Source organism: Bos javanicus, chromosome 16 (assembly GCF_032452875.1).
Source record: "Bos javanicus breed banteng chromosome 16, ARS-OSU_banteng_1.0, whole genome shotgun sequence".
Taxonomy (NCBI): Eukaryota; Metazoa; Chordata; class Mammalia; order Artiodactyla; family Bovidae; genus Bos; species Bos javanicus.
In genome coordinates, this window is record NC_083883.1 from 45172234 (window position 1) to 45244322 (window position 72089).

The 72089-nt window shown below is 44.8% G+C and overlaps 1 protein-coding gene across 1 annotated transcript; it reads right to left on the reverse strand.

Moving 5' to 3' along the window:
- Window positions 1-4712: 4712 nt before the first annotated feature.
- On the reverse strand, window positions 4713-29472 carry CA6 (carbonic anhydrase 6). The gene is made up of 8 exons (XM_061382833.1): window positions 29296-29472; window positions 25456-25635; window positions 19266-19414; window positions 16060-16152; window positions 12594-12663; window positions 10674-10831; window positions 8138-8261; window positions 4713-5134 (listed from the first exon to the last, which is right to left on the reverse strand). The coding sequence occupies exons 1-8, from the start codon at window positions 29357-29359 to the stop codon at window positions 5013-5015; spliced, it is 960 nt and encodes a 319-aa protein (XP_061238817.1). The 5' UTR covers window positions 29360-29472; the 3' UTR covers window positions 4713-5012.
- Between the last annotated feature and the right edge of the window lie 42617 nt (window positions 29473-72089).

Sequence of the window (72089 nt, forward strand, 5' to 3'; positions counted from 1 at the left end):
GAGCCCCTGAGGCCCAGGCAGCTGCTCAAAACCACTCTCAGGTGTGGTTCCTTCTCCCTGTGACAGAGGGTGGGACCCACAGGTTGATCCATGCACTCAGGGCACACAGAGGCCCCAGGCCAGGCCCCCTCAGCCTCAGACAGCCCTGCCTTGGCCCGGAACCTGATCTCTGAGCTTCCTGACCTCAGCTGTGTCCTCACACCCATTTCACTTTGTGCCTCCCCTACCTGCCCCGCACTTCCAGGAACAGCCCTAGCAAACCTTCTCCTGTGTCCCAGAGGCTCCTGGAGTCAGATCCAGAGCCCGGTGAGGAGGTGAGACTTAGTATGTTGGCCTCAGAGCCCACTAGCTGCATGTGGCAGTCCCTCCAGCTCTGTTCTGAAGTCCTCTGAACTCTTGGCTCAGCTGATAGACCATGGCCACCACAGAGGAAACCGTTTACAGCACTTTCTCACCTTCTAGACCTTCTTTCATCACCATATCCATGAACCCTCAAGTCAACAACCTCAGGCTCTCATCCATCAATCCTAGCCCCCCTGGAGCAACCTGTGGTAAACCAGATTACTCCTAAGTCTTCCTCATCAAAAGCACCATTCTAAACCCAAAGGAAATGTATCACAGTCCTTCATCCTAAAAATATTTACTGGGCTTGAACTATGCATTTAATTCATACTGAGACTGAAATAACTGGTAACAGCCTAATCTATGAATTCTCCCCATAGTGTTTTCATTTTCAAATAGAAGCTTGTTGACCATAAAGGATTTTAAATCTCTGATGATATAAACTTCTGACAGGAGCCCTATGGTTCTCCTCAAACGAGAAAGTGAAAATTAAGTTGCTCAGTAGCGTCCGACTCTTTGCGACCCCATGGATTGTAGCCTACCAGGCTCTTCCATCCATGGGATTCTCCAAGCAAGAGTACTGGAGTGGGTTGCCATTTCCTTCTCCAGGGGATCTTCCCCACCCAGGGATCGAACCCGGGTCTCCTGCACTGTGCTGCTGCTGCTGCTGCCGCTGCTAAGTCGACTCAGTCGTGTCCGACTCTGTGCGACCCCATAGACGGCAGAGCACCAGGCTCCCCCGTCCCTGGGATTCTCCAGGCAAGAACACTGGAGTGGGTTGCCATTTCCTTCTCCAATGCATGAAAGTGAAAAGTGAAAGTGAACTCGCTGTAGGCAGACGCTTTTACCTTCTGAGCCACCAGGGAAATCCTTAAACGAGAAATTAGTAGAAAGATAACTAACCTAAGAAACTGGAGACCTGGTTCTATATCTTGCTCTCCCATTTGGTACCTGAAGCACCTGGAGCAAGTTGCTTAACCTACTCATCTCTGGTCTTTCCTCTTAAATGTGTATCGTTGTTGTTGTAGTTTAGTCGCTCAGTCGTGTCCAACTCTTTGTGACTCCATGAACTGAACACGCCAGGCTTCCCTGTCCTTCACGATCTCCCTGAGTTTGCTCAGACTCATGTCCATTGAGTCAGTGATGCCATCCACCCATCTCATCCTCTGTCACCCCTTTCTCCTCTTGTCCTCAACCTCTCCCAGCATCAGGGTCCCAGCATCATATCGGTGGGCAATCTTGTAGGCAAGAATACTGACCCTGAAAGATGACACGAGCTCACCAGGTGGAGAGGGTGTGACAGAGCGGGCAGTGCCTCTAACACCCTCCTTGGATCCTCTCATTCTTGGCAAAGGCTAGTTGTCCCACGTGGTGGCATTTTGACCCTGGGCCTAGTGATGGCTCTGTTTGCCCACCATCTACCTCTAAGCAAGATGTACATCAGCAGGCTTTCCTGTGACTCCCCACAGAGGGACCAGTGTTTGAACTTCCACCGTGGAGCCATCCGGGGCCTCTCTCTCTCAGCTTCCACCCCCCAGCAGCCTGCTGTCAGGGGTGGGGTGGGGAGCTCTGGAGCAGGGGCCAGTGAGGCATTTACCATGCATCTGGAAGATTCTGGGGGTACTGACACCCTAAAACTCACCCCAAGGATCTTTCTTGGTGGAGCTGAGGCCACTGAATTGAAATCCTGAAAATAACCCCCTGCCTCTTCCTGACTTGTTCCCTAGGCCAATTCCAGTGTTCCAAAGGGTCACCAAGAACGTGGTTATAGCACAGGACTTGCAGTTGTGTTCCTTGATGTTGTTCAGTTGCTAAGTCCCGTCCAACTCTCCCAGAGTTTACTCAGATTCATGTCCATTGAGTCTGTGCTGCTATCTACCATCCTCTTCATCCTCTGCCAACCCCTTCTCCTTTTGCCTTTGATTTTTCCCAGCATCAGGGTCTTTTCCAATGAGTTGGCTCTTTGCATCAGGTGGTCAAAGCATTGAGGCTTCAGCATCAGTCCTTCCAATGAATATTCAGGGTTGATTTCCTTTAGGATGGACTGGTTTGATCTCCTTGTTGTCCAAGGGACTCTCAAGAGTCTTCTCCAGCACCACAATTGGAAAGCATCAATTCTTTGGGGCTCAGCCTTCTTTGTGATCCAACTCTCAAATCCATTGAGTTCCTGCTTCCCCACTAAGATGCTGTGTGTCAGAGCACACTATCTGGTCCCAGTTAATTGATTATCTCAACTGGAGATAATCAAACCAGGTCCTCCAGCTGTTTGCTTCTGAGGATCCAACAAAATAAGAGATGTATTATGTCTTAGTTGGAGATTGTGTGTTTGTGGAGAGCAAAAATGCAATCATAACTTGCTCAGTCGAGGCCTGTGGCCAGGGGACTTCCAATGGCAGGAAGTACAGCCCAGTCCAGCATTCACCACCTGCCACTCTCAGCCACACTGAACCACCTCTCTGAGACCGGAGATCCTTCTGTGCTTCTCTCCAGCAACTTCTCTCTGGACAGCAGCTGTCCCTGGGAGGGCATGGCATCTGCTCCCCCTGTGTGAGGTTCAGGGTTGCCAGGTGCTGTCCTGGGCCCCTCTGCACGGCTTCGGTTTGACGTCAGCCGGGCCTCATGTCAGCTGGGTTCAAGTTGCCAGCTCAGGCCTGAGAAGGGGCATCTGAGTTGGCAGCCGTCCATTCAGCAGGGGTCGGGGAGGCGGCCCCCAGGTGACAAGAGGGTAGTTGGGAAGGGCTGGGTATCTATCATCCAAGAGTAATGATGCTTTGAAATTCTAAAAGCAGGACATGGAAATAAGAGGGACCAGAGCCCAGTGAGTGCAACTCCACGTCTTTCATTGTGTGAAAAAGGATGAAGTCCAGGGACTTGCACTGTAATGTTCGTCCCTGATACGCCTGTAACTTACAGAAGAATCCTTAGAGGTCTTTGGGCCCCAGGTTACCAACAGGAAAGATGGGAGGTGTGGAGGGGCTTGCCAAGGTCCCCTGGGCACAGGCCCCGCCAATCTCACAGTGGCCACTGGAGGGCAGCAGCTTCCCTTCAAACACAGCCAGTCCACGCACCTCTCTAATCTGTCCTTCACAAAAACCTTTGCTTTAGGTAGTCCTTCACAAAACGGCACCAGAGCAGAAGGCCTTTGGGGAAATTTCCGGCACTCTTGAAGAGAAACGTCCACTGAGAGCACCATGGAACAACTAAGGGGCTGTTTCTAAGGGATATTTTGTTTTTCAAAACTTCTCTCGAGAACCACGAACTCATGGAAGCCAGTTTTGGAATTCTGAAATTGCAGAGCCTGCAAAGGGGGTCCTCCCAGCTTCCGCTCCTGGGGGACCGAGGCTTGCCCCTGAAGGGGGTGGTTGGCCAGGTGGCTTTCTTCTCACTGACAGCAGGAGGTTGTTTTTGTGGCTTTTTAAAGAACCACACTTTCTGCTGTCACTAGGATGCAATGCGCCCTCTGTCCTCCCAGCTCCCTCCCAGGACAAAACTTTTGGATCACAAAATAGACAGCAATTTAGTTTAAAAAGGCTTCCCAGGTGGTGTAGTGGTAAAGACTCCATGCCAATGCAGATAGTTTTTAAAATGTTCGCAATGACAATCTAGAGAAATAACATTAGCCCAAATTAATATCACCTGAAACCATTTTACTTTTTTCCTTGGGTGTTTTTGGCTTTTGTTGTTGTTGGGTTTATTTTTTTAGTTTCAAGAACACTGGAGTGGGTTGCCATGCCCTTCTCCAGGGGATCTTCCCGACCCAGGGATTGAACCCGGTTCTCCTGTGTAGCAGGTGAATTCTTCCCTGGTCTGATACACCAGGGAAGTCAGGTTTTTTAAGCTTAACTCAGCCAAATCCTGGAGAAGGAAATGGCAAACCACTCCAGTACTCTTGCCTAGAAAATCCCATGGACAGAGGAGCCTGGTAGGTGAGCGACTTCACTTCACTCACTTCGCACTTTACCACTGGAGAAGGAAATGGCAACCCACTCTAGTATTCTTGCCTGGAGAATCCCATGGACAGAGGCGCCTGGCGGGCAGTGGTCCATAGGGTCGCAGGGAGTCGGACACGACTGAAGTGACTGAGCACAGCCAAATTCCTACTCTGCATTGTTGTAATAGTGAAAAGTTGGAAGCATAAATTAACAATAATAATACAAACAAACAATAGTACTTACAGTTTCCATAAAAGTTATAAAAATATCAGTTGTTGATTGGAAACTTTCATTTTTAACCTTTCAATAACGTCAGTGGGAACTTTTGAAAAAAGCTGGAAATCCCTCCCACCTTCATTTCTACCCCATCACCTGGGTCCCTCCGGATAGAGCAAAAAAACGATATTTGAAATGGCACAAAGGAATAGAAAAGAGAAGTTTAAATAACAAATTTCCAAAGTTATTTTATTTCATTTAAATGCTATCAGGATTTCAGGTTGATTTCTAATTAAGACAAATCAATGTATGTGATTCGAGAGGAGGGTAGTTAAATTTCTATTCCAGTCAATTCCCATTGGTATCATCTCGCTCAAACCCTTCTCATGCATTTAAGCCATCTCACTTCCGTTCATGGATGATGGTTTCTCCTGTTTTAATCGTAAATTAAGCAGCTGCCTCGGTAGAAATGGTATGATCTGGACACCCAGGGCTTCTTGAACAGAAGGCAGGGCTCACTCTTCAAGGCCAATACTTTTCTTTTTTCCTCTTTGTTATCTTCTGTTCAATAAATCTTCTCAGGTACTCAAGGTTTTGGTCAATGTTGTTTAGATAAAAGTGGAGCTTGGAGCCTAAAGTGTATTCTATAAAAAGAAGAGTTAACAGGAAAAAGTCAGAACTTTGAAGAGATTCAGGAAAACAGGGGACACAGGACAGCCAGATACCACTCCCTACATGTATATTTAGGAGAAATATTTTTGATTCTTTCATATGCCTGCCATGTTCCCATCCCATTGGCTTCAGGCATCCTTGCTATGTCTGAATTTAGGCTTGTAAGCTGCCAGAATCCAAGGGGTGACATGTCGAAGATGGCTCAACCCTTGACCCTTGGTTTTCATGTGAAGCTCAGTAGCCTTTACCTTAGAATACATAGGTGTTTTCTAACAAATAAGTTGCAAGAGGGCTGATTTTGCTATTCTCCTGTGTTTATAACTGATCTTTGTTTCTCAGGTCATTCATCTCTGATGAGTTGATCATATTAACCAATCTGGTATGGATACTATAGAACTATGAAATATCATGTGGATTGTACAGTTGGGTTGCTACATAGAAGTCTGCTGCTAAGTCGCTTCAGTCGTGTCCGACTCTGCATGACCCCATAGATGGCAGCCCACCAGGCTCCTCTGACCCTGGGATTCTCCAGGCAAGAACACTGGAGTGGGTTGCCATTTCCTTCTCCAATGCATGAAAGTGAAAAGTGAAAGTGAAGTCGCTCAGTCGTGCCAGACTTAGCGACCCCATGGACTGCAGCCTACCAGGCTCCTCCGTCCATGGAATTTTTCCAGGCAAGAGTACTGGAGTGGGGTGCCATTGCCTTCTCCAACATAGAAGTCTGGGTCTGAGTAAAGTTGGAGTGAGATGATGCCCAATTCTCTGTTCTCTTCACAGTAAAGGAAGGGCATTGTTCAGATCCCTTGGCTGGGGTTGGGAGGAAGCCCTCTTCCTACCTCCTGGGAGTTGGTATGTTGTTGCTATTGTTATCGCTGTCATTAGTTGCTAAGTCATGTCTGACTCTTTGTGACCCCATGGACTGTAACCTGCCAGGCTCCTCTGTGCCTGGGATTTTCCAGGCAAGAGTACTGGATCAGGGTGCCATTTCCTTCTCCAGGGATCTTCCCAAACCAGGGATGGAACCCAAGTCTCCTGCATTGGCAGGAGGATTCTTTACTACTGAGCCACCAGGGAAGCCTGGGAATTCGTGTACTCCTCCTAAATAGCAAGTCTCAGAAGTGAGGGCCAAAATGACATACTGCAAGATGGGACATTCTGGACTAAGAGGTGGTTATTAGAACCTCTGAGGTCGCTCATGAGGGTACATTGGGATGACACTCCTGCCCTGCTTCAATGGAAACAGCATTTGAGAAGTGGCCTAAGGAGAATGATACAATCCGTGCTTGTTGCAAGAATAGCATAAAATGTTAAACAGGGAGCATAGCAAAATTAGAACAAGGAGACAGATCAATGGGTCTAAGCTCCCTTTGTTTAGTCTGCTAGTGATTGGACCTGTTTAGGAGGGTGTCATCCTTTAGAAAAAGAAATTGTGACTGTTAATATCCAATATTTCGGCCACCTGATGAAAAGAGCTGACTCACTGGAAAAGACCCTGATGCTGGGAAAGATTGAGGGCAGAAAGAGAAGGTGGAGACAGATGAGGTGGTTGGATGGTATCACTAACTCAATGGGCACAAGTTTGAACAGGCTGTGGGAGATGGTGAAGGACAGGGAAGCCTGGCATGCTGCAATCCATGGGATCACAAAGAGTCGGACATGACTTAGTGACTGAACGACAACAATATCGTATAAATTATAATATGGGGAAATTAAAATTATAGTTGGTATCATTTTTCCTGTTAGTATTGTATGAAAGGAGCAAACTGATACAATGGGAAACAATAAATGAACCAGGAGAGATGGGGAGAAAACTATAAATGGAGCTTTATTGTGCTGAGGAGTATGTACGGAAATTTTTAACTTTTGCAAGGTACATGCGGAGATAGGGTAATACTGACTGGAGACCAGGTCTATTTATTAAAGAATATAAAGGCATCCATGGAATTTTCTAGGCAAGAATACTGGAGTGGATTGCCATTTTCTACTCCAATAAAGTCGTCAGGAATGGTTAATAGGAATATACTGTAAAGGAATTCACTGTAAAGTGAATTCAGGGAATGTGTGTAGTTCACCACCACTTTACAGAGAACTGGACAAAATAAAGATGGGAAATTGCAGAATATTTACATTCTTGTGACCACAGAAATGAGGTAAGTCAAACCGACACAGCTGAAGCCCCACCTCCTGGACTGGAAGGTCCAGGGGAAACTGGACCACTTCTGCCTGCTTCCAGCATCCTGGCATCTGCAGCTTCACCTGTGTGCATCCAGAAGTGTCCAACTCTTTGTGACCCCATGGACTGTAGCCCACCAGGCTCCTCTGTCTGTGAGATTTCCCAGGCAAAGATACTGGAGTGGGTTGCCGTTTCCTCCTCCAGGGGATCTTCCTGACCCAGGGATCTAATCTGCATCTTGTGCTTCTCCTCTACCGGCAGGCAGTTTCTTTACCACTGAGCCACCTGCAAGGCTCAAAGGCCATTTGGTGGCTAATCCGTCCCCAGTTTGATCCCCAAGAAAAGGTAATAAGCATTATGTGGTCTAGTTAACTCCACCTTGAGGGAATTTATGGGAGGAGTTGAGGATGGGTTTGTAATGCAGACCAAGATAGAAGTGTGGGGGAAATATCTGAGTTGGATATGATGAGGTTCACTTGAGCCGACACTCTATGGGAGCATCTTATGTTCCTGACATCTTGCTTCTCCCACTGTCTCTGGCCAATACTAGGTGATATTCTGGAGCTGGTTCGTTCTCATCACCCTCTCTGTCCTACTCAGTAGTACCACTGCCTGGACTGGGAAAATGAGTCATGCCCTTCACCCAAGCCCCGTTCTGATTGGTCCACCTGTGCCCCCTGAGGCTTAGATGACTCCCCTTCCCTCACTGTGGCCAGAAGAGACGGGTTCACCCAGAGAAGGAGGAAAACAGGAAACTAGCATCGCACATGGCAAAGAACAAACGAGAGTTGATCTCACTCACCCTGATGAGGGTGAGACACGAAGTTGGCTTCTACCACTCTGTGGTTCAGGGGCTGAGTGCTGCGGTAATTATTTTGGATGGTCTCGTTCTGGTGATTCAGTAAGGAATTCTCTAGCTTCTCAATCTGCCAGCAACATGAAAGGAATTAATGAGAGGAGAGGCACTGGGTAACTTTTTTTTTTTAATTAGTTAACAGTTGAACCAGCGCTTGGATTTATATAACTCTGATAAAGACGATCTCAAGTCCTGAAGTGGTTCTGGGTACTATGTGCCTTGGCATTCATCCACCCAGTCATTCTTCTGACAATATCTTTCAATCTTTCTCTACAGGTTTAGCCGGTAGCAGAAAAGAGAGAAAGAAGTAAACAGAGACATACCAAGTAGCAAGCTCAATTTCTGTTTTTCTGAAAATTCCTGTTTTTGTCTACATTTTCTTTTAGAGTAAATTCTATTTATTCATTTATTTTTGCTGTGCTGGGTCTTAACTGCTGCACTCAGGCTTTCTCTAGTTGTGGCCAGTGGGGGCTACACTTTGTTGTGGTGTGAGGGCTTCTCAGTACAGTGGCTTCTCTTGTTGCGGAGCACAGTCTCTAGGTTCACAGGCTCAGTAGTTGTGGCACACAGGTTGAATTGCTCTGAGGCATGTGGGGTCCTGCGAATCCAGGGATTGAACCTGTGTCCCCTGCACTGGCAGGCAGAGTCTTAACCACTGGACCGCCAGGGAAGTCCCTTGTCTACATTCTTGAGAGACATTTTTGCTGCCGTACAACTCTAGGTAAGCTACTCATTTCTCTCAGTGCTGTGAAAAAGTTGTTGCACTGCTTCCTGACTTTCATTGTTGCTGCATTGAATTAATGCTCGTCTAATCGTAGGTCTTTCATGAAATATGTCTTTTCTCTTTGGCTGATATTTAAATCTTCTCTGCTTTGATAGCTTGTGGCTTCACTGTGATGTGTTTAGTGTGGGCTTCTTTTTGTTTTCATTGACTCATTGGGCTTCCTTATTATATAACATGGTGACTTTCAACCCTCTGGAAAATTGTCAGTCAACATTTCTTAAATTATTCCTCTTCTCTATGCCATCTCTCTTCTCCCACTATAATTTCAACTTGACATTTTTCAGGTCTTTCTAGAATGTTCTCTATACCTCTCTATTTTTTCATATTTCTACCTCTTTTTCTCTTTATGCTGCATTTCGCATAATTGTCTCAGCTCTGTCTTCCAGCTTACTAATTCTTTCTTGAACTTGTCCTACATGCTATTAAACTCATTTGTTGGATAACTAATTTCGGTTACTATCTTTTCATTTCTAGAAATTAACAATTTACTTTTTTTCAAGTTGACTTGGTCATTTTTATACTTTGTTCTTTCCTTGTATTTCAAACTCTTGTACATATTAAACATATCAAATATGTTTAATTATAGATATTATGCATTCTTTACCATTTCCTTCTCCAATGCATGAAAGTGAAAAGTAAAAGTGAAGTCGCTCAGTCGTGTCCAACTCTAGTGAGCCCATGGTCTGCAGCCTACCAGGCTCCTCTGCCCATGGGATTCTCTAGGCAAAAGTACTGGAGTGGGGTGCCATTGCCTTCTCCAAATATTAAACATACTTTATATTAATTGGCTGATAATTATAATATCTGAAATCTTTGTAGGTCTAATTCTGCTGATACTCACTCATAGTGCCTTTTTCTTAGTATCTTGTGATTTTTTTTAATTGAGTTCATCTCAGATAACTATTTGTAGAAATTCTTCTAGATCTGAATTTAAGGTGCATTTTTCGTAGATAACTAACATTGACTTTTGTTAGGTATCTCAGGGCACTTTCAACCTGGTTGGCAATGTTTTTACATGTTGGTATAAGAATAAGGGGTCTTTGCACTTTTTCCTGAAATAGGGAAATGGAAAATTTAAAAAGAGAAATATTCACTTCTGAGGAACCCAGAAGGTTTGCTTTGCAACCTCAGTAACATTTGTCCTTTATTTAACTCAACAAATACTTATTATGTGCCCGTGCTAGGCTCAAGGACAAAAGACGGTTGATACAGCTCTTCCCCTCAAAGGGCTACAGATATTTTTAGATGGTAAAGGGCTAAATCTGAAGCTGTCCTTCTTGCATAAAGTCATTTATGAGATTAGAATGTAGCCCCATAAAAAAAAAAAAAAAAAAAGAATTAGCCCCATAAGGACATGGAGTTTGCACATGTAATACCCGGTGAGAGCGGCACTCAATAAATATTTGCCTTCACTATGCAAATTTTCTCCTATGACTTGAATCAGGTCCCAGTGTTTTTTTGTTGTTGTTGCATTGCCTATAGATTTCTTGGATTCTCTGAAGCCTGTTGGCCCGTTTCTGCCACAGCACAGCACTAGTAGGATCACCCATGGTGATAGAGGTGAGGCACTACAGCCCTGGACATAGAAAACACTATAGGAGCCCAGGTATTGGCATTAGATAAGATTTAGGGGAACGCTCTTGTTGATCAGGCCATGGAAAGGAGAGACTTGGATATTAAAGCAATCTTGTACATTACCTGTGTCTTAGAGAGCTTGACAGTATCTGCTACCACAAACCAGTGGACGTTTTCTGTACAGGAAGGAGTGGTGAGTGACCCCAAGTAGCTGTAGTAGTATCGGAGGTCCCCAGGTAGCATGTCCTGAATGTCAAGGTCCCTCAGAACTGTGCTTTGTCCTAATAGAGGGGATGAGAAGCAAAGTCAGGGACCACTGCTGCCCCTTGAGAGGACAGCTCTGGCTCATATCTCACTATCTTTAAATCTCCTGATTTAAGCAGAAGAACTTAGAACCTGATCATTGGGAAATATCACCCAGTGTACTGCTTCCTGGAAAGGGTTAAGAGCAAAGACTTTGGGGAGAAACCCACTCAAATACCTCCTCTGGCTGGGTGGCCCTGGCAGGATATGCACCTGTCTATAGACAGGGGACACTCATGGGAGTTCCCTGGTGGTCCAGTGGCTAAGACTCCATGCTGTCAATGCAGGGGGTCTGGGTTCGATCCCTGGTCAGGGAACTAGATCCCACATGCTGCAACGAAAGATGCTGCACGAGGCAGGAACTCTGCTTTTTTCCCTGAGCACTTCTGCATTTTTTTAATGGCAAAGAGGATATCTTTGTGATATATACATAAACAGGTTTGTTTAACCAAGGCTGTGAAGTCTAGTAGTGCATAGCCCAATGAGCAGGCAAAAAATTTCTAAGTTTTTTTTTTTTTTTTTCTGGTTGCACTGCATGGCATGCAGGATCTTACTTCCCTGAACAGGGGTTGAACCCATGCTCCCTGCAGTGGAAATTGGGAGTCTTAACCACGGGACTGCCAAGTTAAGAAGATGAGTGAGTAACTGGCTACCTTCTCCATGAAGTGGGAGGTCAGGCATCCCGTCAGGGGAGAAGCTGGGGCCAGGGAGGGGGTGCTTCGGGAGAGAGGAGAAAAGGTGATGCAATCATTGTGGAGAGGGGAAAAGAAAAAGCCCAGAGGAGTATTTTAGGATTTCTGAGCAGTGTTAGTACTTGTTTATATTTTAGCTAGGAATGAAAGTAATACCAGTTAGAAATATCTGTGTTTCTCTCAGGCACATTCCCTATAGGCTGTTTGGCTACAGACTCTGAGAAAGTAGAAGTTGGCGGAGGGCTTTATCAGGTAAGTTTGTGGAGGGATGGAGGGCATTTGCATGGGTGTGTCAGAATGATGGTCTGTGGCATCCAAGCCAGGTAAAGAGAACTGAGAGGCAAGAAGCGTGACTAGTAGTGAAAACGTGGAGGCCCATGACTTGGAGGTCAGGAGATCGCTGGAGAGGGTGAGGACTCAGGTCAGGGAACTGGAGACCGGTATATGGGGCAGAGTGAGATGCCCAGAACCAAGGCTGCAGCAGACATGGTAACAGCTTAAAGTCAAGAGTTGATCATGGGAGTGGGCAAATGCTCTGACGAGAACCCTGCCTTCCGGAGGCAGAGAGCAGGGAGGCCAGCCCTGTGTCTGCATCACAGACACCACGGCAAGAGGCTTCACTCTTGAGACTCTTCTCAACTGGAAACCAAGGAGCTCATCTCTGTCTGAGGACTAGGATCATCACGACCAGCTGGGGCCAGAGGTCAAGGAGCTCATCTCTGTCTGAGGACTAGGATCATCACGACCAGCTGGGGCCAGAGGTCAGGGTGACTTAATTGAAAACATCCCTCATTCATGGAACTCTGGCCATCCAGACGTCCTAGTCGTGGAAATCGACAGGTAGTTTATGAACGGGTCTCACAGAGGTGTGTACAGCGTGAGCCAATCACGGGAACTGCTGGAGCCAGAGACCTTGCACAGGGAGCTAAGTGTCCCCTGGAAAGCTTATCTGCAACCCTGCCCACCCGTGACTCTTCCCTGCCCCCCGTCCCCATCACACTCAGGCTCATTCCTCTGCCCTGGTGTGCCTTCTGTTGGTTTCTCTTACCTGCATACCTGATGTCCTCCAGGTGAGAAATGAAGTTGCTGTAGTAAGTATTTTCAGCATAATCCTTTACCTGCAGGGGAAACACGGAGCAGTTAACCTAAGGGAGGTGGGTCCTCCATCTGGTACTATCTCCCTTAATTCAGCTGTTTGGTATCCTGGCTGGTGGTGCAGAGCTATGAGGGCAAGGAGGCATCCGGGGAGACAGTCTGGCGGTTCTTTGCACCAACTGCCTTGGCTCACCAGTTTCTTCCAGAAAGACAAGATCTGAAGCACTTTGGCAGCTTCCCGGAAAAAGACCTTCTTGGCAGTATCTGGTGATATCCTCATGAAATGGCCAAAGTCACTGTTAAAATATCCCCAGTGACCTTGTTTTGGGCATTGTCAGCCACAGTCCGATTCACTGTGGGTTTTTGTTTTTGTTTTTAGCCACTGCCACACAGCATGCAGAATCTTAGTTCCCTGACCAGGGATCAAGCCCATATCCCCTGTAGGGGAAGTGTAGGGTCTTAACTGCTGGACCACCAGGGAGGCCCCCAGATGCATTATGATCAGGGGCTTGGTCTCAAGTGCTCCCTTCTTCATCCTCAGGACTTTTGACTGGATGGACGAGAGCCAGATGTCCAAGGCAAAACTGCTCCAATGCTGACCTCCGACATCCTCTATTTTTTGAATGAGTGTTTACTTTTTAGAAGACAGGAAAGTTGCTTTTGGTAAAAAAGGTCTATGAACAATGGTTTTTTTCAGTCAGTGATGCTGATCCATTCTTCCACTGGGTGAAAATTCAGACTTTCTTGGATTTCTTCTTTTTCTAATCTTAAATTTATTTTTTAATTGAAGGATAAATGCTTTACAGAATTGTGTTGGTTTCTGCCAAACATCAACATGAGTCATCCATAGGTATATATATGTCCCCTCCCTCTTTACCCTCCTTCCCACCTTCGTCCCCACCCCACCTCTCTAGATTGTTACAGAGCCCCGGTTTGAGTTCCCTGAGTCATACAGCAAATTCCAATTGGCTATCTATTTTACATAGGGTAATGTAAGTTTCCATGTTACTCTCTCCCATACATCCCTCCCCCTCCTTCCTCCCAACCCCCTTCCTTGGATTTCTGACTGTCGTTTATCTGTTTTCTAAATGTGTCATCTCTTTCTCTGTTCTTCTAGCTACCTTTCATGTTAAACAAATACTTTCAGTGTACCATTTAACCATTTTAAGTTATTAATGGTTGCTCTAGTGACTTCAATGTGCAACTTACATCATTTTGTGCTAGAGAGTATCCCAGGTGGCGCAGTGGTAAACAATCCACCTGCCAATGCAGGAGACACAAGAAACTCGGGTTTGATCCCCAGGCAGGAAGATCCCCTGGAGGAGGGCATGGCAACCCATTCTAGTATTTTTGCCTAGAAAATTTCAGGGACAGAGGAGCCTGGAGGGCTACAGTCCATGGGGTCGCAAAGAGTTGGACACAACTGAGCATTTTCTCCTAAATACAGATCACATTTTCCTATTTGCATGCTGAACTTTTTCCTTGATTACTAGACATTTTAGATAATATATGGTAGCTAATCTAAATTCTGATTTTTAAAAACTATCCTGCGGAGTTTTTGTTGTTGTTCATGCAACTATTCAGTGACTTGCCTGGGCTTTATCTGTAGAATATGTGTCCATAGTACTGTGTAGCAGCTGATGAATCTGCTCAGGTCTTAAGTCTTATTTTTATTTTTTTAGCCTAGACCATCTATGGTCAGCACAATTTTACAGTCACTCAGTGATTTTAGTAGAGGTTGTGCTCAAACCCCAGGAGCCCAAACTGATGAATCTGTATGTGGGTTGAGGAGCACATTCAAAGGTCAGCCAGTTACCAAGTCAGACTCAGCTTTCACATTCCATCAGGCCTTCTTGGGAAGCCGATACAAGCTCTCTATGGCTCTCTCATTTTCAGGATCTCCCAGTTAGACTTCTGATTGGCCTGCCCCTTGCCATTCACCTCAGTTAGGACGTGACAGACTCCCAAAGCTGCGAGTTTTCCTTGTTTTCTGCCTTTTCTGTTTTTTGCTACTTTTATCAGCAACGCCCCTCAGGCATGGGTTTTCAGTCTCTACTTCCAATCTAATGAATCCCTGTACCAGGCAGTGAAGCTGCTGGTTTTCCTGTTCATCTGCCCTGATGAAACTACCTTGCTGACCAAGTTGTTGTTGTTCAGTTGCTAAGTTGTGTCCGACTCTTTGCAACCCAATGGATTGCAGCACGCCAGGCTCCCCTGTCCTTCACCATCTCCTGGAGTCTGCTTATACTCGTGTCCATTGAGTCGGTGATGCCATCCAACCATCCTATCCTCTATTGTCCCTTGTCCTCCTGTCTTCAATCTTTCCCAACATCAAGGTCTTTTACAATGAATCAGTTCTTCCTATCAAGCGGCCAAAGTGTTGGAGCTTCAGCTTCAGCATCAGTCCTTCCAATGACTATTCAGGTTTGACTTCCTTTAGGATTACTTACTGACCAAGTTAGCAGATGGAAAGAATGCCAGGCAAGAAGCCCACAAACTTCCATTGTTCTTACTCAAAATTCTCACCATTTATCACACGTAAGTGCTTTACCTTGTTCCTGTCTTTGGTCCATTTCCAGAGCACTGATATGCTTGTTTTTGATGTGCTGTGTTCAGTCGTGTCCAGCTCTTTGTGACCCCATGGACTTTAGCCTGCCAGGCTTCTCCGTCCATGGAATTTTCCAGGCAAGTATACTAGAGATGGTTGTCATTTCCTTCTCCAGGCAATCTTCCTGACCCAGGGGTTGAACCCATGTCTCTTGTGTCTCCTGAATTGGCAGGTGGTTTCTTTACCAGCTGAACCACCAGGGAAGCTAATATACTTGTTTTGGGAGGGGATCATATTCACTGACCATTTCTTGCTGCCTAGACATAAGTCCCACCTTCCAGACTTTCTGAGGAATGCAGAGATGTGGCCTCTGTCTACTGGGGTGCAGGCTTTCTCATGTCCTCAGACCAATTTCTATCAAGTCAGCCCCTCTGGGATCAGCTCTTCTAACTCAGCTTGTCCAGATCATCCAACGTCCTTGAGGTTGGTGACCCAGAGGCACCTCAGTAACTGTGAGCAAGGACTGGGGAAAGAGTAGGTCTTTCAGGGACTTCCCCCATGGTCCGGTGGTTAAGACTCCCAATACAGTGGGCCCAGGTTTGATCCCTGATCAGGGAACTAGATCCCACATGTCTCAATTAAAGATGCTGCATGCTGCAATAAGGGACAAAGATCCTTCATGCCACAACTAAGACCAGATAAGTAGACAAATATTTTTCTTTAAAAGAGTAGATTTTTTATCAAGTCAGTGTTTCCAAGAACTGTGAGCTCGGGAATACATTAGGAGAGACAAGTAGGAAAAGCCTTTGTCTACACTTAACACCTTGTTTTGCCACCAGTTTATAATTTCGAGTGTGTAGGTTCAGCCTACCTCAACCAGGGCCGCCAGCACAGCCAAACCATCCGGCTCATTCTGGGCTTCCTCATAGCTGCCATATTTAGAATTGTAGTGGACGACGTGAATCTGTGGAAGCAAGAAAGGGAGTGAAAGTCGCTCAGTTGTGTCTGACTCTTTTCGACCCCATGGGCTACACAGTCCATGGAATTCTCCAGGCCAGAATTCTGGGGTGAGTAGCCTTTCCCTTCTCCAGGGGATCTTCCCAACCCAGGGATTGAACTGAGGTCATCAGCATGGCAGGTGGATTCTTTACCAACTGAGCCACCAGGGAAGCCCAAGAATACTGGAGTAGATAGCCTATCCCTTCCCCAGTGGATCTTCTCAACCCAGAAATCAATCCAGGGTCTCCTGCATTGCAGGCAGATTCTTTACAGGCTGAGCTATCAGGGCAAGTCAAGGGCAATTCCCATAATCTTCAAATGCTTCAGGTTTTCAGGAAAGGAGGAAAATGAAAAAAAGATGCTGCATCTGGCGCCTCTGCTTGACCGACAACACTGCTGACCACCATCTCCCTCCATCTGGGCTACAAGATCTAAGACCAGAAAGTTCTGAGAAGGACGTGAGGAGAGGGCTGAGAAATGTTCATGGGGAGAAGCTCTGGTTCATGCAGGCTTGTATTGTTTGTATTAGCTGATTTTCCTTTATATTTGCAAAGTAATGAACGTTTCTAATATTTATTGAAACAGCTTAATTTGCATAGCCTGTACTCAATACAAAAAAAATAATGTATACCACTTGTTTGCTTAGTAAGAATAAGTGCTAGATTTCTAATTTTAAAAAAACAGATACACAACAAGCAACAAAAGTTTACTGTATAGCACAGGGAACTACCGTCAATATCTTGTAATAACCTATAATGGGAAATAATATGAAAAATAATATATGTATATATGTATAACTGAATCTTCTTGCTGTACACCTGAAACATTGTAAATCAGCTATACTTCAGTAATATATATATATCAATAAAAAAGAATAATGTATAAAATATGTGAATCAAGTTTAAATTAAAATTTTGATGCTAAAAACAAAAAAAGACCAGAAAATTCTCCAAGAATGCAAAGAACATGAGTGGGATTACGTGTGCTGTGTGCTAAGTTGCTTCAGTCATGTCTGACTCTCTGTGACACCACAGATGGTAGCCTGCCAGGCTCCTCTGTCCATGGGATTCTCCAGGCAAGAATACTGGAGTGGGTTGCCATGCCTTCCTCCAGGGGATCTTCTTGACCCAGGGATAAAACCTGCGTCTCTTATGGGGAGATGGCAATACACCTTCTCCCAGGCAGACAAGCTGGCAGAGTTCCAGGAGATCATATGAGGCCACAAGGTTCTCCTGAGGTCTCCCTAGAGTGGGCATATGCCCCCTTACCTCAGGAGGCCACTGTAAATCCATGGTCATCCGAAGCAGTAATGATCCTCACTGCTGCTGCTGCTGCTACTGCTGCTAAGTCGCTTCAGTCGTGTCCAACTCTGTGCGACCCCATAGATGGCAGCCCATCAGGCTCCCCCATCCCTGGGATTCTCCAGGCAAGAACACTGGAGTGGGTTGCCATTTCCTTCTCCAATGCATGAAAGTGAAAAGTGAAAGTGAAGTCGCTCAGTCGTGTCCGACTCTAGCGACCCCATGGACTACAGCCCACCAGGCTCCTCCGTCCATGGGATTTTCCAGGCAAAAGTACTGGAGTGGGGTGCCATCGCCTTCTCCGAATAATCCTCACTAGCCACATCTTTTCAGGTAGTGTCTCATCAGGTCTCTGTTTTGAAGTAGAATCCAATAGGCTTTCCTTATGAAGCCTCCTAGGTAGCACTAGTGGTAAAGAACCCGCTTGCCAAGGCAGGAGCCTTAAAATACGTAAGTTCAATCCCTGGGCAGGGAAGATCCCCTGGAGGAGGGCATGGCAACCCACTCCAGTATTCTTGCCTGGAAAATCCTATGTATAGAGGAACCTGTCAGGCTACGATCCATGGGGTTGCAAAGAGTCAGACATGACTAAAGCGACTTGGCAAGCACCCATCCTAAGCAAGAGAGGAAACCAGCAAATCTACCACACAGAAATCCAGCTGAAACTAAAGAGGGCTTGCCCCACTCTCTGGGCTGTATACTCCTGCTTTGGGCTGACTTCGTGAAGGAGGGGACCCATCCGGAAACCCCAGCACAGAGCAGTGATTAGTGGTGAGTGAATGAAAAATAAATTTAACCTCAGGGTGACCTGACTCACCACTGCACAAAGTGTTTTTGGCTGTTTTAGTGAGAAAAGTAGGGCTTCCCTGGTAGTCCAATGGTTAAGAATCTGCTTTGCAATGCAGGGGACACCAGTTCAATCCCTGGTCCAGGAAGATCCCACGTGCCAAAGGGCAACTCAGCCGGTGCAGCACAGCTGCTGAAGCCTGCACACCCGAGAGCCCAAGCTCCGCAACAAGAGAAGCCACCGCAATGAGAATCCTGTGCAGCATGACAGAGAGTAGCCCCCACTCACTGGAACTAGAGAAAGCCTAGAAGCAGCAAGAGCCACCAAAAAATAATAGTGATAATAAATTAAAAATAAATTAAACCGGGCTTCCCTGGTGGTTCAGTAGTAAAGAATCTGCCTCCAATGCAGGAAACCTGGGTTTGATCCCTGATCTGAGAAGATCCCACATGCTGAGGAGCAAACTAAGCCTCTGTTCCGCAACAATTGAGCCTATGCGCTAGAGCTGGGAGCTGCAATTACTGAGCCCACATGCCACAACTATGGAAGTCTGAGGCTCTACAGTTATGCTCCACAAAAGAAGCCACCGCAGTGAGAAGCCCAACCACTGCAACTAGAGAAAAGGCCTAGCAGCAATGAAGATCTGGACAGTCAAAAATAAAATAAATAAATATTTTTTAAAACAGGGCTTCCCAGGTGGCTCAGTGGTAAAGAATCCACCTGCCGATCAAACACAGGAGACCTGGGTTTGATCCCTGGGTTGGGAAGATCTCCTGCAGGAGGAAGTAGCAACCCACTCCAATATTCTTGCCTGGGAAATCACATGGACAGAGGAGCGTGGAGGGCTGCAGTCCATGGGGTGGCAGACTGGAGAAAAGCCCTCGCAGTGGCAAAGACCCTTGACAGCCAATAAATAAATAAATATTTTTTAAAAAGACAGTAACCCAAACATGACTATGGGGTTTGAAAGAAAGAGGAGCCTGAAGGTACCTCAATTATGTATCGCATCCCATCCACAGTGTGCTCAGAGCCGCTGATCTCTGAGGATGCTCCGCCCCAGTGGAAGTGCATCTGCTTGGCTAAGTACTGCGTGCCGTCGGAGGTTGTCATGCGCATGGTGGATGGCAGGCTGATCTGTACTAGAAGAGAAGACGAGGGGCAGGGAGTGTGCGGACAGGCGGGGACAGGGCAGGCCCGCAGGTGAGGCAGTGACCCTGCTCACCTGCCCACTCCTGGAGCAAGCTGGTGCTATAGACAGACCTGGATTGCCATGGGCAGGGTGACCCCCGCAGAGGAGGCACTGGCACACAGGGCCAGTTGGGGACCAGGCCCTGAGCTGGGCTGGACAGGCACTTGTCCCAGGGCACACACCTTCCCACTCAGGACCAGCAGGTCAGGGGCAGGACACCAAAGGGCAGGTCCAACTGATTATCCCTGAAAAAATAGGGCTAGTGAGTGTGGAAGCCTCCACTCTTCACCTGTGGCCAATTTTGGAATTTGCCCACAGGGTAGGGAACAGGAAGTGGGGCCTCTTGGGACTGTTTTGATTACTTTTACTGCTAAGCTAAGTTGCTTCAGTTGTGTCCAACTCTGTGCGACTCCATAGATGGCAGCCCATCAGGCTCCCCCGTCCCTGGGATTCTCCAGGCAAGAACACTGGAGTGGGGTGCCATTTCTTTCTCCAATGCATGAAAGTGAAAGTGAAGTCGCTCCGTCGTGTCCGACTCTTAGCGACCCCATGGACTGCAGCCTACCAGGCTCCTCCGTCCATGGGATTTTCCAAGCAAGAGTACTGGAGTGGGGTGCCATCGCCTTCTCCGTTACTTTTACTACCTGAGGTGAATACCCTGGAAGGCTGAATTGAGGTCATTAACTTTTCCATGATGTGGTTAAAATCTTCATCCCACGTTGACTTCTAGAACCAGCCCAACTAACAACCCATCCTGCTGCATAGAAGGGAGCATCCCTGAGGGTTTCAACCCTTTTTTTTGTTGCTGAACTGCTCTGGGTCTTCATTGCTGCTCAGGCTTTCTCTAGTTGTGGTGTGCTAGCTTCTCATTATGGTGGCTTCTCTTGTGGAGCACAGGCTCTAGGGCATGTGGGCTTCAATAGTTACAGCTCCTGGGTTCTACAGCACAGGCTCAGTAGTTGTGGTGCTTGGGCTTAGCTGTCCCGTGGCTTGTGGAATCTTCCCAGATCAGGGATCAAACCTGTGTCCCCTGCATTTGCAGGTCGATTCTTAACTACTGGACCCCTAGAGAAGTCCTTTTATTTTATGGACCAAAGAGCCAACCCAGGGAGGTAGAAAGATTTGCAGTCACTCAGTTCATAGGTCCAGGCAGAACCAGGCCTGGACAGGACATCATCACTGCAGGCCTCAATTTGTTTTCAGAAGACAAGAGATCAAATTCTGTGGCATGTCAGGGAACACGCAGACTCTCAGTACGGGATTGAATTTGATGTAATCATCAACAGTTTCAAATGTTAGGTTCTTGCCGACAGGAAAATGGTTCAGTCTTCTAGCTAACTCATGCCTTGGGCCCTACAGACTTTCTACAGGGAAGTCTCTCTGGTCAGACAGCTGTCTTGTTTATTCCACTGGCTCAGGCCTCAGAGAAATCTCTATATTTTGGAATGAGTCAGGCAAAAGGGAGACATGCAGAGTGACCCCAAAAGTGACCAAGAAAAATATCTATGAGAGTATAACTTAGGACTTGGAAAGGGACAGTCAGCATCTGTCTTGTTAATAAGGTTTTTCTATTTAAAGTCATTGATGATAGTTATAAGCAAGCACATTTCTTAACGAGCATATATGAGATCTTTGAGGACTTCCCTGGTGGTCCAGTGGTTAAGACTCTGTACTTCCCATGCAGGGGGCATGGGTTGGATCCCTGGTCAAGCAATTAGATTCCACACTTCTCAAGGTGTGGCCAAAAAACCCCCAAATTAGGAATTTGATATCTGTCAAATGCCCCCTGCTTCCCTTCCAGAAGCAGCAGGAAGCTGTGATGACAGCTTCATAATATGCCAGAAGGCAGGAATCTGGCCTCTGAGGTTTTACATGCCCTTTGGCAGAACAGGTGTTTTGTGTTTAGTGCTTAAAATGTGGCCTGCCTCAAAGTCAGTGCTCCCATGAGGAAAATGGAAGAGTTTATCAAAGAAGGTGTTCAGTTTTCTGTGTCCAGAGACTGCAGAGCTGAAGACAGTTAGTACCACAGAAGACATAACAGAGATCCCGATAAGCATGTTTCCCCAGAAACACAATCCCCTGCAGACAGAATGTCTCAGTTCTCAAGCTGTATCAACAGGATTGCACAGGCCGGATTGAAAAATGGCAGCACTTCTGGGCTTATCACTGTGCTTTTGAAAAGGTGAGGCCAACTAGCCGTCCTCCCCAAAATCAATTTGCTGAACCTTCCGGATTCTGACAATTGATTTAAATTCCAGAACTTACTCTTCTTTGTTTGGAACTAATTTAACCAGATTCTTATCAGCCCAGAAAAACCACATGATCTGAGCATTTTCTGTGCTCATGTCTACAACAAAATAGAGAAACTGAAAGCAAGTTTTAGAAGGACTTCCCTGGTGGTGTATGCTCCCAGTGCAGGGGACCTCGGGGTTTAATCCCTGGTCTGGGAAGTAGATCCCACAAGCCACAACTGAAGATCTTGCACGCTGCAACCAAGACCTGGTGCAGCCAAATAAATAAATAAATATTTTTTGGAAAAGAAGAAAATAAGCTTTAGAAACTTTTGCAGCACTTTCTCTCAACATCCAAGTGTGTTTTCGATTTCTTTTTGTTAAAATGTAATTTTATATCTGTATTCTAATCTAATAATAAAAATGGAAGGATATAAACATTAAATAGATATATAAAGCAGAATTTGAAATTAAGAACACAATCCCATTGACCATCTGCAAATCAATGAGAAAGGCCTTGAAAAAGAAACTAATCTTGCAACGCTTGATCTTGGACTTCTACTCTCCACAACAGTGAGAAAATAAGATTCTGTGGTTTAAGCCACAAAAACCCCACAATATCATTTATATTAGCACTCCCTCCCAATTAAATAATTAGGTATAAAGCTAACGAATTATATACAAGATCTATATGAGGAAAACTGAAAAATTCTGATGAAAGGAGTCACAGAATAACTAAAAAAATGGAGAGGTAGTACATATTCCTGGATAGGAAGACTCACTGTTGTCCAGATGTCAGTTCTTCTCAATGTGACCTAGAGACTCAGTGTGGTCCCAATCAAAACCCCAATAGGTTATCTTGTAGATGTCAACAAACTAATTCTGACATTCACATGGAGAAGCCAAAGGCCCAGGATAGCTGACACAGTGTTGAAGGAGGGGAATAAAGTTGGAGCACCAATGATGCCCAACTTTAAGACTTACTGTAGAGCTTCAGTAGGGACATCTGGTGCTCCAGTAGCTAAGATGCTATACTCCCCATCTAGGAGCCCGGGTTTGATCCCTAGTCAGGGAACTAGATCCCACATGCAGCAACTAAGACCCAGTCCAGCCAAATAAATAAATTAATTTTTTTTTAAAGGCTTACTAAAAAGCTACAGTAGGGACTTCCCTGGAGGTTCAGTGGTTAGGACTCTGCACTTCCACTGCAGGGGGCATGGGTTCAATTCCTGGTCGTGAACTAAGATCCCACACGCCTCTCTATAAGGCCAGGGGGAAAAAAAGCTACAATAATCAATGCGGTGTGGTCTTGGTGGAAGAATACATAAATAGATCGGTGAACCGAAAAGAAAACCCAGAAATAGACCACCATAAATATATTCAACTGATCTTTAACCAAGTAGCAAAGGTGATGTTGTTATTGTTCTTTACTTGCTGAGTCGTGTCTGATTCTTTGTGAGCCCCATGAACTGTAGCCTGCCCAGCTCCTCTGTCCATGAGATTTCCCAAGCAAGAATACTGGAGTGGATTTTCATTTCCTTCTCCAGGGGATCTTCCTGACCCAGGAATCAAACCTTCATCTCCTGCATTGGCAGGTGGATTCTTTACCACTAAGCCACCAGGGAAGCCTATGGCAAAGGTGATACAATGGAGCAAAGAGAGTCTCTTCAACAAATGGTGCTGGAACAACTAGATATCCACATGCAAAAAAAAAAAAAGAATCTAGATAAAGACCTTATACGCTTCACCAAAATTAATGCAAAATAGATCACAGACCTAAATGTAATGTACAAAACTATAAAATTCTTAGAAGATAACATGGGAGAAAATCCAGATAACTTTGGGTATGGTACCTTTTTAGATTCAACAGCAAAGACGCAATTCATGAAAGAAAGAATTGATAAGCTGGGCTCAATTACAATTTAAAACTTCTGAAAAAGAGAGCATCAAGAGAAGTAGACAACAAGCCATAGACTGGAAAGAAATATTTGTACAAGACACATCTGATAAAGAACTGCCACCCAAAATATACAATGAACCCTTAAAATTCAACAATAAGAAGACAGATAACCCAAAGACCATAACAGATACCTCCCCAAAGAAGATACACAGATGGCAAATACACATATGAAAAGATGCTCCACAGCACAGTTCATCAAGGAAATACAAATTAAACCAACCATGAGATGCCACTATACACCTATGAGAATAACCAAAATCCAGAACACTGACAACACTAAATGCTGGCAAGGATGTGGAGCAAGAGGAACACTCGTGCATTGCTGGTGGGAATGCAACACGGTGCAGCCACTTTGGAAGAGAGATGAGCAGTTTCTTACAAAACTAAACATACTCTTACCATACAATCCAGCAATCGTGCTCCTTGCTGTTTTCCCAAATGAGTGGAAACCTTATGTCCACACAAACATCTACACATTGGTGTTCATTGATGTTAATAGCAGCTTTATCTTTATTGCTAAATCTTGGAAGCAGCTAAGATGCCCTTAAGTTGGTGAATGGGTAACTGAACTTTGGTGCATCCAGACAATGGAATATTATCCAATGCCAAAAAAGAAAGGAGCTATCAAGTTGTGAAAAGACACAGAGCAACCTTCAATGCATATGACTAGGTGAAAGAAGGGCTTCCCTGGTAACTCAGCTGGCAAAGAATCTGCCTGCAATGCAGGAGACCCCGGTTAGATCCCTGGGTTGGGAAGATCCCCTGGAGGAGGGCATGGCAACCCACTCCAGTATTCTTGCCTGGAGAATCCCATGGACAGAGGAGCCTGGCGGGCTGCAGTCCATGGGGTCGCAAAGAGTTGGACACGACTGAGGGACAAAGCACAGCACAGCACAGGGGAAAGAAGCCAGTCTGAAAAGGTCCCACTCTTCTGCCAACCTCCCAGATGCTTCAGAGAGTGATGTTGGAAGCAGGATCTTGACATTCGTGATAAAATGACGCTTTCATGAATTATTTGTGGAGGTTGGTGATCCAAATCATAGGTATCTGAGGGCTGCTACCTTCACCAGCCACATGAAGAGCAATGGGTTTTATTTTCTCAATAGAGCAAAGAGGGAATCTGAGTCCTATGACCCTACCCTCCATAAGCCTATGCAAATGGACAGTAATGGGAGTAGAAAGGGATGTTTCCAAGGAGGACACAGTGGAGGAATCAGACATCTGGGGACTGTGTCCAGCTCGACCATTAGAGACTGTATGACTGGAAGTCCCTTAGATTCTCAAAGTCCCTGGTTTCAGCCTAAAAAATACCTCTCTCTGGGCTTGTCTTGAGGCTTAGAGGAGATGAACCCACATGGTGAAAATGAGAAAGATGTGTGCCAAGGTATAGCTGGATTTTATAAGTGTCCAATCTGGGCTTCTAAAATAGGGGGGCCCCAACACCCAGCCTTTCCTGTCTGACCTTCACACATAGAAAACGTGGCCAATCAGACCAGGGCACAGATCAACAGAACACACAGTGGGCCGTGCAGCTTCGCTGCGTTGCCTGTCTGTCTGCTGAATTTCCGCTGGTTGGGTCAGAGTGGGCTTGGAGAGAGGCCAGTGAGAAATGAAGGGGTGAGTGGGGAACCGAGTCTACAGACAGCTGCTGCACGACCCGGGATGAAGTGCCAGGACTCAACACCTGCAGCCCCCAGGCCACACTCTGCAGCTCTGGTGTCCAGCTCCGGGCAGCCCTGCCAGCCTCCCCCACCGCCCGCTTCCCCCAGGGACAGAAGCCGGTCTGTCGCCCATCCTTACCCGTGTGGCCGTTGTTGGTCATGGGGAACTCCCCTTGCCGGAGTCCGTAGCCTGTGAGGTTCAGAGCCCTCAGGGAAGGGTTGTACCGAACTTTCTTCATCTTCAGGTCAATGGGCGACTGTCTTGTCCCCCCACAGTCCGGGTACTGCAGCCTCCAGTGTTTTTCATCCAGCACCCCCTCTGACATGGGAGAGAGCCAAGGGGGTCACAGTGAGAGGTGCTGCCCAGCCGGGCCCTCTCTGTGGGCACTTCACCCAGTATAGAGGCCAGAGCTGGTAGCTCACAGCAGGGCCTGGCCAGGGAGGCCGGCAGAGGTTGAGATCAAGGCCGGAGGCCTGCCTTCCAGAAAGCAGAGCAGGGCCTCCAGGAGGTGGGTTGTTGTTGTTCAGTTGTTCAGTTGTGTCCAACTTTTTGTGACCCCATGGACTGTAGCCTGCCAGGCTCCTCTGTCCCTGGGATTTCCCAGGCGAGAATATTGGAGTGGGTTGCCATTTCCTTCTCCAGGGGATCTTCCTGACCCAGGGATCAAACCTGCATCTCCTGCAATGGCAAATGGATTCTTTACCACTGAGCTATCTGGGAAGCCCAAAGAGGCAGGAAGGGCTTCTAAATCAGCTTCACAGACCCTGGAGGGCTTCGGGGCTGGTTCCTAATTTTTCTGTTGCAACCACTGGCCCTGAGAACATGGCTTATTATTTTGAAAGCAATGGCTATCTTTAAGACCTAGCTTTGGTTTTTCCTTTGAGTGACTGTCAGCTGATGAATATGGGATCTGGCTATGGTGCTAGTGGTAAAGAACCTGCCTGCCAATGCAGGAGATAAAAGAGACACAGGTTCGATCCCTGGGTTGGGAAGATCCCCTGAAGGAGGGCATGGCAACCCACTCCAGTGTTCTTGCCTGGAGAATCCCATGGACAGAGGAGCCTGTGGGCTACAGTTCATGAGGTCACAAAGAGTCAGACCTGACTAAAGGAACTTGGCACACAGATGATAAATGGTCCTGAGGGCTCCTTGGCCTTGGCCTTCCTGTATTACTTTTAAGGGCTTTTCTTCACTTCTTCTGAGTGGCAGTTTCCTTTCCCAGCCCTCAACATTATCAAAGCCCCATCTACACCCTACCGGCAGGACCTTCCCACCTCTTTTCTTTCCCAACCCCTCTTCACTGGTTCCCAGTATTGTAAAGACCACCTGGGTGCCTACACTGTGGATTCAAGGCAAGAAACGAAGCATCAGGTTCAAGGATGACCTAGAATAATTAGTTGAAAAAATGTCAAAGAAAGGAAATTCATCTTTTTAAAGGTAGTTACTAATCACAGAAAAGAGTGATAAAAGCAAGTCATCATAGGAATTCCCTGATAGTCTAGTGGTTAAGACTGTGCACTTCTACAGTTAGATACCTGGACTGGGAATTGAGATCCCACACACTGTGTGGACAGCCAAAAAATTAAAAAACAAAAAACAAAAAAAAGCAAGTCTTTGTAATGGGTTATTCAGCCTGCAAACAGTTGAGGAGTCTGGTCTCACCCATTTGCAACAGGGACTCCAGCTCTCTTTCCCCCTCACTGGGCAGCTGTGTCATCCACAGGTTATTTTGAGAAAGATGATCATATCTGAGCCTCTTATAGTTTCCTGGTTCAATAAAAAGTCAATTCTTTATTTCTCCTCCTCTCCTCACTATTCAATAATACACACCAAATTGTAGGCAAGTCTTTCCTAGAGGCAGATGCAAGCATCAAAGTCAGAATTTTTTTTTTTGCTCCGTGCCTGGCATGCAGGATCTAAGGTCTTGGGACCAGGGATCGAACCCCTGCTCTCTGCATTAGAAGTGCAGAATCTTAACCACTGGACCCCAGGGAAGTCCCAAGGCCAAACGTCTTGAGCACAGCCCCTTCATGGGCCAAATTGCTTTTTGCCAGCATGGGGGTTTCTCAAGTGTTTCCAAGAGGTAATTGCAGTAGCTTTCCTGTACTCCTGGTGTTTCCAGAAGGCCACAGTCTCAGGCTGTGCTGAGCTGAGAGGGACAGTCTGCACTGTGGGAATCCTCGCTTGTCCTTACCCTACAACCACCCTCAGCATCTATGGGCCTGCCCAAGCAGAAACCCTGGGGTCTCATGGCGCTGAGCCAGGGAGGGATCCTCTGGGTCAGACAGAATGATTGGTCAGTTGGCTGTCCTGCCCTCTGCTGCCAGACTTCCTGAACCTTCCCATGATGTCCCTAACTCTGCTGCCCTTGACTTAACAGGACACCCTAGGTGGACATTCCCCCCAGTATCTGAGGCCGGGGTGGACTGTGCAGCGAACAGGTTCAAAACCTGCTTGCTCCTGACTCCAGCAGCTGTGAGCATCCTCTTGGGCCCCATGCCTCCCTCCAGGACATAAAGGAGAAGGGCCAGGCAGGTGCTTTTGCTCCTGCCACGCAAAAGAGGTATTTCTTATCTGAACCCCACAATCTTCCTCTCTTTGGCTCACATGTGGGCCTGTGGTAAACACCAGAGTTTTTTTTTTTTTTCCACTTCATGTCCTGTAAGTGGGGCTCAAGGTGTGAGTCTGGGGCTTCAGCAGGGCTAGGCAAGGGAGAGAGACCAGCCCGGAGGCCATGTAGTGGTCACTTGGTTCTCGGCACATTGAGTCATTCTAGATAAACTGTGTATCATGGAATTTCCAATAAGAAAGTTCTTGCAAACCCCACACATTCTCGGTGGGACTGCAAGGAGCCCCCTTCAACCACTTTTTTTTTTTCCTGTTGGAGGATAATTGCTTTATAATACTGTGTTGGTTTCTGCCATATATCAACATGAATCAGCTACAGGTATACATATATCTGGGCTTCTCAGGTGATGCTAGTAGTAAAGAACCTGCCTGCTAATGCAGGAGACATAAAAGACACAGGTTTGATTCCTGGGTTGGGAAGATCCCCTGCAGGAAGGCCTGGCTGTCCACTCTAATATTCTTGCCTGGAGAATCCCATGAATGGAGGAGCCTGGTGGGCTATAGTCCATGAATCAGACATGACTGAAGCGACTTAGTACCTGTGCATTCATATGTTACCTCCTTCCTGAACCGCCCTCCATCACGCTATCCCACCCCTCTAGGTTGTCACAGAGCACTGGATTGAGCTCCCTGAGTCATACAGAAATCCCCACTGGCAGTGTGTTTTACCTATGGTAATGTGTTTTTTTCCATGCTATTCTCTCAATTCGTCACACGCTCTTCTTCCCCTTCCTGTGTCCACAAATCTGTTCTCTATGCTGGCATCTCTACTGAAGTGAAAGTGATAGTCGCTCAGTCATGTCCAACTCTTTGTGACCCCATGGACTATAGCCAGCCAGGCTCCTCTGTCCATGGAATTTTCCAGGCAAGAATACTGGAGTGGGCAGCCATTCCTTTCTCCAGGGGATCTTCCCAACCCAGGGACCGAACCTGGGTCTCCATCATTGCAGGCAGATTCTTTACCGTCTGAGCCACCAGGGAAGCCCCTCGCTGTCCTACAGATAGGTTCATCAGTCCCATCTTTCTAGATACCATACACGTGTGTTAATATACAGTATTTGTCTTTCTCTTTCTGACTTACTTCACTCCATATAACCACTTTATTTTTTATCTACACAGACAAAGAGTGCAAATGGCTTTGCTGTCAGAAGCACTGAGTGGGCTGTCAAGCCAGCACCAGGAGTGGAAAACCATGGGGAGAACTTTGTCCTCTTCTCCCTAACCGAGGTCTCCCCCAGCCCGAGATGCAGAGCCCCCAACAGCACCGCACACAGTTGTCACACGTGGTCGCCCCTGACTGACCAGGCTTCACCCTCGAGAAGTGGGCACTGCCCCTGGGGTGGGCCTTACCTGAGTAGGTCCACTCGTGCTGGGCCTGGGCTCCCACCACGAGCAGGAATAGCAGGGTGATCATGCTGCAGCAGGTCTGGAGTCAGGGCCGATGCTGCGGAGGCTCCTCTTTTAAAGGCTCAGAAACTGTAAATAACAATTTACCGGGTCTGGCTGGCTGATCCACCCTTCGCTGTGCCCACTGAAAAATAGCACGCCCCCTACACCCACTTCCCTGGCCAGGTGACGCGCACCTGTCCCATCACCTCTGGCACAAGCACTGAGTCCACTTCGCCTGAGGGTTCGGATGTTTGCTGTCTGATTTACGAAAACTCACTCAGAGGGTCACACAGTGCAGCCTTTGTGGGCAAGCAACTACCTCGGGCCAAGGAGATGGCCCCAGGCAGAGGGCTGCAGAGTGGGGAGGTTTTTCCAAAACAATGGCATTTTCTGTGACCTCGTTCCTGGCAAGCAGGGCCCAGGAAGGAAACCGGTGAGGAGCATCACCAGTGCCTAAAACCCCAGCCGGATGCTGCGTGGTATTTCCTGCCTGCCTCAGCAGTAGACACCTGCCACTAATGCAGACTTAGGGCTGCCCTCAGCCAGACAGTTGGAGAGACGGCCTGGGCCCCATGCGTGGTCAGTGGTGTCGACTCTTTCGAGACTCCATGGACTGTAGCCCCCCAGGCTCCTCTGTCCATGGGATTCTCCTGGTAAGAATACTGGAGTGGGTTGCCACTTCCTCCTCCAGGGGATCTCCCTGACCCAGGGATCAAACCCACGTCTCTCTGTCTCCTGCATTACAGGTGGATTCTTTATCTGCTGAGTCACTGGGGAAGCCCCATGTTTGAGCATGAAATGGAGAATCCAACTGTAGGCTGTTCTGTTCTCATCCTCTTTTTTTCTTAAGCCTATTTTGTGTGTGTGTGTGTGGGGACCATTTTTAAAGTCTTTATTGAATTTGTTACATTGCTTCCGTTTTTTGATGTTTTGGTTTTCCGGCCACAAGGCATGAGGGATCTTAGCTCCCAGATCAGATCAGATCAGATCAGTCGCTCAGTCATGTCCGACTCTTCGCGACCCCATGAATCGCAGCAAGCCAGGCCTCCCTGTCCATCATCAACTCCCAGCCAGGTGCTACGTGGTATTTCCTGCCTGCCTCAGCAGTAGACACCTGCCACTAATGCAGACTTAGGGCTGCCCTAGGGCTGCACCCCCTGTGTTGGAAGGCAAAGTTTTAACCACTGGACCACCAGGGAAGTTCCTCATCCTAACTCTTGAATCACTGGTGGATGCTGAGTCCCAGCTCACGAGCCACATCCCAACATGTATCCTGGGCTATCCCAGCTGCTGTGGGTGTCTGAGTTGCTCTATGGAATGGATTTACTCTGACAGCCACAGTGCACTTGGTCACACCCAAACCCATCCTACATGCCGGATCAATGAATTGCCTAATCCTCCTGTGTCCGCTTGGGTAAACAGTCCTTGAAGTTAGCTGAGAGAGAAGTTTTCAAGATTATACTTGCTGACAGGCTCGCACCTCCCATGCCCTTCACAGAGGACACAAGCAAAGGGCAGAAATGTTCCTGACCTGAAACAAAGGACCGTCCTGTTCTGTAGAACAGAGCGAAGGCCCTCTGCAGCTTCTTTAATCTCATGGCCTACTTTTCCCTGGAGTCTGAGGGATGCTGCAATGGCAGTACAGTAGCATGATTTAACTCTGGTGGAGAGAAAGGATTCTGTGGCCAGACCAACAGAGTTCAGATCCCTGCTCTACCACTTACTAGCTGTGTGACCTTCAGCAAGTTATTCAACTGCTCTTTGCCTCCATTTCTCCAGTTTAATAAGACTTAAGGTTAGTACTTCCTCATGCAAGGAGATCAAACCAGTCAACCCTAAAGGAAATCAACCCTGAATATTCATTAAAAGGACTGATGCTGAAGTTGAAGCTCCAATACTTTGGCTACCTGATGTGGAGAGCCGACTCACTGGAAAAGACCCTGATGCTGGGAAAGACTGAGAGCAGGAGGAAAAGGGAGCAACAGAGGATGAGATGGTTGGATGGCATTACTGACTTGATGGGCATGAGTTTGAGCAAACTCCTGGAGATACTGAAGGACAGGGAAGCCTGGCGTGCTGCATTCCATGGGGTTGCAAAGAGTTATACATGCCTGAGCAACTGAACAACAGCAACCTCCTCCTGAGGATACAATACTCCTGAGGATGTAATAGTAAGAGTAGCACCTGGTATGTGGCAAACAGTGTTATTATCATTTTATGGAGAAAGGAAGTGACATCATTGTCACCTAGCCTGTTGGGAAGGGAACAGAGGTGAAAATGCAGAACTCGATCTCCAACTGAAACAGCTTTCCAGGTTTCCAGAAATAGGAAATCCACTGCCCAGTTTTTGCTAAGGAAATTAGATCCCAGCCTGCTGGGCCCAGGTCTGGCTGAAAGGGCCACCGTGTAAGACCCCAGTTCTTCTGAGGACACTGAGCTGGGCATCTACCTTTAGGACTTTTAGACATGCCAGGGAGCCCTGATACCCAACTGGCAGGAAAACAAAAACTGAGCCATCTAAACTTTTTTCTTGAGAATCACAGAAAGAATTAGAGAACTGCAGAGGGAGCCAGAAAGATCCTGATGTGGAGAAGCCAAGGGGCTTTGCTGATGTGAGAAGGAACTCAAGTAAGCCAGAGTGTAAGACAGGGGAAACTGCAGAGAGAGGGATGCGGAAAGGAGAATGAGAGGAGACAGGAATAGACCCACAGAGAAAGGAGGGTTCCTGGAGCCACATGGTCTGGCCTGAGTGTCGGCCGTTTCCAATGGCTCCCACGCTCCATCTCTCATTTGTGTGTGAGAAGTGTGTTCCTGGGGTCAGCGCTTTGGGATGCCTGAGAGAGCCCTGGTTCCTTATTGCTCTGCGAAATCTTTGAAGTAAGTGCACAGTTGCTTTTGGGCATCTGTAATGTTAGCATCCCTCGCCTGGAACCCTACTGCAGAACATGCATCCATCCATCAGACCTGCAGCTTTTCCTGGGTTTTTCTGCCTCTTTGGCCAGCTGCTAGTCTGTACAGCTGGCTAACACTGCGAATAAGTGGTTAGGGTGAATGATTATGTTAATAAAGTGATCAGACTAGTCAAGTCCCATCAAGGTGCTAATGAGGGCACCTTACTAGAGAGGGGTGGGGATTCTGGGTCCCCTCCCTCTCCTGTGTAGAAGACTCCAGTGACCTAATCCACATAGAATCGGTCAAGGTCACATTTGTTGCCTACTTTCTAGCTCACTGTCTTCTTTGACCCTAAAATTTTCCATTAACCTTGAACATGTTTCCGCCCTGTATTTGAAAAGCATATTGTTTCGGTTTTTATCATGTGCCACATTACACTCTGAACTTGTCTTTTCTGCTTTCATCCACCCATATCTCCAGCTCATCAAGGATGTGTCTTATTCTCAACTGTTTTTCTGGAGACTGTGATTTGAGCGGCTGTCTGAGATGAGTTGACAAGTATGCCATTTTTAATCACGACATAATGTCAGAAATGACAAAGGAGACTTGTTTCTTCTTGGTGCCACCACAGCTGCATGAAGGAGGCCCACCGAGGCAAAGAAAAAGGGAGGGCAGTGAGGTGTGGTCAGCTCAGATAAACCAGGAAGCAACACCAGTCCAGGGGGCAGAGAAGAGTGATCAGTCTGGATGAGCAGGGATGGGTAATCAGCCCAGGTGAGCAGAAAGAAGTGATTAACACAGGTGAACAAGGAGATATGGTCAGTCCAGGTGAGCAGGGAGGGGTGATAAGCCCAGGTGTACAGGGAAATACTATCAGCCCACATAAACAGGGAAGTACTGTAAGCCCAAGGGAGCCAATGCTTAGGTTTGCACAGGACTGGCATGGAAAGATGAATTTGGCTACACAAGAACACATACATTTTGGCCATAAGTAATACAGACAGGCCATTGTTCTGTTTCATTTAGGAGTTCCAGCTCTGGAGTCCTGAAGACTGAATCATTCTCAAGAAGTTAGTTGTCTAGATGAGCAAGGGTTCAATTCTATATAAGCACCTCTAAGATGCTTCGTCCACTTTGGATTAAAACTTTTAAGGTGTACCATGCTCTTGCCTGTTGTCTGCAATAGATTAAGCTGAGCAACTGAACAACAGCAACCTCATCCTGAGGATACAATACTCCTGAGGATGTAATAGTAAGAGTAGCACCTGGTATGTGGCAAACAATTAAACTTTTCTTAATGACCAAGACCCACTAATATAAATATCAATTATTATCCTTCATCATAATATATTTATGCCCACTGGGCCTATAATTTTATGAGTCCTCTCCCTACTTGAAACAACCCTAACTGTTACACTTTTGGATTTCTTGTTTTAGATGTTGAGAGAGGAATTTCATCTCTCAATTATTAAAGCAATGTACACCCATGTTCATGGGTAAAATAATCAAATTATTAACATATAGAAGGCATGTAACATACAGAATGTAGTATAGTAAAAGCTATGGCTTTTCCAATAGTCATGTATGGATGTGATAGTTGGACCATAAAGAAGACTGAGCACTGAAGAACTGATGACTTCAAACTGTGGTGCTGGAGAAGACTCTTCAGAGTCCCTTGGACTGCAAGGAGATCGAACCAGTCAATCCTAAAGGAAATATTCATTGGAAGAACTGATGCTGAAGCTGAATCTCCAATACTTTGGCCACCTGATGCGAAGAGCCAACTCATTGGAAAAGACCCTGATATTGGGAAAGACTGAGGGCAGGAGGAGAAGAGGGCAGAAGAGGATGAGATGGTTAAATAGCATCACTGACTCAGTGGACATGAATTTGACCAAACTCCAGGAGATAGTAAAGGGCAGGGAAGCCTGGCTTGCTGCAGTCTATGATGTTGCAAAGAGTTGGACAGGACTTAGCCACTCAGCAACAACAGAAGACCAATCGATACAGAAATGACACTTGGTGCTAAGGCAGGGTCTGGAGAACTCTGCTCTGCTAGAAGTTAACTCTTTAGTTGATAGATTATAAAGAGATTGGGAAGTGCTGGGGAAAGGCTGGGAGGCTGGAGCATCTGGAGGTACCAGTGTGTATGTTCACTTTTTAATAGTCATTGATTCCCTACTGATGGCTCAGTAGTAAAAGAATCTGCCTGCCAATGCTTGAGACATGGGTTCGATTCCTGGTCTTGGAAGATCCCCTGGAGAAGGAAATGGCAACTCACTCCAGTATTCTTGCCTGGAAAACCCCATGGACAGAAGAGCCTGGTGGGCTACAATCACTGGGGTTGCAATGACATGGACACAACTTAGTGACTGAATAACAACGACAAACTGTAACATAGGCTGTCAGCTGTTGCTTCTTAATTGTCCATTTGGTGCCCTCACTTCCTGGCTTCTTGCTGCTTTTCATCTAGTTGGTCAGCGATCAGATAATTACACTCCTTGGAATTATATGCACAAGAAGAATGGAGACAGCTGAACCAAGAGCTCTGAGGCTATTCTAAAACCAAAGAATGCAAACTGAAATATTCATTTTTGACTACTCATGAAATGTTTATATCCTTTCTGACTTTTGGTTATACCCATATAAGTGAAGCATTACTAAACTGTCAAGCTAAATAACCTGCTTGCAGAATATTCGACCACATCTAGCCCTGATTCAGTGAGGCCCATGATTTCTTTCCCCAGTCTCTTGGTGGATGAATTCCCCAGTCTTACAGGGAACCTCCAGTCTCATCTGTCCTCCTAGAATTCAGCACCTACTGTTTCGTCTACCAGCAGGCATTTTTGTCCATTGTATCTATCCTTCTTCCTTACTGGGTACCAGTAACCCACATCAAAAAACATCCAGACTAGGACTTCCCTGGCAGTCTGGTGGTCAAGAGTCCACCTTGCAATGCAGGGGACACAGATTTGATCTCTGATCAGGTAACTAAGATCCCATACACAAGGAAGCAGCTAAGTCCACATGCTGTAACTACTGAACCTACGTGCCACAACTAGAGAGTCTGTGTAGCACAACAAAAATTCTCACATGACACATGAAGATCCCATGTGGTGCAACTAAGACCCATCAGACAAATAAATAAACATTAAAAAAAAAATCCAGACCAACACCCTTGTGGAGATTCTCTTCTCCATTATTAATATGGGAATAATAGAGAGCTTCCTGGGTGGTGCTAGTGGTAAAGAACCTGTCTTCCAATGCAGGAGACATGAGACTTGTGTGTTCGATCCCTGGGTTGGGAAGATCCCCTGAGGAGGGCATGGCAACATACTCCAGTATTCTTGCCTGGAGAATCCCACTAAAAGGTTGTTGCTGAACCGCGAAAAGAGGCCAGGATTCTTGGCCTCTGGAAGAGAAGAATTTAATCCGGGGCCAGAGACGAGGCTTGATCGCTCAGAGCTTTTGTGTAATAAAGTTTTATTAAAGTATAAAGGAGATAGAGAAAGCTTCTGACATAGGCATCAGAAGGGGGCAGAAAGAGTACCCCCCTGCTAGTCTTCAGCTAGATGTTATATAGTCACTAGAGTTTGTTAATGAAAGAAAGGAATGTCTTAAAACTCAGAATGGCACCAGGCCCCTCATCCGTAAGATGTATTTTGGGATAATCTTGGCACCAGACAAGTCTTCCCGGGCCATAAAATGAATGACTTGAATCTTGTAGAAGAGCACATTACCATACAAATAGTTTTGTTTACATAGATTAGGGAAACAATGACTAAGTATAACATAATGATTTGTCAAGTAGGTTCTGAGCCATTAGGCAGAACCAACTTGAAGACAGAGTCTGGGGTAAATGCATAGCACATTAACATGACTTAAGACAAACATTTCCATAAGAAAAATGCATTGGTTGACTCCAGGTTTGAGAATAGATAACTTCAGGTGGAACCAGGTGTCATTATGGGAACACAGTATTTTAAGAGAAACCTCCTTTTAAATTTGTATAAAGAAGGGAAAAAAATATCGCTAGGTTGTTTCCTCCTGCCACTTAAGAGAGATAAAAATGTCTGACACTTACAGCCTAATTCCTCCGTTTGGAGACCCCTGGCCTTCCTGCCTGTTACCCTCTCACCATGGACAGAGAAGCCTGGTAAGCTACGGTCCATAAGGTCGCAAAGAGTCGAACACGACTGGTCAGACTTAGCAAGCACACACACATGCAAGCAAGATAGGATCCAATATCTAAAAATATTTGCTGCTCAGACTTCCATCCACATTTTGTGGCCCTTGCCTGTGCAAACTCACCGTAGGGCCTGTTGGAGTTGGAAGTCCCATTAGCCTCTCCTGCTGGCTGTCTCTTCAGCTCCTTGGAAGACACTTGGTCCAGGTCTTGCTTCAAGCCCTTTTGTGTACTCCTCCCCTGGTCTATTTATGTAGGACAGGTTTGTGTGCTTCCAGCTCCACCCTGAACTGGTCAATAAGCAATTCCAGATCTATACTGATTCCTAACCTTCCCCTTACACCCAGAAACTGGTTACACAAGTAGAAGACTATTCATTTCCTGTCACTGTAAGGTACAGTCCAGGCTGAGGCAGAAAGAGGAAAGTCGACCTCAACAGAAGTAGGTTACCTTCATTCATGCAAGGAGGGGCAACAGTTGGCCTAAGGACCAGGCTGAGCGCAGAGAGGGATCAGGGAGGCTCCATATTTATAGGGAGGTTTGTGGAAGCGATAAGGGAAACGTTAATCAGATGGGATGTTTTGGGTATTCTTTAGTTGAGATGGCATTTGTAGTTGGGCAGGGGGTGATAAGTTTTCTGGGCAGGTGTAGGGGGTGGAAGGTTTCCGGACAGGGGGTGATAAGTCCCAGATAGATGCAACCAACCTGGAGCATCAGAGTGGGACCTAAAGTTCTGTTTTGTTTTCTCCGAAGTTAGATGATTCAGCAAGGGCCTTTGAAACTGTTGTTTTCTTTTCTAGGCCCAACAGACTCCTTCATTCCAGACCCTGAAATCATTAAAAAATGGGGAAAAGGGCACCGTATCTCTCTGGCTACTTCATGCTGGATGGGGATGATGATTTTGGGTCTGGAATGGAGGATCATCCTAGGGCCCAGAGTCTCCTTTTTCTGAGCTTGGGGTGAGGCTCTTGAGAAGAATGGTCTTGACCTGATCTTGAGAGATGGCCTGGATCTGTTCTTGGAGAAACTTTTGAAAGAGATTGAAGAGACTGGGTCCAAATAAGAGGAATAGAATGATAAGTACCAGTGGTGCCAGGAAAGGGAGCAACCAAGGGAGGACTTGTTGGAACAGGTTTTGGGGACTGTAAAGGTTTTGTAACTCTTTTCTGTGGCATTCAATTCTGTTTCTAAGTTCTTTGACTCTGCCCTGGACTATGCCCATTTCATTAACAAAATAGCAGCAGTCCTCTCCTAGGAAAAGGCAGGTCCCTCCCTTTTCTGTGGTGAGAAGGTCCAGGGCTCGCCTATTTTGAAGGGCCACAGAAGCTAATGAGTCAATTTGTCTTTGAATTGAAACGAAGGGCTCCACTACCTGCTCCATGTCTTCATTAAGTTCTTGGGACAGCTTGTAGTAGAAATGGGCAGAGGTCGAGATGCCTCCAATCCTGGTGCCTAGGGCTGCTGCTATGCCAGTCCTAATCAGGAGGGGGGCTATGACAGCTCCTCTTTTTCTGTGGGAAAGTTCCCCTTGTGGGTAGACTATTTGTTCTATCTCTTCTTCTTTGAGGAATATTAGACCCGGGGTCAGGAAGACCAAGATGCAAGGTCCAGGGGGGTCCAACAGGAGACATGAATATGCATAGGTCCCACAGAGAATGAAGATTCCTGGATTGGTCCAATTATTTGTGCTGTTCCAGAGAACCCAAGTGGAACAGAAGGAGGGAGCAGAGTTTGCAAGACCAGTGTAGTTGGGACTAGAGTAGTTAATACAGCTTAGGTTTGAAGAGGCTGAGAGTAGGACATTGTCAGAGACTGGCCCAATGAGTTGTGTAGTTTTTTGTTGGGAAGGGGAGGTATCAGTTCAGTTCAGTTCAGTCGCTCAGTCGAGTCCAACTCTCTGTGACCCCATGAATCGCAGCACGCCAGGCCTCCCTGTCCATCACCAACTCCTGGAGTTCACCCAGACTCACGTCCATTGAGTCAGTGATGCCATTCAGCCATCTCATCCTCTGTCATCCCCTTCTCCTCCTGCCCCCAATCCCTCCCAGCATCAGAGTCTTTTCCAATGAGTCAACTCTTCACATGAGGTGGCCAAAGTTCTGGAGTTTCAGCTTTAGCATCATTCCTTCCAAAGAAATCCCAGGGCTGATCTTCAGAATGGACTGGTTGGATCTCCTTGCAGTCCAAGAGACTCTCAAGAGTCTTCTCCAACACCACAATTCAAAAGCATCAATTCTTCCGCACTCAGCCTTCTTCATAGTCCAACTCTCACATCCATACATGACCACAGGAAAAACCATAGCCTTGACTAGATGAACCTTTGTTGGCAAAGTAATGTCTCTGCTTTTGAATATGCTATCTAGGTTAGTCATAACTTTCCTTCCAAGGAGTAAGTGTCTTTTAATTTCATGGCTGCAGTCACCATCTGCAGTGATTTTGGAGCCCAAAAAAATAAAGTCTGACACTGTTTCCACTGTTTCCCCATCTACTTCCCATGAAGTGATGGGACCGGATGCCATGATCTTCGTTTTCTGAATGTTCAGCTTTAAGCCATCTTTTTCACTCTCCACTTTCACTTTCATCAAGAGGCTTTTTAGTTCCTCTTCACTTTCTGCCGTAAGGGTGGTGTCATCCGCATATCTGAGGTTATTGATATTTCTCCCAGCAATCTCGATTCCAGCTTGTGCTTCTTCCAGCCCAGTGTTTCTCATGATGTACTCTGCATATAAGTTAAATAAGCAGGGGGAGGTATAGTTGCCCTCTAACAGCCAGGTTGAAGGTAAAGGAATTGCTATGTGTGGTGAGAGAGCCAGTGACATGCATATCCAATACTGGGATGTGTGTTGTGTGTACTGGAAGAATTGGAAGGAAGAGTTGAGAAGGCGGGTAAGGTGTTGGTTGCCAGAGGGAGGTTTTAGGAGACCTCCCGTAATTGGGAAAGGAGGTCTAGGCATTTATAAGGCTCAGGGGTCGCTTATAACAGGGAAATTATGTTCTTTATGACTTGTTCTTGCTTCTTTTCCCGATTTTGATCTAGTACCCCTCCCCTGTCTGAGTACCCCCAGTGGGTAATGGGATAGAAACATATGTTTCTTCCATTTGGCTTATGGCAGGTACTCACGAAACTCCCTCTCTTTTGTACTTTAACAGTGAGTAGGGATTTGGACTTCCCACCCCCGAGGTTCATGGTGCATGGTTTTGGAGCTGTATTATAACATGAGGAATGTACATAGGAATAAATGTCAGAGCAGGGGCAGGGAGTAGCCAGAAGGCTGGGGAGTGCAGCAAGGATAAGGAACAGAGGAGTCATGGGCTGTCAGTTAGGCAGCGCAGAGGAAAGAGCACCCGAGGAGTAGAACACAGCTAGCAATGTAGGCGATACCCATGGAAAGACGAACGGTAGGTGGCCAGTCCTGAGGGGAGGCAGTTACTGGGCCTATAGCAAGGATTAAGATTGAGTGCTATTATAGTTAGAAAGACAGGGAGAGGCCAGTCAGGGCAAGGGGAGAAAGGACCCAAGTTGGTGGTGGTTTGAATCTGAGGAGGAACAGTGTTCATTAGGATGTAAAATGATGTAGAGAATGAGAGTGAAGAAATCAATTTCTTCTGGAGTCAGGTTGTAGAAGGTTCCGTGTGAAGGAGTCTTTTGGGCCTAGAAAAGAAAACAACAGTTTCAAAGGCCCTTGCTGAATCATCTAACTTCGGAGAAAACAAAACAGAACTTCAGGTCCTGCCCTGAGGCTCCAGGCTGGTTGCATCTATCTGGGAATTATCACCCCCTGTCTGGAAACCTTTCACCCCCTACACCTGCCCAGAAGACTTTTCACCCCCTGCCCAACCACAAATGCCATCTCAACTAAAGAATACCCAAAACATCCCGCCTGATTAACGTTTCCCTTATCGCTTCCACAAACCTCCCTATAAGTATGGAGCCTCCCTGATCCCTCTCTGCGCTCAGCCTGGTCGCTAGGCCGACTGTTGCCCCTCCTTGCCTGAATGAAGGTAACCTACTTCTGTTGAGGTCATCTTTCCTCTTTCTGCCTTGGCCCGAACTATACCTTACATTCTTCGTGCTGAAACCTGGAAAGAGGCGAGGCACTCGGCTCACTCTCTTTCACTCTCCCTCACTCTCATTGTTTTCCCTTTTCCTGGAGTCTAGGAGCGTGAACATCTGCTGAGCTCACTTTTCTGCCAGGGCTCAAGTTCCCCTCAGGGACGCCTAGTGCCTTTGTGAGCACTGCAAGCCTTGGCCTAAGGCTTTATTGGTGCTTTGCGTACCCCCAGGCCTCAGCTCTACTCCCTCTCCCTCTCTTTCTCTCTGACGACCTCCCGAAGAGAAAACTCTTGCCATTCGACTGCTCTACATGCAACACTCCACTCAAGCCAGCCCCTAGATTAAGGTAAGATCTGGACGATGTTCTAAAGGCAGCCTAGAACTCAGTCCTGTCTGGGTCCTGGGGACCCCCAGCCCAGGGCCACTCTATAGGCGACGGTGGGGGACGCTCCACCTCGACACAGACCTCTCTTCTCATAACTCCTATTGTGACTATGGGTGACGACTCGAGCTCTCAATAGGAGCCTTCGCTTGCCTTTCAATTACGGGGTCTGGCTAATCTGTCCCAAAAGATTCCCCTCTGATCTGTGTTCTCAAAAATCTCAAACCACTCTCACTCACTGAACTCAAAGCTAACCGTTTAAAAAAACTCTGTACACAGATTTGGCCTCAACACCAATTAGACAATCAAGACCGCTGGCCTGAAGCTGGCACATTTGACTTTAACATTCTTCAAAATCTCACAGACTTCTTAAACGGAATGGCAAGTGGTCGGAGGTCCCCTATGCCCAAGCTAGCCTTTTGGGCCCTTCGGAGCAGGCCCTCCCTATACAAGGCCTGCTCCACCCACGAGGTCCTTCTATGCATCTTGCCTCCCAAGTAAAAGGGCTCTTCTTCATCAACTAACCACAGACCGTGACCTTCTGCGCCCGCCCCCCAGAGTTCAACCCACAGACGAGCCCCCTCCCTACCCGCCACCCTCCAACCCTCTCCTTCCCCTTCATCCAACTCACCTACTGGCTCTACCTCTCCTGACTCCCCCTCCACCCCGCTACCCCATCTCCCCGACTCCCCCTATCCCCTTCCTTCCCCCACTGCCGCACATGTTTCCCTGAGAGAGATGGCAAGACCAGAGGGCCCCACCCGAGTCCATTTTCATTGTCAGATATGAGCCAGATAGAAGAAAAGTTAGGATCATTTTCTGAAAATCCTACCAGATAGAGAAAAGAATTCCTGAGGCTCTCCCAGGCCTATAACCTCACATGGAGTGACGTCTACTATATCCTAAATGCCACTCTCACCCCTGACGAAAAGGACCGTATCCGACAAGTGGCAAAAGCCCATGCTGACCATTCATATAACCAAGACCGGGAGAGCCCAGGTGCTGATGAGGCGGTGCCTCATCCCCACTGGACTTACCAGCCCGGTGACCCAGGTATCAGGAGACTCAATCATATGATTACCTGCATTCTAGAAGGAATGCAAAACATACTCATATCCATGTCAACTATGATAAAGTCAGAGAAATCACCCAAGGGGCAGACGAAAGTCCAGCCTTATTCTTGGCACGCCTCACAGAGGCAGACCAGAAGTATATCAACCTAGATATCACCACCCCCGCCAGATTACTCTACCTTCACATTCAATTCATCAGCCAGTCAGCCCCTGATATCAGATGCAAACTTCTTCGACAACTAGAAAAAGGCCCTGAGACTCCCCAAAGAGACCTTCTAGAAGTTGCCTTCAAGGTGTTCAATAATGGGGAGGAGGAGGCTAAGAGAGAAAAAGAACGTGAGAGAAAAGCTAAATATGCCTTTTTGGCGGCAGCAATTAAGTGAAGAGATCAGCCTGGCCCAAGTCATCCCAGAACAGGGCTTAAGAACCCCCTGGATCCTGCTTCCGATGCATCCAGTCAGGACACTGGGCAAAGGCATGCCCAAACCCGCGGCCCCCCACAAAAGCATGCCCAACTTGTGGCCAATGGGGACACTGGAAGATGCACTGTCCCCCCACGCCCTGGCACCCCTGGGGAGGTCCCCACCTCCCAGACCTGGAGAGTGGGATGTCCACAGGGACACCCTGGCACCCCTGGGGAAATCTCCACTTCTCCCCAGAACCCCAGCCCAACCCTACTACAGTTGTTCCAATGACGGGGCCCGGGTTCCAGGCCCCTGGCCCATGACCTGAACATGAGCTCGGAACTTAGGGTAGACAGGGTAGTGGCTGGAAAAAAGACCTCTTTTATGGTAGACACTGGAGCCACTTTCTCTCTCTTAACTTCCTACTCTGGTCCAACTCAAGACTCAGAAGTCACAATCAAGGGGGTCTCTGGAGTTCCCCTAAAGCCAAAAATCAGCCCTCCATTACTCTGTCAATTTAGAAAATCGACCCTTATACACTCATTCCTCATAATGCCTCAGTGCCCAATGGCACTCCTAGGGAGAGATTTGTTATCCAAATTGGGGGTCTTTATTGCCATACCACCCCTCGTAACAGTCTATATTCTGCATGCAGATGGCCCCTGGACAGTCCCTATCCCTCACCCCTGACCTTCCCTTGGATCTACCCACCTTAATCCCCCAAGTCTGGAACACTGATCACCCATCCATAGCCGAACATCACCCCCCAGTCCACATTACCCTAAAAGACCCCTCGACTATAGTCACCCAACAACAGTACTCTCTCACCCCGGAGGCCCACAAGGGACTTAAGCCTGTCATAGACCGTCTTCTTCAAGCCTCTATCTTAATTCCTACCCATTCACCACACAACACCCCTATTCTGGCAGTAAGGAAGGTACCAAACTCTTGGAGACTGGTCCAGGATCTGTGAAAAGTCAATGAGGCCATCACACCGACATTCCCAGTAGTCCCTAACCCTTACACCCTGCTGTCTACCATACCCCCGACTGCAACCCACTTGACAGTATTAGATCACAAAGATGCCTTTTTCACCATCCCCCTCCATCCCCTCTCCCAACCCCTTTTGACCTTCACCTGGCAAGACCCCAAGACTCACGTTTCCCAACAACTAACATGGACAGTTCTCCCCCAGGGGTTCAGAGACAGTCCTCACTTTTTTGGACAGGCTTTACAAAAGGACCTACAGACACCTGACCTAGCCCCAAGTCATCTCTTCCAATACGTAGATGACATCCTCCTTTGTAGCCCAACCCGAAAACTCTGCCTCCAACATACTACCAAACCCCTTGGGGCCCTGGGATCCTGGGGTTATCGAGTATCCCAATCTAAAGCCCAAATAGCCCAGACAAATGTCACCTACCTGGGGCTCTCCATATCCCATCAACAAATAACTATTCCCCCAGATAGACTCCAGGCCTTTATTAACTGTCCACCTCCAAAAACGAAAAGGGAACTCCTGTCTATCCTCAGCCTCCTAAACCTATCTGTATCTGGATCCCTAACTTCTCCCTCATTGCAAAGCCACACTGTGAGGCAACTAAAGGATGTCTGGATGAGCCCCTCTTTAACCCCTTCTTTGCTGGCCAATTCTCTTCACCAGCTCACCCAGAGCCTCCTCCGAGTGCCAACTCTCCACCTGCCAGATCACACCAGATCATTCTTTCTCTTTGCCCATTCCAACCAAGGACAGGCCCTGGGACTTCTGTGTCAGTGGGCCGGAGACACCTGGGCTACCATAGCCTATCTATCAAAACAGCTTGTGACCAACAGGTGGCCTCCCTGTATACAGGCCATGGCTGCTATCGCAGCCCTCGTACCTGAAGCAAATAAACTCTCTAGATATGCCCCTTTAACAGTCTGTTCTCCACACACCTTCCGAGACTTACTATCACATCGGGCTTTCCTCTCCCTTCCCCCTTCCAGGGTACAGGTCCTACATGCCTTTCTCCTCAACCCTCAGCTCTCATTCTCCCCCTGCTCTCCCCTTAACCCCGCCAGCTTTTTACCCATGTCCACTACAACAGACTCCCTCCTATATCAGTTCAGTTCAGTTCAGTCAGTCAGTCATGTCCGACTCTTTGCGACCCCATGAATCGCAGCAGGCCAGGCCTCCCTGTCCATCACCAACTCCCGGAGTTCACTCAGACTCACGTCCATTGAGTCAGTGATGCCATCCAGCCATCTCATCCTCTGCTGTCCCCTTCTCCTCCTGCCCCTAATCCCTCCCAGCATCAGAGTCTTTTCCAATGAGTCAACTCTTCACATGAGGTGGCCAAAGTACTGGAGCTTCAGCTTTAGCATCATTCCTTCCAAAGAACACCCAGGGCTGATCTCCTTCAGAATGGACTGGTTGGATCTCCTTGCAGTCCAAGGGACTCTCAAGAGTCTTCTCCAACACCACAGTTCAAAACCATCAATTCTTCAGTGCTCAGCTTTCTTCTCAGTCCAACTCTCACATCCATACATGACCACTGGAAAAACCATAGCCTTGACTAGACGGACCTTTGTTGGCAAAGTAATGCCTCTGCTTTTCAATATGCTATCTAGGTTGGTCATAACTTTTCTTCCAAGGAGTAAGTGTCTTTTAATTTCATGGCTTCAGTCACCATCTTCAGTGATTTTGGAGCCCAGAAAAATAAAGTCTGACACTGTTTCCACTGTTTCCCCATCTATTTCCCATGAAGTGATGGGACCAGATGCCATGATCTTCGTTTTCTGAATGTTGAGTTTTAAGCCAACTTTTTCACTCTCCTCTTTCACCTTCATCAAGAGGCTTTTTAGTTCCTCTTCACTTTCGGCCATAAGGGTGGTGTCATCTGCATATCTGAGGTTATTGTTATTTTCCCGGCAATCTTGATTCCAGCTTGTGCTTATTCCAGTCCAGTGTTTCTCATGATGTACTCTGCATATAATTTAAATAAGCAAGGTGACAATATACAGCCTTGATGAACTTCTTTTCCTATTTGGAACCAGTCTGTTGTTCCATGTCCAGTTCTAACTGTTGCTTCCTGACCTGCATACAAATTTCTCAAGATGCAGGTAAGGTGGTCTGGTATTCCCATTTCTCAGAATTTTCCAGTTTATTGTGATCCACACAGTCAAAGGCTTTGGCATAGTCAATAAAGCAGAAATAAATGTTTTTCTGGAACTCTCTTGCTTTTTCGATGATCCAGAGGATGTTGGCAATTTGGTCTCTGGTTCCTCTGCCTTTTCTAAAACCAGCTTGAACTTCTGGAAGTTCATGGTTCACATATTGCTGAAGCCTGGCTTGGAGAATTTTGAGCATTACTTTACTAGCATGTGAGATGAGTGCAATTGTGCTGTAATTTGAGCATTCTTTGGCATTGTCTTTCTTGACAGGGGGTGATAAGTCCCAGATAGATGCAACCAGCGTGGAGCATCAGGGGGGGACCTAAAGTTCTGTTTTGTTTTCTCCGAAGTTAGATGATTCATCAAGGGCCTTTGAAACTGTTGTTTTCTTTCCTAGGCCCCAAAGACCTCTTCAGTCACCACTGTAACAAATTACCACAAATTACTCAGTGCTCAAAACAAGATAATGTTTTTCTCTTACAGATCTGGAGGTCAGAAACCCAAAATTGCTTTGCCTGGGTTGAAGTCAAGGTGTCGGCAGAGGTGGTTCATTCTAGAACTTCAAGGGAGAATCTGAATCTCCTGCTTTTCAGCTCCCGAGGCTGCCTACACTACTTGGCTCACAACTTCTTCCTTGAATCCCACCAATCTCTCCCTTCCATCATCACATCTCCTACTTCCTCATTTGATCTTCTAGCTTCCCTCTTACAAGCATCCTTGTGATCACATTTAAGGCTCACCCAGGTAATCCAGGATCATCTCCCCATCTCAAAATCTTTAACTTGATCACACCTGCAATTATTTTTTGTGTCTTTGACAGGTTCTGGGGATTAGGATGTGGGCATCTTTGAGGAGGGCACTGTTCAGCCTACCGCAAGGGTTCAGGGGTCTACCAAGTTAAATTAAACCATGAGCGGCTAAAAATGGGATTTAAACTTTAAAGAACAGCAAAACAAATCCACAATGCCATGAAATAAACCAGAAATGGAGAGGACTACAGGAAAACAATATGGACAACAGCTGATCTGTCAGGAGAATATATTGGGTTGGCCAAGAATTTCACTCAGGGTTTTTGGTACAGTGTTATGGAAAAACCCAAAGAAACTTTTTGACCAACCCAATACAATTGCCAGGGGCTTCCCTGGTGGCTCAGTGGTAAAGAATCTGTCTGCCAACGCAGGAGACACAGGTTCAATCCCAGGGTTGAGAAGATTCCCTGCAGAAGGAAACAGCAAGGGAGAACAAGATGGTGGAGGAGTAGGCAGACGTGGATTATATCTCTCTCCATAAATACATCAAGAATACACCTTCAGAGACAAAAGATCTTGCAGAACACCAGCAGAGAGCAGGCAGGAGCACCTGACTACTGGAAAAGAACATATAGAGCACGCAGAATTCAGTGGGATGAAGGAAGCAGGGGGAGAAGAGGAGAGTGAGCAGGACTGGATCTGCACCTGGAAGGTGGAGAACTGAAACAGGGGTCAGATCCCCACACTGGGGCAACTGTCCAGGACAGAGGGAAAGCATCTGAGGCTGAGACTGACTGTAGCAGCTCATCTGTGGCAGTCTGAATGGAATAAGAATCACACATAGAGTCCTTGTCATAGCCATACATACCCCAGACAAGGATGCAAGTCCCCTAGAAAGCATAGTGGCTGGGAGATGACGCGTAGGGATTGGAGAGCAGTCTCAGGGCAAGGTCTGCTATTGATTGCATGGAGACAGCCCGAGGGGACGTAATGGGGGAGATCACATGGAAAATGCCTGTGGAGGAAAACCAGGTAGCCACTGGAGGCAGGGCAATACTGCTGAGTCCTGTGCAGTGGGTGGAACCATTACTGTAGCCTCTCTCTCCCCACAGAGCAGCACCAGTAGCTGAACAATGAGGACCACAAAGAGGCTGTCCTTTAAGCACCTGATGCACCAAGCAACAGAGCAGGACCAGTCAGAGGCCCTCTGACTGCCAGCTGCCAGAGACTAGAAAGAGACTCTGATAGGGTTACAGCTTCTGCGGCTAAGGCAGCTGGCACACACTTAGCACTGCCAGGGTCCCCAGGACACAAACAGACTTGGCACCATCAGGGTCCCCAAGATACAGACTTGGTACCACCAGGGTCCTCAAGATCCAAGCAGCTGCACCACCTCCATGCTCAACTCTCACTGGCGCAAAGCAGCCAGAGGCTAGAAAAAGCCCTAATAGCGCACCGTATCTCGTGACAATAGCCACTGGCCCCCTGAGAACCTGGCACTGCCGGGATCCCCGTGATCCAAGCAACCCCACCACATTCACACTCAATCCCCCTGGGACAGTGTGATAAAAGGCTATAAAAAACCCTAAGAGTACTATTTCCTGCTGACCTAGCCACTGGCTCTCCTGAATACCTGGTGCTACCAGAGCCCCTGTGAACCAAGCAGCTGTGCCACCTCCATACCTGGGCCTCACTGGGGCAGACCCAAGTCCTCCAGGGAAGCCTCAGGAGTAAAGGCCTGTGGATGACTCACATGCAGTTCAGTTCAGTTCAGTCTGTCAGTAATGTCCCATTCTTTGTGACCCCATGAATTGCAGCATGCCAGGCCTCCCTGTCCATCACCATCTCCTGGACTTCACTCAAACTCACATCCATCGAGTTGGTGATGCCATCCAGCCATCTCATCCTCTGTCGTCCCCTTCTCCTCCTGCCCTCAATCCCTCCCAGCATCAGAGTCTTTTCCAATGAGTCAACTCTTCGCATGAGGTGGCCAAAGTACATGCAGAGGTGGAGATAAAACCACAATTGAAACCCAGGGGGCAGTGTGGCTAAGGAAGAGGACCCAAAACCTTTCCACCAGCTGTATAAGCTGCAGATTAAGTCCACACAATCAACTAGGCAGACTCTGTGTCTATGGAGTATATAAAAGGACACTGAGTGTTCCCACACACAAAAAATGCAATAGTTCTGGCAGGTGTGGATACTGGAGGCAAGAACACATAGGAGCAGAACCAGATTAGAGTCTGAGCAGCCCCCACAGCAGGTCCAGAGATCAGCCCAATATTGAAGGGCATCCTAGGGAGGAGAGGTGGAGTGTGATGACAGCTGAGATTCAAGAAAAACCTTTATTATTTTTTTATGTTGACTAGTTCTGTAGTTGCTTCTGGATTTTTTTTTCTTTTTTCCCCCTCCGTTGCTATAATTGTTGATTTTATTAGTACTATTAAATCTATCTAAGTTTTTGAGAATTATTTTTCTTAATCACACTTTTTATTTCTTTTATATACTTCTGCCTGTACGTTAGCCTTTTGCTGTTTTGTGGGGCTTTCCTTTTTTTTATTTAAAGATTTTTAAAATTTATTATCTTTTTCTACATTTTTTCTTTTGTTTGCTTTTCCTATTGTAGTTATTCTTTAATATATGTAAATCTTCTTTATCTATCTCTGTTTAACTTTGTATTTCTATTCTTTCTTTCTTTTTTCACCATGTTTGGTAGTTTGTTTTGTTTTCATTGCTTTATTCCCCAGTTGGCACCTTGATTTCGTTTTGTTTTCCAGTTTGTGCTTTAGTTAGTTTTGTTTTTAACTGGTTGATATCATTTTCGGTTTCTTTTGCTTGCTGGGCCAATCTGCTGTACTTTTTTTTTTTGGTGAGGGAGATTGTGGGTTTTTTTTTTTTAATGGTGTATATAGATTTGTGTATATTTCATTATTTTTGCTATTATTTGCCTGATTTTGTATTTGCCATTTGTCTGGGGTTTGCCTTTTCTTTTTTCTTTTTGTGTGTTTGTTTTAATCCCCTTTAATGCCATAACAAACCACTTGTGGAATCTCCATTCCTTGGCCGGAGATTGGGCCCTGAGCCTTTGGAGGAGGAGTGCTGACTCCAAGACCCTAGACTGCCAGAGAACTCCTAACCCTAGGGTGCATTAATTAGCAAGAACTCCCACACAGGCATCCACCAGTATACAAAACCTGGCACCAGCCAACCGCCGGCAACACTCAGTGCAGGACACCTCATCCAAACAACAAAGGCAGATACACGCCTAATCCTCAGCATACAGCATTACCACCTCACACAGCCCTGTCCATCAGAGGTTTAAAAAAAAAAAACAAAAAAACCTCACCTTTCCCACCAGAACACAAACACAGATCACAGCCTACATGGAGCCTACAGAAACCACTGGACCAACCTTACCTGCAGAAACCAAAGGAAGAAAGAATTTGATCTTAAAACCTAGGAAAAGGAGTCCTCAAACACAATAAGTTAAAAAAAAAAAAGAAAAGGCAGAGAAATATTATGCAAATGAAGGAACAGCCTAGAAACACACAAGTCCAAATAAATGAAGAGGAAATAGGCAAACTACCTGAAAAAGAATTCAGAGTAATGATAGTATGAAAGTGAAGTTGCTCAGTTGTGTCCAACTCTTTGCGACCCCATGGACTGTGGCCTATCAGGCTCCTCTGTCCATGGGATTTTCCAGGCAAGAGTGCTGCAGTGGATTGCCATTTCCTTCTCCAGGGGATCTTCCCGACCCAGGAATTGAACCCAGGTCTCCCACATTGCAGGCAGACGCTTTACCGTCTGAGCCACCAGGAAGATCTAATGATAGTGTAGATGATCCCAAACCTCAAAAACGGAATGGAGAAAATGCAGGAATCAATTAACACATTTAACAAGAACCTAGAAGAAATAAAGAATAAACAAACAGAGATGAACAACACAATTACTGAAATTAAAAATACTCTAGAAGGAATCAATAGCAGAATATCAGAGGCAAAAGAACAGATAAGTGAGCTGGAAGACAGAATGGTGGAAATAACTGCTGAAAAGCAGAATAAAGGAAAAAAATGAAAAGAACTGAGGACAGTCTCAGAAACCTCTGGGATAATATCAAACACACCAACATTCAAATTATGGGGGTCCCAGAAAAAGAAGAGAAAAAGAAAGCATATGAAAAAATTTTTGAAGCGATTATAGTAAAAAAAATTCCCCAGCATGGGGAAGGAAATAGTCAGTCAAGTCCAAGAAGGGCAGAGAGTCCCATAGAGGATAAACCTGAGGAGAAACACATCAAGACACATAATAACCAAACTAACAAAGGTTAAACACAAAGAAAGAATATTAAAAGCAGCAAGGGAAAAGCAACAAGTAGCATACAAGGGAAACCCCGTACGAATAATAGCTGATCTTTCAGAAGAAACTCTGCAGGCCAGAAGGGAATGGCAGGATATATTCAAATTACTGAAAGGGAAAAATCTACAACCAAGATTACTCTATCCAGAAAAGAATTCATTAAAAATTGATGGATAAATCAAAAGTTTTACAGACTAGTAAAAGTTAGAATTTAGTACCACTAAACCAGCCTTGCAATAAACGTTAAAGGGACTTCTATAAACAGGAAACAAAAGGGAAGAAAAAGACCTACAAAAACAAACCCCAAGCAATTAAGAAAACGGAACATATATATCAAAAATTACTTTAAATGTAAATGGATAAAACACTCCAACCAAAAGACACAGACTGGCTGAATGGTTACAAAAACAAGACCCATATATATGCTGTCTACAAGAGATCCACTTCAGACCTAGAGACACATACAGATTGAAAGTGAGAGGATGGAAAAACGTATTCCATGTAAATGGAAATCAAAAGAAAGCCAAAGTGGCAATCCTCATATCAGACAAAATAGACCTTAAAATAAAGAATATTACAAGAGATAAGGAAGGACACTACATAATGATCAAAGGATCAATCCAAGAGGAAGACATAACAATTATAAATATTTATGCCCCCAACATAGGCACACCTCAATACAAACAGTAACAGATATAAAAGGAGAAATTGACAGTAACACAATAATAGGAGGGGACTTTAACACCCCACTTACACCAGTGACCTGATCATTAAAACAGAAAATTAATAAGGAAACACAAGCCTTAAATGACACATCATGCCAGATGGATCTAATTTATATCTTCAGGACATTCCATCCAAATGCAGAAGAATACACTTTCTTCTCAAGTGCACAAGGAATATTCTCCAGGGTAGATCACATCTGGGGTCACAAATCAAATCTCAGTAAATCTGAGAAAACTGAAATCATATCAAGCATCTTTTCTGACCACAATGCTATGAGACTGGATATCAAATACAGGGGAAAAAAAACTGTAAAAAACACAAACACACGGAGATTACACAATGCATTTCTAAATAACGAACAGGTTACTGAAGAAATCAAAAGGGAAATAAAAAATTCCTAGAAACAATTGACAATGAAAACACAACAACTCAAAACCTATGGGGTGCAACAAAAGCAGTTCTAAGAGGGAAGTTTATAGCAATACAATCTTACCTCAAGAAACAAGAAAAACATTGAACAGGCAGCCTAAGTTTACACCTAAAACAACTGGGAAAAGAAGAAGAACAACAACAACAAAATTAGAAGGAAAGAAATCATAAAGATCAGAGCAGAAATAGATGAAAAAGAAATGAAGAAAACAATAGAAAAGATTAATAAAACTAAAAGCTTGTTCTTTGAGAAGACAAGCAAAGTTGACAAATTTTAACCAGACTCATCAAGAAAAAAAGAGGAGTCAAATCAACAAAATTAGAAATGAAAAAGGAGAGGTTGCAACAGACAATGCAGAAATGCAAATTATCATAAGAGACTATTACAAGCAACAATATGTCAATAAAATGGACAGTTCAGTTCAGTTCAGTTGCTCAGTCGTGTCCGACTCTTTGCAACCCCGTGAACCACAGCACGCCAGGCCTTCCTGTCCATCACCAACTCCTGGAGTCCACCAAACCCATGTCCATCCAGTCGATGATGCCATACAACCATCTCATCCTCTGTCGTCCCCTTCTCCTCCTGCCCTCAATCTTTCCCAGCATCAGGGTCTTTTCCAATGAGTCAGTTCTTCATATGAGGTGGCCAAAGTATTTGTGTTTCAGCCTCAACATCAGTCCTTCCAATGAACACCTAGGACTGATCTCCTTTAGGATGGATTGGTTGGATCTCCTTGCAGTCCAAGGGACTCTCAAGAGTCTTCTCCAACACCACAGTTCAAAAGCATCAATTCTTCAGTGCTCAGCTTTCTTTATAGTCCAACTCTTACATCCATATATGACCACTGGAAAAACCATAGACTTGACTAGATGGACCTTGTTGGCAAAATAATGTCTCTGCTTTTCAATATGCTATCTAGGTTGGTCATAACTTTCCTTCCAAGGAGTAAGCATCTTTTAATTTCTTTGCTGCAATCACCATCTGCAGTGATTTTGGAGCCCAGAAAAATAAAGTCAGCCACTCTTTCCACTGTTTCCCCATCTATCTGCCATGAAGTAATGGGACCGGATGCCATGATCTTAGTTTTCTGAATGTTCAGCTTTAAGCCAACTTTTTCACTCTCCTCTTTCACTTTCATCAAGAGGCTCTTTAGTTCTTCTTCACTTTCTGCCGTAAGGGTAGTATCATCTGCATATCTGAGGTTACTGATATTTGTCCCGGCAACCTTGATTCCATCTTGTGCTTCTTCCAGCCGAGCATTTCTCATGATGTACTCTGCATATAAGTTAAATAAGCAAGGTGACAATATACAGCCTTGATGTACTCCTTTCCCTATTTGGAACCAGTTTGTTGTTCCATGTCCAGTTCTAACTGTTGCTTCCTGACCTGTATACAGGTTTCTCAAGAGGCAGGTCAGGTGGTCTGGTATTCCAATCTCTTCCAGAATTTTCCACAGTTTATTGTGATCCACACAGGCAAAGGCTTTGGCATAGCCAATAAAGCAGAAATAGATGTTTTTCTGGAACTCTCTTGTTTTTTCGATGATTCAGCAGATGTTGGCAATTTGATCTCTGGATCCTCTGCCTTTTCTAAAACCAGCTTGAACATCTGCAAGTTCATGGTTCATGTATTGCTGAAGCCTGGCTTGGAGAATTTTAAGCATTACTTTACTAGCGTGTGAGATAAGTGCAATTGTGTGGTAGTTTGAGCATTCTTTGGCATTGCCTTTCTTTGGGATTGGAATGAAAACTGACCTTTTCCAGTCCTGTGGCCACTGCTGAGTTTTCCATATTTGCTGGCATATTGAGTGCAGCACTTTCACAGCATCATCTTTCAGGATTTGAAATAGCTCAACTGAAATTCCATCACCTCCACTAGCTTTGTTCATAGTGATGCTTCCTAAGGCCCACTTGACTTCACATTCCAGGATGTCTGGCTCTAGGTGAGTGATCACACCATTGTGATTATCTGGGTCATAAAGATCTTTTTTGTACAGTTCTTCTGTGTATTCTTGCTATCTTTTCTTAATATCTTCTGCTTCTGTTAGGTCCCTACCATTTCTGTCCTTTACTGAGCCCATCTTTGCATGAAATGTTCCCTTGGTATCTCTAAATTTCTTGAAGAGATCTCTAGTCTTTCCCATTCTATTATTTCCCTCTATTTCCTTGTATTGATCGCTGAGGAAGGCTTTCTTATCTCTCCTGGCTATTCTTTGGAACTCTGCATTCAAATAGGTACATCTTTCCTTTTCTCCTTTGCTTTTTGCTTCCTGTCTTTTCACAACATAGAAAAAATGGAGAGATTCTTAGAAAAGCTCAATCTTCCAAGTCTGAACCAGGAAAAAAAAAAGAAATTATGAATGAGCCAATTACAAGCAGTAAAAAAAAAAGACTGTGATCACAAATCTCCCAGAAAACAAAAGCCCAGGGCCAAAGGGCTTCACGGGTGAATTCTATCAAACATTTAGAGAATAGTTAATGCCTATCCTTCTAAAACTCTTTCAAAAAATTGCAGAGGATAAAACACTTCCAAACTCATTCTACAAGGCCACTATTGTCAGGGGACGTTCATCTTTAAGGGATCCAATATATTATTCTTTTCTTTTGTGTGCCATTTCTCAAGGATTCTCTATTCCTCATCAGTTCCTGGAAAACAGGAACGAGCAGAGCTGCACGCAGTTCTTAGGACTGTGATCATGAGAAAGGGCACCTGTTTGGATTCCTTTCAGTGACTCCCTTCAGTGACCTTACTTAAATGTAATCTATTCAGTTATGCCCCTCTTACTCAGGATATGGAATGCTTTCTGGCCCTTTGAAGATTGTTATTTGTTTGGCTTTGTTTTTGCTCAGTGTTGTTTTTTTGTTTTTTTTTTTTACTGCCTAAAGCTGCCTTGTATGAAGATATATAAATATGTGTTTCTACAAATAAAGCACCCTTGTTTCACTTGAGACTTGGGTCCCCTGCATCCCTCTTCTCATCAACTCCAGTCCCCAGGTCTTGGTCTACAAAGACTGTGACACACTATCACCCTGATACCAAACCAGATGAAGACAACACACAAAAAAGAAAATTACAGGCCAATATTACTGATGAACATATATGCAAAAATCCTCAACAAAATTCTAGCAAATGGATTTCAATAGCACAGTAAAATGATCATACACCATGATCAAGTTGGGTTTATCCCTGGGATGCAAGGATTCTTCAATATAAGCAAATCAATCACTGTGATATACATATTAACAAACTGAAAGATAAAAAATCATATGATAATCTCAACAGATGCAGAAAAAGCCTTTGACAAAATTCAGCACCAATTTATGATAGAAACTCCTCAAAAAAATGGGCATAGAATGGACCTACCTCAACATATGGCCATAAAGGCCATATACAATAAACCCACAGCAAGCATTATTCTGAATTGTGAAAAACTGAAAGCACTCCCTCTAAGATCAAGAAAAAGACAAGGGTGCCCACTATCACCACTATTATTCAACATAGTTTTAGAAGTCCTGGCTATGGCAATCAGAGAAGAAAAAGAAATAAAAGGAATTCAGATTGGAAAAGAAGAGGTAAAACTATCACTGTTTGCAGACAACATGATGCCATATATAGAAAACCATAAAGATACTATCAAAAATTACTAGAGCCAAGCAGTGAATTTAGCAAAGTCACAGGATACAAAATCAATACATAGAAATGACTTGCATTCTTATATACTAACAATGGAAAATCAGAAAGAGAAATTAAGGAATCAATCCCACTCACCATTGCAAAAAAAAGAATAAAATATCTAAGAATAAACCTATCTAAGGAGACTAAAGAATTGTACACAGAAAATTATAAGACATTGATGAAAGAAATCAAAGAAAATATAAACAAATAGAGAAATATTCCATGTCCTGTGTTGGAAGAATCAATATTGTGAAAATGACTATACTACCAAATGCAATATTTATCAAATTCAATGCATCCCTATCAAATTACCAATGGCACTTTTTACAGAACTAGAACAAATACCTCACAATTTATACAGAAACACAAAAGATTCCAAATAGCCAAAGCAATCTTAAGAAAGAAGAATGGAGCTGGAGGAATCAACCCTCCTGACTTCAGACTATACTACAAAGCTACAGTAATCAAGACAGTATGGTACTGCCACAAAAACATAAATATAGACCAATGGAACAAGATAGAAAGCCCAGAAATAAACCCACGCACCTATGAGTACCTTATTTTTGACAAAGGAGGCAAAAATATACAATGGGGCAAAGATAGAGTCTTCAATAACTGGTGCTGGGAAAACTAGACAGCTAGGTATAAAAGAAATTAGAACACTTCCTAACACCATACACAAAGATAAACTCAAAACAGATTAAAGACCTTAATGTAAGATCAAAAACTATAAAACTCTTAGAAGAAAACATAGGCAAAACACTCTATGATCTAAATCACAGCAAGATCCTCTATGACACACCTCCTAGAGTAATGGAAATGAAAACAAAAATAAACAAGAGGGACAATTAAACTTAAAAGCTTTTGCACAGCAAAGGAAACTATAAACAAGGTGAAAAGACAACCTTCAGAATGGAAGAAAATAATAGCAAATGAAACAATTGATAAAGGATTGCATGTATGCATGCTAAGTCATTTTAGTTGTGTCCAACTCTTTATGATCCTATGGACTGTGGCCCTTCAGGCTCTTCTGTCCAAGGAATTCTCCAGGCAAGAATACTGGAGTTTGTTGCCATGTCCTCCTCCAGGGGATCTTACCAACCCAGAGATTGAACCTGTCTCCTGCAGCTCCTGCATTGCAGGCAAATTCCTTACAGCTCCAAAATATACAAGCAGTTCATATAAGTCAATACCAGAAAAACAAACAACCCAATCAAAAAGTAGAAAAAGACCTAAACAGACATTTCTCCAAAGAAGACATACAGATGGCTAATAAACACATGAAAAGATGCTCAACATGGCTCATTACTAGAGAAATGCAAATCAAAGCTACAGTGAGGTATCACCTAACACCAGTCAGAATGGCAATCATCAAAAAGTCTACAAACAATAAATGCTAGAGAGGGTGTGGAGAAAAGGGAATCCTCTTGCACTATTGGTAGGAATGTAAATTGATACAGCCACTATTGAAGACAGTATGGAAATTCCTTTAAAAACTAGGAATAAAACCACCATATGACCCAGCAATCCCACTACTAGACATATACCTTGAGGAAACCAAAATTGAAAAAGACACATGTACCCCAATGCTCATTGCAGCACTATTTACAATAGCTAGGACATGGAAGTAACCTAGATTTCCATAGGCAGATGAATAGATAAAGAATGTATATATGTGGTACATATATACAATGGAATACTGCTGCTGCTGCTGCTGCTGCTAAGTCACTTCAGTCGTATCCGACTCTGTGTGACCCCATAGATGGCAGCCCACCAGGCTCCCCCGTCCCTGGGATTCTCCAGGCAAGAACACTGGAGCGGGTTGCCATTTCCTTCTCTAATACATGAAAGTGAAAAGTGAAAGTGAAGTCGTTCAGTGATGTCTGACTCTTCTCGACCCCATGGACTGCAGCCTACCAGGCTTCTCTGTCCATGGGATTTTCCAGGCAAGAGTACTGGAGTGGAGTGCCAGTACTACTCAGCCATAAAAATGAATGCATTTGAATTAGTTCTAATGAGGTGGATGAACCTAGAGCCTATTACACAGAGTGAAGTAAGTTAGAAAGAAAAAAACAAATATCACATACTAATGCACATATACGAAATCTAGAAAGATTGTACTGATGGCATCATTTGCAGGACAGCAATGGAGACACATGGCTTACCTGGTGGCTCAGATGGTAAAGACTCTGCCTGCAATGCAGGAAACCTGGGTTCGATCCCTGGGTCAAAAAGATCCTCTAGAAAAGGGAATGGCAACCCACTCCAGTATTCTTGACTGGAGAATTCCATGGACAGAGGAGCCTAGCAGGCTATACTCCATGGGGTCACAAAGAATCGGACATGACTGAGCAACTAACACTTTCACTTTTGATGGAGACACAGACATAGAGGGTGGGATGTATGGAGAGAGTAACATGGAAACATACATTACCATATGTGAAATAGATAGCCAATGGAAATTCACTGTATGACTCAGGGAATTCAAACCAGGGTTCTGTAACAACCTAGAGGGGTGGGATAGGGAGAGAGGTGGGAGGGAGGCTCAAGAGGGAGGGGACATGTATTCCTATGGCTGATTCATGTTGATATTTGGCATAAACCAATACAATACTGTAAGGCAGTTATCCTTCAATTAAAAATAAACAAATTTAAAAAAAACGGGAAACAGCGACCCACTCTAGTATTCTTGCATGGCAAATCCCATGAATAGAGGAGCCTGGTGGGCTACAGTCCATAGGGTTGCAAAGAGTGGGACCCAACTTCTCAACTAAACAACAACAATACAATTGCCAGGCACTTCATTGAACTTTTAATGGCCATAATAGTAGGACCAGAGTCAGCTGGATGGACTGGAACAGCAACCCAGCAGCCTGAAAAAAATGTTAATAGCAGAGAGGAGAGGGGTCAAAGACTCAGTGTAGTCAATCTGCCAGGTGTGGGTGGGCCAACACCCTTTTAATGTGTGGGAGAAGGAGCAGTCAGCTTTTGGCCTGAGTCATGCATGGGAAGCCTCTGCACTGGATGTGGATTCCTTTGCTTTGTGTCCACACAAACCTCTGCCATACTGATTTAAAAATGAAAAGGAGGACAGAACAATACACTGAAATTAAAAATCTTCAGCAAAAGAAAGATAGCTTATTTTATCAATACTTCCATTAAAGTAACTAGAAATGCAGGACAAATTACTTTTTTTTTTTTAGACTCTCTAAAAGCATCAGAGATCATTAAGGCAGAGTTATATAATGGGATAATATATCATCAGAGGTTGGGTTTGTCCCAGGAATGCAAGGCTGGCTTAACATTTGGAAACTAATGTAAAAAAAAATAAGGGTAAAAAGATACCAAAAGCATTTCAACATATGGAGAAATATCAACCGATAAAATTCATCATCCAAAAGATAAAAATCAAAATTCAATTAATTTAAAAAAAAAAAACTGAAGGTAAAGTGTGGATTTTATCAATCTAAACTGTAGATAAAGAATGTCTACAAAAAAAAAAAGATTTTATAGCAAACATCACTCTTAAAGAAGAAATACTGGACGTTTTCCCATGAGTTTGAGAAAGAGTAGGACACTTGCTACCACAGCTAATTTTTTCCTGAGAGTCCAGGCAAGTTCAATACAGGGGCAAAATTTTAGGGATTTGGAAAGAAGAAATAAAACAGTCTTATTTACAGATGACATAATTGGATAGGTAAAACATCCAAAATGATCAATAGATAAATTATTACAATTAATAAGCAAATATATAAAGTTAATATATACAAAGTCAATATGAAAGTGAAAGTGTTAGTTGCTCAGTTCTGTTCAACTCTTTGTAACACTATGGACCGCAGCCTGCCAGGATCTTCTGTCTAAGGGATTCTCCAGACAAGAATACTGAAGTGGGTTGCCATTTCCTTCTCCAGGGGATCTTCCCGACCCAGGGCTCAAACCTGAGTCTCCTGCATTGCAGGCAGATTCTTTACCATCTGAGCCATAAGGGAAGCCTAGATGCAATTGTATTTTTATGTAACAGCAACAGAAAATTAGGAACTAAAACTTTTTTAATTTAAAAAGTGCTTCCGCTATAGGAACTCTCTACATCATCTTTGCAATATTTTTTTTAAACTAAAACTATTCTAAAATAAGTTTATTCTTTTTAAGTACATCATTTACAATGGCATGAGTGAAAGTGAAGAAGTGAGAGTCGCTCAGTCGTGTCGGACTCTTTGTGACATGTCCAACTCTTTGCCTCGTGTCTGACTCTTTGAGACTGTATATTCCATGGAATTCTCCAGGCCAGAATTCTGGAGTGGGTAGGTTTTCCCTTCTCCAGGGGACCTTCCCCACACAGGGACCGAACCCAGGGCTCTCACATAGCAGGCAGATTCTTTACCAGCTGAGCCACCAGGGAAGCCCAAAAACCTATCCCTTCTCCAGAGGATCTTCCCGACTTGAGAATCGAACCCAGGTCTCCTGCAGGCAGATTCTTTACCAGCTGAGCTACCAGGGAACTAAAGATGCCGCAATGAAAGGTCCTGCATGCCACAACAAAGTTTGAAGATCCTTCGTGCTACATCTGGGATCTGGCACAGCCAAATAAACAAATATTTAAAATTAATTTTAAAATAAAAATATTATTTTACAGAACAGAAGAATGAATAAATAAATGGTGGTATATTTATGCAACAGAATGAATTAGCTACTGCTTCAGGGAACAACATAAATGAACCTCACAATATGCTGAATGAAGTCTATCACAAAAGAATAAATAAAATATTATTTTAGATTTATAAAGTTCCAAAATGGGCAAAACTAACCAATAGTGTGAGAAGTGAATGGAAGAGAACATGGGTCTTCTGGAGAGCTGGTCATGATCTTGAACTAGTGACAGTTTACCCAGGGTGTTGATGTGATGTGATTTAGTGAACTGTACACTTAAGATTTGTGCAATTTTCAATATGAAAACCTTTGATTAAAATGTCCATAATAGGGACTTCCCTAACAGTCCAGTGGATAAGAAATCATCTGCCAATGCAGGGGACATGGGTTCTATCCCTGGTCTGAGAAGATTCCACATGCCAAGGAGCAACTAAGCCTGTATACCACAATGACTGAACCAGCATGCTGGAACTTCTGAAGCCCTCATTCCTTACTGCCCATGCTCCGCAACAAAAGACGCCATCGCAACGAGAAGCCCATGCGCCACAATGAAGAGGAGTCCCTGCTCACCGCAACTGGAGACAGCCTGTGCACAGCAACAAAGACCCAGCGCAGCCAAAAACAAAGTAATATTTACATGTCCATAATAAAGGAAAACAGTTTGGCAATTTCCCAAAAGGTTAAACATAGAATTACCATGCTGCTGCTGCTGCTAAGTTGCTTCAGTCGTGTCGGACTCTGTGCTACCCCATAGACGGCAGCCCACCAGGCTCCCCGTCCCTCGGATTCTCCAGGCAAGAACACTGGAGTGGATTGCCATTTCCTTCTCCAATGCATGAAAATGAAAAGTGAAAGTGAAGTTGCTCAGTCGTGTCCGAGCCTACCAGGCTTCTCCATCCGTGGGATTTTCCAGGCAAGAGTACTGGAGTGGGGTGCCATTGCCTTAGGAGCCAGCAATTCCTCTTCTCAATGTAGACCCCCCCACCAAAATTGAAAGTACAGTTACCTGCACACCTGTGTACACAACAGTAATTTTTTACAATCAGCAAAAGGTGCAAATCAGCAAATGTGGTAGATCCATATCTATAGAGTATTATTCAGCCCTAAAAAGGAATGAGATCTTTTTAAAAATTTTTTCTCAGCTTTATCAAGTTATAGTTGACATTTAACACAAGTTTAAGGTAAACAATATGTTAATTTGTTAATACTGGAAAATGATTGCCACCATAGCATTAGCTAGAAATGAAATTCTGATACATGCTATAGCAACGATGAGCCTTGAAAAGACTACACTAAGTGAAATATGCCAGACACAAAAGAACCAGTATTATATGACTCCACTTACATGAGGTTCCCAGAACAGGCAAATTCATAGAGACTGATAGTAGAATAGAGGTTACCAGGGTCTAGGGGGAGAGGGGGCTGGGGAGGTTTTGTTTAATTGGTACAGTTTCTATCTGGGATGTTGAGAAAGTTCTGGATATGAATAGTGGCGATGGTTTCTCAACGTTGTGAATGTACTTAGTGCCACCAAATCAAACACTTAAAATGGTTAAAATGGGGACTTACCTCGAGGTCCAGTGGTTAGGAGTCCAAGTTTCCAATGCAGGGAGTGCAGGTTCAATCCCTGGTCAGAGACCTAGATCCCACATGTGTGGCACAGTCAAAAAAGGAAAAAAAAAATTTAAAGGCTAAAATGTTCAGGATTGCAAGAGGAAAAGGGCTCTGGAAATTGTCACACGACCATGTAGATGTATTTAACACTACTGAACTATGTGTTAGAAGTGAAAAATGATTAAGATAGTAGATTTTATGTTGTGTATATTTTACCACGATTTTTAAAATTTTAAGTTTTATGGTTAGAATGAGTATGCTTATTTTGTATGTATTTTGCCATAATAAAAGAAATAGTTAATAATTAAAAATTCTTTGTCAGTTCATTTGAAAACATAGATCCAATGGACAAATTTCTTCAAAAATACGATGTAAGGTAATGTCTCTGCATAATGTCCCTCTGCATAAGGGACAACCAGAACAGTCCTATAATTACTGAAGAAATTGAATCCACAATTTAAAAATATTTTCCAAATCAAAAACAGGCCTGTGAGGTATTACAGGAGAGTTTTTCCAAACATTTAAAAACATAAATCTAAACATACACAAAACACAGCCTAGAATAGGGACCGGTAAACCACAGCTTGTGGGCCAAGCTTGGCCAGGCCTGCTGTTTCACGTACTGTCTGTGGCTCCTTTCACACCGTAAGGGCTGTGTCGAGACGTTAGGACAGACACTGTAGGCTCTGCAAAGCCAAATATTTACTCTCTAATGTTTACTATCTGGCCTTTCACAGAAAAAAAAAAAAAAACCTGCCAAAAATCGAGAACTCTCTCCAGCCCATTTTATAAGGGTAGAATAGCTTTGGCACCAAAATCTGACAAGGACAGTGTGTAAAAGAAAAATTATAATCTAGTGTCGTTTGTGAACTTGGATAGAAAAAATCTAAAGAAAACAAGGATGAATGAATGAATGAAGATTCTCTGAGACTTTCCTAGTTTTCAGTCTATATCCATAGGGCTTTTTGGGTCCCTTAGATGAGTATCATCTTTTACTAATGACTCTCTTTCAGTTCATTCACTCAGCTCTGGAAGGATGCTTGCTGGCTACGCAATTCCTTTACATTGCCCAATTCTCAGTTTCTCTTGTATCTAATAGTAGTCATGACTTTCACTGAGACATAAAAGTTAGTCAAGTGGGGACATTTCTGGGAAATCTTTACCTTTGTTATAAAAACAGACGAGAGGAGAAGCTTGCCAACATTGTTTCTTCCCCTTTTTAAAATCAACTGAGATGCCTGGAGCTGCAGCAGCTATCTTGTGACCCTGAAGATAAAAAGCCAGGGTGCTAATGATGGCCAAGTCGAATGAGCAGAAAGTTGGGTCCTCAATGGTTTCAGAGAGAAGCTGAAGTAATATCAGATACTGCCTCCACACTGTTTGTTATCCAAAAAATATCCCTTTTTGTGAATCTCTGGTAGTTGTGGGGGTTGGGGGGTGGCCTGTCACTTGTATATAAAAACATACGATACATCCACAAATATACAATATTTCTGTCACTTTTCTAAGCTATGCTTTCACAGAGCTTACATTCTGATTGGAGGAAACAAATACTAAAAATAAGTAAGATTTTGGGAGGACTTCCATGGCAGTCCAGTAGTTAAAACTCTGTACTTCCACTTCAGGGAGCACAGGTTAGATTCCTCTGATTGGAGAGCTAAGATCCCACATGCCACTCAGTATGACCATGAATGAATTCATCTCTTTATTGCATATTGCTATTTTTAAAAATGTACAGTCTCATAATCCGTAAAACATTTTCTCTCTGTCCTCTAACAACAATCTTGCACCTAAAGACTAAGTCATTCCGACTACTAAGCTAATAAGATACAAGACATATAATTTAAGTTTACAAATTATAATGCTTGACTTTTGGCATTAATTTTAAAAACAAACAAACAAAAACCTTTTAAAATACACACCCAAGAGAGTAATGTGGCTACTCACACCAGCACCAATCTAAAAAATAGTGGTGTTGTTTTCTTTTTCCACAATGGCACATGGAATTACCTGCATACTGCTTTCAGGGAAAAAACCAGAGAATGGAAATGGCAAAGGATGCCCACCAGGATGGCAACTCAAAGGCAGGAAGAAACTCAGTAAATGTGAGGGTCACCCACACTCAATCCATTACCAGATGCTGATCCATCACCAGCTTGATCTAAGCCACCAGCTCCCTTGCTTGGACACCTGCAGTGGCCTCCACCTGGGCTCCCATTTCTACTCTGGTCTCTGAAGTCTATTCTCCAAGTAGCCACAGAGATCCTTCTAAAGCACAAGCCATCTCCCAGAGGTCTTTGCTTAAAGCTACCCAATGGCTCCCATCTCGCTCAGGGTAACACTGAGTACTCACCATGATTTCCGGGCCTTACACCATCTGCCCTGCTCTCTCTGCAACATCATCTCCTATCACTCCATCTGCCTCTTGCTGTTCCTTAAACCTACTAAATGAGCTCTCACCATAGGGCCTTTGCACCTGCTGTTCTCCCGCCTGAGATGCTCTTCCTCCAGATACTCACATGGGTCCTCCTCCATCCCATTCAGGTCACTGCTCAAGGTCCATCTCTTAAGAGAGGCTTTCACTGTCCATCCCAAAACACCCACCAATATTTCTTCCTGTACGATAGTTCTGAAGAATGACCAAATCTTCTTTTTACGTTCTGAGTCTGCTCTTTTTTCCATGCTGGAAATCATTAGTGTTAAGGATGGGGAGAATTAGGGTGAATTCTCAAAGTCAAAGCATCTTCCTCTTCACTCCTGGGTTTGCTCAGTTGTTGGGCTGCTGCTTTAACATGTCTATTGTTGAATACCTCGTAGAAATAAAAATATATATTTTGAGAAGTCTTATCTAAGTTTGTGGATAGTTTCTTTTTTCCCAACGCCTTGGCTCCAATTTCTCTAAGCCCACATCTCAACAGTTCCACCTTCGTGAACATGAATAGGTTTTCACAAACCATTAAAATCCTTGTAACTTGCAGACAAACCTACTGAGGGGATAAATGACCCTGATGTCCTTGGAAGTATTAGATTTAACTTCTCTGGAGCCCCAGTTTATTTCCTCCTTTGTTCATTGACCTTCCTTCCTAATTAAAAGAATGTTAATGATGTCATTAACACAGGCGATTTCCCATAGCCAAGAGGAATAACTAAAGGGGCTGATTTGCACATTCAGGCCTCTCTCAGCTGCCCCGGCTTAGAGAGGACATCAGGAGTACATTTATCAGTGAGGAAGTACTGGTTCCAAGACTGGACATAGCCAAGAATCCCATAATCACATGATTCTGAAGTAGGATCAACTGTATTCGGGACAATTTACAAGTTACTCTCTAGTGAAATTAAAAGACCTATGTGAAAGCATACTCAGTTGTATCAGACTCTTTATGACCCCATGGACTGTAGCCCGCCAGGCTCCTCTGTCCATGGAATTTTTCAGGCAAGAATACTGAAGTAGGTTGCCATTTCCTACTCCAGGGGAATCTTCCCAACCCAGGAATTGAACTCACATCTCCTGCATTGGCAGGCGGATTCTTTACCATTGTGTCACCTGGGAAACCCAATTAAAAGGCCAGTCAATGGGAAATAAGATAGTGACAACTGGCATCTACTTATCCTCATTTTAATTTGCTGGTTGAGCCGAGCTCTGTACCATCTGAGGCCAAACAGTTTCAGGTCACTCACCTTTCTTGATCAAAATACTTGAGAAGTGGCCCTAAGAGTATTTTATGTTAGACTTTGATTTTCCTCCCATAACAGCTAATCCACTGAAATATGCTGGGAAAAAACAAAGAGGAAGCCAGTGCTGTGTTTTTGCTTATCTTCAATCGCCTGTATTTTGTTTACTTCTCAGTCGTGCTTGCAGAAACAAACTTTTCAAGAGCTCATAACCTGATTACTTTACTGGTGCCCTCTCCACGGCCATACAGAGACCTGCTGCCATGGTGGGTGAAGCCGTGTTCCCTTAAGCATGCAGTTTTTCTAGCTGAAGCATACGTTGTGCGCTCATGACATCCAGTGGTCAAAAAAACACCGTGCAGAATTTTAAAAGCTTTATACAAGAGCCAGGGTAACTGCAAACAGCTGATCAGTGGAGGGATTAAAGGACCCACAATGAAACAGGGATGAGTTTGTGTCTCGCTGCTCTGATGTCTAAGAGTCCAGGTTGGACCAGGAGACCTATTAATGACTGATGCTCAGAAAAGGTGGTTTGGATTTTCAGAAAATTCCATTTCCCAGACAGTCAAATATGTGGTTACAGAAAAGGTGACAGATTTTTTAAAATTGAGGTGTAATTTGCATAATATAAATTAGTCTATTTAAACAGTACCGTTCAGTGGCATGCAGTATGTTCACTGCTGCTGCTGCTAAGTCGCTTCAGTCGTGTGTGACTCCATAGACGGCAGCCCACCAGGCTCCCCCATCCCTGGGATTCTCCAGGCAAGAACACTGGAGTGGGTTGCCATTTCCTTCTCCAATGCATGAAGGTGAAAAGTGAAAGTGAAGTAGCTCAGTCCTGTCCAACTCTGAGCGACTCCATGGACTGCAGCCCACCGGGCTCCTCCATCCACAGGATTTTCCAGGCAAGAGCACTGGAGTGGGGTGCCATCACCTTCTCCGAGTATGTTAACAGTGATGTGCAATCCCCCACCTTGGTCTAGTCCCAAAATATTTTTATAACCCCCATAGAAACTCCTGTCTGTGTCGCTCCCCATTCCATCCTTTCTCCAGCCCCTGCAACCACCACTCTGCTTTCTGTTTCTATGTTGATTTACCCATTCTGGATATTTCATATAAATGGAGTCATACTGTATGTGACTTTTATGTCTGGCTTCTTTCACTTAGCACACTTTTTTGAGGTCCATCCATTTGTAGCATTGTATTCCATTTCTTTTTATGCATGAGTCATAGTCCATTTTATTTATCCATTTATCTGTTGATGGACATTTCTGGTCTTTCTACCATTTGCCTGTTATTGATGGTGCTGCTGTGCTTCCCTGGAGGCTCAACAATAAAGAATCCGCTTGCCAATGCAAGAGACGTGGGTTGGATTCTCGGGTCTGGAAGATTCCCCTAGAGAAGGAAATGGCAGCCCATTCCAGTATTCTTGCCTAGAGAATCCCATGGACAGAGAAGCCTGACAAGCTACAGTCCATGGGGTCACAAACAGTCGGACATGACTTGACAACAAAACAGCAACAATGGCACTGTTTTGAACATTTGTGTTGAAGTATTTGCTTGAGTGCTTGATTTCAATTCTTTTCGATATATACGTTAGGAGTGGAATTGCTAAATCATATGGAACTTTTTATAAAATTTTTAATGGAGTAGAACTGGTTTACAATATTCTGTTAGTTTCAGGTGTACAGCAAAGTGAATCTATCATACAAATGCATATATCCACTCTTTTTTAGATTATTTTCCCATGTAAGCCATTTCAGAGTATTGAGTAGAGTTCCCTGTGCTATACAACAGGTCCTTATTAATTATCTATTTTATATACAGTAATTCATATGTGTCAACCCCAAACTCCCAATTTATCACTCGCTCTCCATTTAACATTTTGAAGGACAAAAAATATTCAGGCTCTTTGCAAATTGAGAGAGGAAATTGAAATAGATTTTTAGACTCCTTGAAATAGATAGAAAAAGAAAGAATCTTATTTAGACCAGGATCAACTTTTCTTAAATTGACCCATTGATTTTTTAAAAAAACAATTTTCCATCATTCGTGTGTATCTAACTTGCTAGCCCCATCTGAAAGTACCCACGAGAATGAATGCAGATGGATGACATAAAAGAACCCATTCAGGGGGAAGTTAATTTGCCTAAGGATTCTCTATTGGCATTTGTTTAGCTTGAGCTGACAGCTCAGCAAACACCCATCCTTGTCCCAGATCTTTGGTATGAACTTTGTCGTAACATTTTACTTGAAAATTGCCTGCAGACCTAGAATGAATTTGGACAGCCAAAGTGAATTAATTAAGCTGAAAAGAACTGTCTAAACAATGATTTCCTCATGTGATTTTTATTCAGATCTTCCAGGTCACTAATTCGTCATGTTTTCTTTATAAGGAGAAAACAGTGGGAGGGAGTGTTAGGTGCTCCGTACAGTGAAATAGTCTCGATTCTAACATCAGTGGAGCAGGAGCTGCTTGGCAGAAATGCAAGTTTCCTTTAAGCTCCCGGGATAACTACATTAAACATTTTGGATGAAATGCTTTCTAAAACTGAGCGTTTAATTTCCTGTTTCCTTAAACAGAATGTTCTGAATGTGATTACAAGCATATTTGTCAGACTCAGTTGGAGCTATAACACCGTGGTCTCAAGAGCAAAGGGCTTGAAAAGAGGGGATAATGCTTGTAACCTATTTTTTTATTTATTTGACTGCCCCGGGTCTTGCTGTGTTGTTGTGTGTTGGTTGCTCAGTCATGTCCAACTCTTTGCGACCCCAGGCTCCTTTGTCAATGCCATTTCCCAGGCAAGAATACTGGATTAGGTTGCCATTTCCTCCTCCAGGGGATCTTCCTGACTCAGGAATCACAGCCGGGTCTCCTGCATTGCAGGTGGATTCTTTACCGTCCGAGCCACAAGGGAACGCTGAGTCTCAGTTTCAGAATTCTGGATCTTTCGTTGCAGTGTGTAGGATCTAGTTCCCTGACCAGAGATCGAACCCAGGCCATCTGCATTGGGAGTGCAGAGTCTTAGCCACTAGACCACCAGGGAAAATGAAAGTATTAGTCGCTCAGTCATGTCCAACTCTTTGTGACCCCATGGACTATAGCCCAGCAGGCTCCTGTCCATGGAATTCTCCAGGCAAGAATCCTGGAGAGTGTAACCATTCTCTTCTCTAGAGGATCTTCCCGACCCAGGGATTGATCCAGAGTCTCCTGCACAGCAGGCAGTTTCTTTACTGTCTGAGCCACCAGGGAAGTGCCCTGCAGTCTACCTTAAAATCCTTCAGCACAATCTATCTGTAACATGTGAATTACAGGCAACCAGTTCAGCTAAGTTAGAAACACAAAAATTCCAGAGATAGTTAGAACCTACACTCAAAAGACTCATCAGAGACACTGCTTTGGGAAGGATGCTCCATGTCCTCCTTTACCTGCTACAAGTAATAAACCCTCCCTCCTCCCAGTCTTTGGCTTGGCTGTGTCTTTTAGCTCAACACCCACCAAGAGTTGAATCCAGTATTGGGGTAATGGTTTTTTAAAAAATTTGATTGGAGTATGGCTGATTTACACTGTTGGGTTAGTTTCAGGTGTACACCTAAGTGAATCAGTTATTCATACACATATATCCACTCTATTTTTAGATACTTTTCCCATTGCAAAGTATTGAGTCGAATTCCCTGTGTTAAACAGTAGGTCGTTATTATTTATTTTATATGTAGTAGTGTGTATATGTCAGTTCTAATCTCCCAATAATAACAGTGTTATTACTCATTACTGTGAAAGACCAATGTAGGTATGATTTTTTTTTTGCCTTCAAATTAATGCAATTAAATAAAATTAATTCACTTCAAAAAATAATAAAAGACTCATCAAAAGCTCACACTGGCTCTCTTTATCTCCAGTCAACACTAGATGATTTGTTAACTAGTATGTCATTGATGAAATGATGGAATTGCCAAGGACATTGTCCAGGAGCTGAACTATAGTCTTTCCTACCTAAGTATAAATAGGGGGTATTAATCTAATGAGCCTCCCATATGTAATTTTAATTCTCTAGTAGCCACCATTATAAAAAGTAAAAAGAGGACTTCCCTGGTGGTCCAGTGGGTAAAGATCCACCTGCCAATGCAGGGAACACAGGTTTGGTCCCCAGTCCAGGAGGATTCCGCGTGCTGTGGGGCAACTAAAGCCCACGTTCGAAAACTACTAAGCCTGGGCACCTAGAGCCTATGCTCCACAACAAGAGAAGCCTGCACACTTCTTGCAACTAGAGAGTAACCCCCATTGGCTACAACTAGAGAAAGCCCACTTGCAGTAATGAAGAACCAGCACAGTCAAAAACAAATTAATCAATTTAATTTAAAAATTTTTTAAAGAAATGGTGGGATTAACTTGACTAATCAGTCAGCTCAGTCACTCATTCGTGTGTGACTCTTTGACTGATACATTTTATTTAGTCCAGTATATCCAGTACATATCCAGTATATCCAAAATATTGTCATTTCAGCAGGTAATTTATGTGAAAATTTATGAGATATTTTGTACTAAGTCATGGTAATTCAGTGCATATTTTACATATCATTAGCCACACTAGCACTGTGCTAGGAGCTTTATATCTCTAATCCTTAAGACAAGATAGGGTATCTTTTAATCCATTTTACAGATGAGCAAACTGAGGCTTGGAGGGATTCAGTAGCTTTCTCAGGTGATATAAATGTGTCAGTGGCAGCCCGGTCAGCCAGTGACAGCCAGGTGTAGTGGATAATATAGACAGATCCCCCCTTCATGGCAGGTAAATCCCCCACTGGTGATGCAGGGGTGCAAAGGCACAGCCCTCTTGCCTCGATTTGGGACCAGAGTTTTCAGGTAGGATGGGCCTCAGTTGCAGGAGATGGACTTGCCATCTCCCTGTGCCCAGTCCTGCCCTCCTCACTGCCTTGGGCATATCTCCCCAGAGACTCCCCAGGCAACGGCTGCAGTGTTTCAAGGGAACCCAGTCTAAGTCGTGTTTTGTGTATGCGTGCTCAATCGTATCTGATTCTTTGCGACCCCATGGACTGTAGCCCACCAGGCTCCTCTGTCCATGGGATTTCCCAACAAGAATCCTGGGGTGGGTTGCCATTTCCTCCTCCAGGGGATCTTCCTGACCCAGGGATCAAACCACATCTCCAGCGTCCCCTGAATTTGCAGGTGGGTTTTCTACCTCAAGCGCCACCTTCTGCAAACTGAAAGATCCCAGATTAAGACAATAGGACCCAATTCAGACTCCAAAACCTTTGCTTAGGAACTTCTCCCTCTTGAAGAGCTAAGGCTTTGCAGTCTTCCCAACACTGCATCTCCCTACCAGGGTAGGTAACAAGTACAGCAGCTGTGTCTCTTGTGGAAGGCGATTTACCCAAGAAGGGATGGCACCTGGCATTACTGACCCTTGGGTCTTTAGAAGCTTGGCAATATGAACTTATTAAAGAAATAAACCTGAGGGTAAGTTATCTGCATTTTTAGAACACACACAGAGCAACTAATAAGAATAACATGGGAGTGATTTCTCAGGAGTCCCCCATGTAATAAATTATGTCTTTAAAATACTCATTGAAAATAGCAAGAATCTTAATGAAACCTTAGTCACCCTGCACCTTTGTATCACTTTCAATCAGCCCAACCTTAGCGATTACAACAGCAAATTTCTCAAATTGTCCAGTAGGAGCCTGGGGTGACCTGGGAGTCACCGCTAACCCAGTTGCCCATCCCCAGAGCTTAGACTCACCATAGATCCCTGCATTCGGGTGGATCATCTGGGGGCTCCCCAGGACCAGCAAAGACATTACAGTCTTTGGAGACCCCTTGAAAGTGAAAGTCACTCAGTTGTGTCTGACTCTTTGTGACCCCATGGATTGTGTAGTCCATGGAATTTTCCAGGCCAAAATACTGGAGTGGGTAGCCTTTCACTTCTCCAGGGGATCTTCCCAACTCAGGGACCAAACCCAGGTTCTCCCACATTGAAGGCAGATTCTTTACCAGCTGAACCACAAGGAAAGCCCAAGAATACTGGAGTGGGTAGCCTATCCCTCTTCCAGGAGATCTTCCCAACCTAGGAATCGGCCCAGGGTCTCCTGCATTGCAGGTGGATTCTTTACCAACTGAGCTATGAGGGAAGCCTTGAAGGCCCCTTACTAGTTAATTGACAAAAACCACCCTATTCACTGAATTTGAACTTTCTATTCAGCACATCCCTATGCTGACTGTGCATTTGATTTCTGGGGTCCCTCTGGTGAAATTGTGTAAGGCTTTTTCAAAATAATCAAAGGAATTTTTGGAAACTTGCCCTGGCTGGTCCTCAACACTACACTGGGGAAGGCAAAGCAAAAGTAGACTGAAGAAAATGCCATTGCTTTATTCACCGCTGGAGCCCAGAGCCAACCCTGCAGAGCAAGAAAACTCATCTTCAAACAAATCTTTCTCCAGAAAAGAAGAAAAGCCAAGGGCCAGAGCAGACCCTCCAGGGCCCCACCAAGAAGTCCACCTAGCTTGTGGGTCGTAACACTGTGGGGATCGAGAGCGTGAAGGTGGAAACCCAGCTTATGTGTATTTAGAAGGCAGTGTGTGTCTTCAGTCATTAAGTCACGTCCAACTCTTTGCAATCCTATGGACTACAGCACGACAGGCTCCTCTATCCTTCACTGTCTCCTGGAGTTTGCTCAAATTCATGTCCATTGAGTGGTAGTTATGGAGCATGGGCTTAGTTGC

What these genes read in the sequence shown, in the direction of transcription:
- CA6 (XM_061382833.1), bottom strand. Translation starts at nt 29,359, where the DNA reads ATGATCACCCTGCTATTCCTGCTCGTGGTGGGAGCCCAGGCCCAGCAC. An exon ending in GCACGAGTGGACCTACTCAG is followed by an intron (nt 25,636 to 29,295) that starts GTAAGGCCCACC and finishes CTCCCATGTCAG; the next exon opens with AGGGGGTGCTGGATGAAAAA. An exon ending in TGCTGGCGGCCCTGGTTGAG is followed by an intron (nt 12,664 to 16,059) that starts GTAGGCTGAACC and finishes TTTCCCCTGCAG; the next exon opens with GTAAAGGATTATGCTGAAAA.